Source organism: Phragmites australis, chromosome 1, assembly GCF_958298935.1.
Source record: "Phragmites australis chromosome 1, lpPhrAust1.1, whole genome shotgun sequence".
Classification (NCBI taxonomy): Eukaryota; Viridiplantae; Streptophyta; class Magnoliopsida; order Poales; family Poaceae; genus Phragmites; species Phragmites australis.
The window spans coordinates 40002490-40073945 of NC_084921.1; the positions used below are offsets into that span (position 1 = coordinate 40002490).

A 71456-nucleotide genomic window follows, 5' to 3' on the forward strand; every position below is an offset into this window, starting at 1 on the left:
AGCCCAGCGGTCGAGGCTGAAAACCCATGGACCAACCCAGTGGCCATGATCCGCAAAGCTAGCCGGCCTGACCTAGTGGACCGACCATTGTGTAACACAGTCCAGGCCCAAGCCTGAGCCCAAGTACAAGCCCAAATCTAGCCCATCAGGTACTGTTTAGTAGGCCCCACCCATGAACAGTACCATTTCATAATTTGTCGATTTAATTTTAGATTTAATATTTTGAGAGTCATAACTTCTATTTGATCCTGAAAACAACTAATTCATCTAAACTGACACTAATTAGGGCTCATTGCTCATTAATTGGCGTCATCTAGTCATGATCAACCATAATTAAACATAAATTTGTTTGATTAAGGGCTAGGTGGCTCTGATGCCAATTGTTAGATCTTAATTGTGCGCTAACCCACTAAGTCTAGTCCTAAGATCAAACACACATTAGTTGCAGAAGCATAAGACTAACATGAGCCCGAAGATGCCATTAGATCTTGATGGTGGCTCAGGGTAGATGGAGATGTGGTGCAATCACGCGACGTGATGCACTCGTAGGCGATGTAGTGGACGCCGGTGTGAGGTATAGATCGCCAGATTGGTGTTGCTTATCGCCGGCACATAGTTGTGTTGATGTGGCGGTGGCGGCAGTCTTCGCCTCGCTATTGTGCTCTGATGATCATATTAGAGTTTTGTGTGTACGGCATAGCTAAGCCTCACAAGAACCCTCTTTTTTATATTGCACATAGTGATATGGGCCCGCAACCAAAATATCCGTTCGCTTCTGATCAAAACACCAGGCAAGACTATCGTGCCTCCTTAGGACTCAGTAGATAATTAAGATTTTTAACATTAGACCGAGATCATTCCAACAACAAGCCCAACAACAAGCCCAACTTCTCTATTGCAAGATGCCAAGATCCAACAAAATCCCTCTTTCTTCATGCAATTGCAGTGCATGTCAACCTGTTTTTGGATGTCCATTTCCCTGGGCCTAGAGTATGTTCCCGTCCGCGAGAGAGTTGGATTTCGCTTTTGCCATTCTGTTTTGCTGCTCTGTTCTTTCCTCGCCTCCTCTATTTCCCTGCCTCGCTGAAAGGTCAACGTCGCTGGGATCATCTTGGGCCGGCATTTCAAGAGCAGGGGATTTGCAGCTGTGCCATTCCCTTTCAGGGCTTCCATGGTTGTACATCTGTACTGCTGACACTGCGCACCGAGTGGGAATGCCAATGGACAACTATGCAAAAGATTTCACGTGATTATCTATCTATAAATACATGAAAAATTCGATCAGGAAAAGCGGAAATATCGATTAATGCTAGCTTGCTAGTTCGCATCCACGTTTCCCGGATTGATGGCGCTTTTATGAGTAAACTTTTTTTAAAAAGAAAAACTTGTGTTTTTCCTTTCCATTGTCTGATTGCAACTTAACGTTTTCGGAGCAGGAACATTAGGTCTGAAGAATAGAGTTACTGAAGAAGTACGAAAGGTGAGAACAGGTGCACCAGTCGGACGAGTATCCTGTAAAATAGTGACTTTTTCATATCAAACATGCATCTGGTAGTGTGACGAAAGTATGTTGGCTTTAGAAATTATCTAGTGCTATGTTTGCTGCCGCTTCTTCATTGTTACGTGGTGCAACTGAACATAACAGTTCCTGACTTGCGAAACTAGGAGGAGCACCGATGCCACAGCCCTGAGGCACAATCTGTTTTGTGTCTTCGGTCTTCTACTCTTGAACTCTGAAGTCTGTCTTGTGTCTTGATCTTTTTAAATTAAATTATAAAAACAATTATTTTGACACACGTGATAGAAAACTACAACTTCTAGTATTTATTTCCAAAATATATAACTTTTAATACATATTATAAAAAGCTACAACTTTCTTACCACGGACTCACCTATCATTCTCTAATAAGAGGTGGGCTTAGAATTAATCCTCATATTACATGCCATAGAGGATGGTAGGTAGATGTACGGTAAGAAAATTATAATTTTTTTCAACATATGTTTAAATAATTATAATTTTTTAAAACAAACTTCAAAAGTTGTAGTTTTCTATAACCTATGTAAAATAGTTGTAACTTTTTAAAATTTACCTTTTTTTTTAAGACAACTGTCTTGTGTCTCTGTGACAGAGCGACTAAAGTCTGCGAAGTTGAACACACACGAAAAAGCAAAAATATCGTGGCTCTGCGTTGACTGGTTTTTTGGAATTCTTTATTTTATATTTCTAAAATAAAAATTACTAAAATAGACGTTTCGTTTTGAAAAAGACTAATGTTGTTACAACGAGCGATAGATTTAAAAAAATAAAAAAATACTATGTTTTATTATTCTCAAAATTCAAAACACTATCAAAAGTATCATGAAAATTTCTAAATTATTTTTACGATGTAGTACATACTATAATCTAGCTCTTCAAAAATTATCATGAAAAATTCTAAAATTATTTTTATGGTATATAGGATACTGTGTTCTAGCTCTGCAAAAATTTTAGACAAAAATATATTTTGTACAATGAGAAAATAAAGACGTAATGAAGTTTGTCTTTTTTTTATTTCTCATTATGTAAGTATTTATTTGAGTTAAATTTTTTTAGAGCTAGGTTATAGCATGCTCTACACCGTACATTTATCTGGAAAAAAAAAAGTCATGATTATTTCGATAGTATTTTGAATTTTGAGAGCATTGAAATGCTGTGTTTTTATTTTAAATTGTTGTCCGTTAGAAGGATGATATGATTTATTTTAAACTTCCCCCCTACGTGCTATTTTTCAAAACGGATGTCTCTTTTTACAAATTTTCGATTTAAAAAATATAAAAATAAAAAAATCACTTTTCGTGGATGACAGGACCTCGTGGGCGCAACGCCGAAAATTGGTTGGGCCTAATGTTGTGCCGGCTATTCGGGCCTACAGAGCTCAACTCACTAAAAAATCGGGCCTACGAAAGCACCGAAATTGGCGAGACTTGCATGGACTGGACCATTCGACCACCGGCACTTTGTTTTCTTGGTGGGTCGGGTGGGCTATGACCCAGTACAGATGTTACCAAACATGTAGTGATGTAGTAGGCCTTTGCCTAGGCGTTAAGACTGGCAGATCAACTTCTGACGAGGACTTTGTTCACGTCCAAAACGTTAATTATGTGATTAAGTATTTATAAATATTATGATATTATGTTTATATATATTTGTTTGATAATTTTAAGTTTAAATATGTTTTTAAAGTACGTGTAGGTAATTTAAAATCTTTTAGAAAAACCTTAAATGTCTTGTAAATGAAGAAGAATAGAAAAAGGAGAATAGAATCAAATTTTTAGCATAAGATCGCTCTTGCGGTCTAATCGGGATTCTCCGTGATTTGACCGTCAGGGTAGCCAAGTAGGCTGGCCACGTGGGCTTCCCACGATCCGATCAACCCATCACGCGGTCTGACTGCCACAGCGTAGAGGTTCCACTTTAAAAAATTAGCCAACTCTCACTCACTCACTCTCTCTCACACTCTTACTCTCACTCACTCCTTCACCCACACTAAGAGATAGAAAGACCAGCTCGATGTCCACGACGACTGGAGATCGACGGAGGGGACTTCCTCGAGCTCCCCGTGTCGTCGATAAAGTTTCCACGCGAGTTCATACACATCAGGCCTTAAACCACCTCGAAGTCTGATCTTGAAATTGGAGCTTCCCCAGAGTGATCCTCTATAATAGAAGGCTTTCCTACGCTAAGATGAGACGTCACATACCATTTTTCCATGTGTTCTCGAGCTCTAATCAATCCTCATTCTATTTAGATCTAAGTTTAACCCTAGCTTAAGGCTTATCCATCATAGCTCGGTGAATATCATCCAAATCACTTTACAAGCACTTCACTTGTTCCATAGAGCATTTTGGTACCCGTCGTGATCAAATATTTCGCCGGCAGCCTCAAAAAGTGGCGCCAATAGGGTCTCACGATCAGACTGCCACTATGGTCGATCTGACAGCTAGACAACGGTCTGACCATCGACATACCATTAGTGTGACCATCAAGCGCCAAAACCTTCTGCAGACCGACAGTCAGACTGCCACCTCCACATCGGTCTAACCGCTAGCCTTTCAAGGCTATATGTACTTAGGTTATATTGTCCGTAGTTTCAAACTTTAGAACTCTAATCATTTGGTGATCTTTTACAAATATTTTCGAAACAGGACGCTCTATTAATTTTCAAGTATGCATCATATGCACACTTTTCCATCATTTGATTATTTTTTAATGCATTCTTGATTTGTTTAGAAAACGTTACATCGACGGTCCAAGCGAGCAAAGGTGCCACCGAGCTACCTGAGTTTTGTGACTGTTGTGCGGACAGTATCAGGCAACCGCTAGAGCAGAAATATAAGCATCTAAACATACTCAATCTACTATTTTGGATCTCGTATTGTATAACTTAATATATTACGTTTTTATGTATGTTTGCATGAGTAGTAGGTTTATTGTAGGTTTTTATGGGTAGAACCTATGTTGATAAATTGTATTACCTCTATCTTAAGTTGTTGATTATCCATATTTTTGTAGCCTTAATAGCATTGTTGATGTCTAACTTAAGAGTATTTGAAATGCTTAGCAATGCATAGGTCCCCGACAAAAATCGAGCGATGGTGCAACCATTGTTCGCGAGCTTAGAGCTTACTTATTGTTTATAAATACAATGATAATGATGTGGGTTGTATGAGATATGAGAATGAGGTGAGATATGGACGGTGTTAGGGGTATCTTCTGCACCGAAGGAGTTTCTCAGTGTAGTTCAAGAGAGGAACCCGGATGCCATAGACTGCTTGTATCGTTTAAGCATCGTTCATTATTACAGTTGGCTCTAGTACTTTCCGTACTAACCACATGTTAATCTAATGGTAAGATAGGCTGAATACCTCTGTAGCTGTGATCATTTGAGTGTGCACATCAACGATGTGAGCGGACGGTCTTGTAGAGATACTTGTATTTGCTCTAGGAGTTAATCTAAGTTGGCTCCGCACCGAGCGATGTCTGATTCAAATGGTTGGAACTAATTGGGAAAGGTTGACACGAGTACCCCCTTAGGTAGGTCTGTGTGGTCACTCAAGCTATATGGTCCTTGAGTCGTGTGGATAAAGTTGTACCCCCCTGTAGGATATAAGAATAATTTAAATTGACGCTCTCTCTGTCATAAGCATACTTCTGTCCATTTGCAACAGTCGTAGAGTTACGAATGTGGGATGTGTGGTATGGTTGGAAGAGATGGGTTTGAGATGGTTCGTTTTACAGTTATGTTCATGAGATGTTTCCAGTTACGTTTATATGCAAGTCAATGGTTATAGAATAAAAATGTATGTGGTTAAGTTTAGACACTCACATATATGTGTTAGAGTTGCTTTTGCATGTGAATTTACTTAACATTGTGGTCTACTCCTTACTAATGGCCCAATGCATTATCTTTGTAGTCCGGCTATAATATGTATCAAATATGGATTAAATCTTATGAGTACCTTCGTACTCACGCTGTTTTTTTAAGTTCTACTGGTGAGAAGGAGTTTGTGTTTGGCTATTTCACACGTGTCGATGTAGGTAGTAGGAATGAGTAGTGCAAACTACTTATGGGGTGGGGCTTTTGGATAGAGTTTAAGGGCATATGATTTTATCTAGCTTTTATTAGTTCGTAGATGTTAATCTTCCGCTGTGTAGTATCTAGTTGTGGTTAGAAGGTGATCTATTCTTTATATTATTAGCTTCCTTTTGATATAAAATGTTGTAAATGATTGAATGTTTAAGAACTTGTAATATAATTTAATTACTCGTTCTTTTTTTAAGATTTGTTATGACACTGTATGTTGGAAAGTTATGTGTTTTGATTTTAGCATAAAATACGTGCCAGAACTACCAAGATAATATTCTATTTAATCATCGTAGTCGTAATTAAATAAATAATTATTATAATAATTAATTAGAATCTTATTTCCTAACAGACTTCTACGCTTAGATTGCCCACGACGAAAAGAGAGTACCAAACAGCACGAGTCGACGACTCGACCATCGAAATTATCGTCCACATACGCTCGTGCCAACTCTACCTGTCGTCAGTGACAGTATCCATGGATCTTCGTAGCAGAAAGTTCCAAACATCAAGGCTAGAATCGACTGGAGTCGTGCCGGAGGCAGAATTTCTCAACTAAAAAAGGAGAAAAAAATGAGCTCGTGGTAGTTGCGTTTGCTTACCACATCTACAGAGACGTGCAACCTATACACAAGAGCTCTGCTTCCTCGTTGTCAGCCTCATGGATCGATTCTCGGGAGCGGGCTCCGTTACTTCCATTGGACACATCGGATGGGACTTTAACATCTGATTATCCCTGCCATCTTGCTTGAATTACACTAGTTGTGTGGCAGAAGATAACTAGAAAAAAATCATATATCTTCTCAAACACCAATGTGATAATGGTGTTCTGATCAAATGCTGGAAAATTCTCAAACATCAATATGATAATGCTTTCCTCAAATGCTTGAATAATTATCTAGTAACCTACAGTCTGATGTGATAACAAAGCATGTGCATAGTAAAAAGACGTAATCTGAATTCTTTGATTGGAAAAAACAAAATACTATGCTGCTAAAAGTCTATGAGAGTTGGCTAATCTGGGTTCAGTTAGGACATATGCGTGTCATGACCCGGCAAGATGGAAAATAATTCTATAGGACATGATCTTATATATTTGAATCTAAACTGAATTCATAGTGTGATATGTGATAATTTATTTCTATCTTGTTTTATTAGAAATGATTTTCTTTATTTTTATCATAAGTTTTATGATAATTTTTACTACATGTCATGTCATAAATTAAATTTAAAGCCAAATACATGTGACCAGGTCTGGTAGGATTATTTTCCTAGCAAATAATCATATGAGATATTGTCTCATGTATTTGGTGTCTCAACCGAATTCATAGCGTGACACGTAGCAATTTATTTCATTTCTTATTTTATCTTATATAATTTTCTTTGCTTTTTATCATAAATTTTATAATAATTTTTAGTATATATCATGCTATAAATTGAATTTAGCTCTCAAATACATGATACCCGTCTTGGCTTTTTACTTCCCACCTAAACAAAACCAAACACAAGCCAGAGAGCGAGCGCAAGAGCCAGAAGGAAAGAAGCATGGCGGGGAGGAGACGGTTAGGCCAACCGTTTTTTTCCTCCACCTCCTCCACTCTTGGCGCCAAAGCAAAGCCGTTAGATTATTGGTCACCATCTCCAACCCAACTCGGCTCCTCTCTCCCACCATTTATCCTTCCCAGAGAAAATAAACGCGCCATGCCAACGCCCCTTCTGCCTGCCTCCTCCGCCCCACCACAATGCGGCCGCCTTCTTCGTCGACGTCGGCGACGCCGGGGAGCAGCGGCGGCCGGGTGTCGGCGTTCACGATGCGCGCGGTGGCGCGCATGTCGAGGGCGCGCTGGTTCATCTTCCTGCGCCGGGTGTACCAGTACCAGAACGGCCCGAGGTCCGACCTGGGCTCCAACCCTTTCAACTCGCCCGGCTGGCTCGCTCTCGAGCTCGCCGTCATCGTCGCGCAGATGGTCCTGACCACCACCGTCGTCGCCACCTCCCCCAAGGAGCGCCCCGCATGGCCGCTCCGCCTCTGGGTCGCCGCCTACAACGTCGGCAACGTGCTCAGCCTCCCCGTCCTCTATTGGCGCCACCGGCATTCCTCCGCCGCCGCCGGCCGCGCTGGTGCGATCTCGGGCGACCCCGAGATGCACGGCGCCAACGACGCTCTAAGGTAGTACAAACTTAGCATCTTAATTCGTTTCATTGTTTGCGCCAGCGTAAAATTTTACGCTGAAATGATAAATTACGATTTGTTGATGGAAATGATCTTGCGCGAATGCAGAAGCAGCTCGTATCTGATGAACAAGGCGAGGGCGTTCCTGGAGCTGTTCTTCGCGATGTGGTTCGTGATGGGCAACGTGTGGGTGTTCGACGCGCGGCTCAGGTCGTTGCACCGTGCGCCAAGGCTGTACGCGCTCTGCATCGGCCTGCTCGCCTGGAACGCCGTCGTCTACTCGCTCCCGTTCCTCCTCTTCCTCCTGCTGTGCTGCTTCGTCCCCATGGTCGGCTACGCGCTCGGCTACAACATGAACTCGGCCTCCGTCGGCCGAGGCGCCTCCGATGAGCAGCTCGCCGCGCTGCCGCGGTGGCGGTTCAAGGAGCCCGACGTGCCGAGAGACCGTGAGCACGACGATCAAGTGAGCTACTCAATTCATGTTTCGCGCGCGCTGTTGTGCAGTTGCAGTCACATTTCACAAACGATCTTGCTAGTAACAATATTGCAACATCTCTACGTGTTGAGGTAGGAAAATGGAGTAGAAACAGATGCACCTAGAATAATTTCGTCAAACTAATGATTGGTAAACTAACTATAGGCTTGAATAGGATATCGCAAAAGTGATAAACGTGCGTACAAAACTAGAACATACTCCCTTTTTGGATGATACTAAAGATAACAAGTACCAACTTTACTTTTCTGGATGGTGCCCAATAATAAGCACCTGCCCTCCTGCCATTAGTATAATGGGCATTCTATTGTTATATTCAACTGTGGCGGCATAGATATTACATACAGCATGACGAAGAACTCCCTGCATCGACTCGCAGACTCACAGCACCTTTCCTCTAGTCTGAACTTTTCTGAATTGCGACTGCAGGAGTGCTGCATCTGCCTGGCGCAGTACAGGGAGAAGGAGGAGGTGCGGCAGCTGCCGTGCACACACATGTTCCACCTGAAGTGCGTGGACAGGTGGCTGAGGATCATCTCCTCTTGCCCTCTCTGCAAGCAAGAGCTCAACTGATGTGTACTTGGCTCCTTATATATACTGACTACGCTGGGTGATCAGTGGAGCTTGCACTCTAAGCCCCGGATAGGCCGGATGCGCTACCTACATATTCTGCGACCGCCGGCCGTCGCCCGATGCATGCGTCGCACCTCTCGCCGAAACTTCGACAGCACATTTTTTTCGACTAACTTCGACAGAACTGTACTAACCTAGATGCTGGCAAGTGATGGGTACACTTGCAGTAGGTTACAAATAAAAGAATGTGTAAGGAGAAAAGGTTTTTTTTTTTGTGTATTGTGCTGTGCGTGCCCTTGCTTTACATGAAACTGAGATGCAGATATAGTTTTTACGCAGAGATCACATGAGTATTAGCAGGACACAAAGTTTCTTGGTAACTTCGTTTTTTCTTTTTGGGAGTGTCTACCTAATATTCGACTAATTTATTTTGGGACTGCAGATGACTTTTGGGACCAATAGGAGAAAGCCACATAATCCTATACATTTTTTGGCACCCTACAGAATCAACTGAAATCTTCTTCCATTTCAATCAATTTTTTACCCAGACAGGAATTACAAAAATCGATTGTTTCTTTTTTTATGTTTCAGTCGATTCTTTCTGTTTCAATCAATAGGCAACTAAGTTGACAGTTTCATCATCCGTAGGTTGCAGAAACGAAAGAGTATATGCCTCACTAGTCATCTCATTCTCCTGTATTTCAGTGGATCCGAATCCTCAGACTTCACCGGGGTGAAGTCACGGAAAACAGTGATATGTGAGACCATGAACATTGATTTACAGTTGAATGTTGTAGCAAATTAACTGTAGCACATATTGTAGCATTACTGTAGTATCAAGTCTCACCTATCCGTTCGTGATCTGACGGTTCATGTCCACCGTGAAGTCAGGAGATCCCAACCTATTTTAATAGTCTCATTGTGAACAAAGATAAACAATGTGAGCCATGAAAGAAATATTATGAGTTTTATGAGAATAACCAGATCCCATCACAATAACTGAATACAAATGGTACAAATGAACTTCACGGTAGCATGTTGATCCACCACGCGTGACTTCATTGTACCATTATTTTAGTGTCGAAGTCTAAGCTGACCTACCTTGCCTTACCAGACCATTAAATTGGACCATGAGGAGTGAGGATGCGCGGGCGACTCAGTGGACGGGAGGCTTGCCGCCGGCTCACCATGGTTCCTTGAAGAGGGTCATTGGGAGACCCTTGGTGAAGATGTTAACGTACTGGGAACTCATTAGCATGTGAAAAATGTGGACTTCACTGAGTGCAACACGTTCCCGAACGAAGTGAAGATCGACCTTGACATGTTTCGTCCACTGATGTTGGACTGGGTTTGTTGAGAGATAAACAATACTTATGTTGTTGTAGAAGACAACGGTGGCATGTTCAAGAGGGCAGCAAAGTTCCGCCAGGAGTTGAAGGAGCCATCAAGACTCAGCAATGGCATTGGCAATAGCACAGTACTCCGCCTCAGCACTAGAGCAAGAGACCATCTGCTAACGCTTGGAGCACCATGAGATGAGGTTGTCGCCAAGAAAAACTCCATAGCCCATGGTGGACTTTCGAGTGTCGGGATAACCGGCCCAATCAGAGTCAGTGTAAACCGTAAGTGAGGTCGGTGAAGTTTGATGCAACTGTAGACCGTGGTCAGTGGTGCCCTTGAGGTAGTGAAGAACACGCTTTAGAAAATTAGTGTGCACCTCTCGTGGGTTGTGCATAAGAAGACAAGCTTATTGCACGGCGTAGGCGATGTCCGGACATGTGAATGTCAGGTACTAAAGAGCACCGATGAAGCTTCTGTAGTCAGTGGATTAGCAATAGGGTCACCAGCGGAGGGGAGCTTGGCATTGGTGTCGATGGGCATGCTGCATGGCTTGCAATGAGTCATGCTAACACACACAATAACATCCTCAGTGTACTGGTGCCGGCTGAGGAAGAAGCCAGAGGCAGTGCGCCAGACAAAAACACCAAGGAAGAAGTGCAGGTCACTGAGATCCTTCAACGAGAACTCACGGTGAAGGGAGTTGATGGACACACTGCTACAGTGTCAACGAGGAGGTGGTGAGGATGATGTCATCAACGTACAAGAAGAGGTAGATAATGTCGTGGCCACGGTGGTAGACAAATAAATAAGGGTTTGCCTTGGATGCTGAGAAGCCTAGGGAGGCAAGGTACGTCGTGAAGTGACTGAACCAAGCTCGGGGAGCCTACTTGAGGCCGTAGAGTGAACGGTTGTGGCGGCACACATTGAAAGTGCCTAGAGGGGGGGGGGGGTGAATAGACTTTTCTGAAAATTAAAACTAAACAGCAGATTAAAAACTGCCGGATACTCCGGTGAAGGTTAGATACTCCAGTCAGTCCGGAGTATCCGGTCTAGTCCGGAGTCTCCGGTCTATACAGGAAATTAAGAATAACTAAGAATTAAAGCGAGTAGCTAGAATCTAAAGGTGATACTAAGTCTACTAGATATCACAAAGCTTAAACAACAATAAATACTAGCAAGATGATCACTAAGACAATTTATATATAAATTCTCAAATCCACACGATTAAGTAAATTGCACAAATGAGAACACAAGGAATTATCCCGGAGTTCGGCCACCTCACAAGGAAGTGCCTACGTCTCCGTTGAGGAGCTCACAAAGAGCCGGGTCTTTTCTAATCCTAACCTCTTCTAGCGACCACAAAGATCAAGCTAGAATTTTCTTACTCAATTTGAAGTCGATTACAAACTTCCCGTAGCACTCCACAAAGGTTGGGTGCTCTACGGGCGACGCCTTGCCGTCTAGAAGCACAAAGCTTCAAGAGAAAAAGATCACAGCGAATGCTCGATGAAGAACTCAATGCTCAAGTGCCTTAATCTCACTCCAAACCCAAACTCACTAAATTTTTGCAAAACTTAGCACTAGAGGTGGTTGAAGGGATTTTGAATGCTCTTGGAATACTCAAGGAGTCTAGAGTTCAGCAGCAACAGCAAGCATTTAATACCATATGGTGTGGAAGTATATATAGCCCTCTCTAAAAAACTAGCCGTTACTGTTTTGTCAGACCTAACCCAGAGTATCCGGTGAACACCGGAGTATCCAGTCTCAATTCCAAAAACGGCGTCAGAACGGTCACAGAACGTGTCAAAACCAGTCGTTACAATTTTGTTAAGTTACCGGAGTCTCCGGTCCTGATAGGGCTATCACTCAGACTAAGTCCGTAGACTTGCCGGACCCTCCAGCTTCTCCAGGTACCGGAGTATCCGGTGAACACCGGAGACTCTGGTCTTTTTATCAAAAGAATAAATATTAACCGAGCCACCCTTGCCGGAGTCTCCCTCGGAGACTTCAGTAAAAACATTTTTGCCTACCGGAGTATCCGGTGAACACCGGAGACTCCGATCTTTTTAAACAAAAATAAATGCCTAACCGATCGACCTCTGGCGGAGTCTCCCTCGGAGACTCCGGCCTTAAAACTCACCAACTACAGGAGTATCCGGTAAACACCGGAGACTCCGGATAATTAAAAATAAAACGGAACCGAGCACCCTCTGCCGGAGTCTGACTCGGAGACTCCGGACTAAATACTGGGTACCGGAGTATCCGGTGAACACCGGAGACTCCAGACTCAGTAAACTTCTGTCTAACTCTAACATCCCGGTGTCCATGGGTGAGTGTGTCTCTCAACTTATTGGTTCTAAAGGATATCTTGAGCATTGAGACACTAAACAAGCAATCAAATGCAACCCTCTTAATAGAGCGGCTATCCTAGACTCAATTTCAAAAATAGAGAAATTTAAATCCTATTGAGTACTCCTCGTTGCTTCTCCTTTCTTTTCGAAGGGCGTCAAACGTCATATGTCTTCTCAATTTAGACTTAGACCTATTCATGACTTTAGATAAATATATTAGATCCTTAATCGTTTTGTTATCAATAAGCTAAAACCCACTTAGGGGGTCTAGATGCACTTTCACACATGTGTGCTTCGCTTTGGGTCAATGAAGCCAGAGGGCTGTTGATAGTAGACCGTCCCAGCAAGCGTGCCATTGAGGAATGTGTTGTTGATGTTGAGCTGATGCACCGGCCAGTCGTTGGCGAGCGCAATGGTGAGGATGGTGCGCACAGTGACCATCTTGAAGATGGGGCTGAACATCTCCACAAAGTCGATGCCAGGACAATGTGAAAAACCATAGAGGACCCAGCGCGCCTTGTATCAATCCAAGGAGCCATCAGGCTTCAACTTGTGTCGAAAAATCTATTTACCTAAAACAATGTTAGCACCATGAGGACGAGGAACAAGGTTCCATGTGTTATTGGAATGCAAAGTAGCAAACTCATGTTCCATAGGATGGTGCCAGTTATCATTGCTAAGAGCTGCACAATACGTGCACAGAATCGGGGATGGAACAACCACATGTAAGTTTAGTCGATCCACAGGTTGCCAAAACCCGCGTTTCCCACGCATCGTCATCCCATGTTCATTGAGAACAGGAGGGATGAGCACTGTTGTGGCAGGTAGTGATGGCAATGGTGTGGCGTTATGGTGTGCGGGAGCATGTAGTTGGAGTTGTGGTATTGGCGGCTGCACAATGGGTGGCGTAGGTGGGAGCGGCTATGGTGGTAGCAAGCTGGGCATATGTGCACTGGGTGACAAGGGCAAAAGCGGCTATGCTGTTGATTGGGGAGCTCGACCAATAGGAGTTAGAGCTGGAGCAGACACATGATCAGCCACAGTAAGAAAATCGAAGTCAAATGGCGCTGGTTGGTTGAGCTGATCGGAGGAAGGAAACAAACTCTCATCAAAGATGATATGCCGACTAATGATGATGTGGTTCGTTGTGAGATCCAAACAGCGGTACCCTTTTTGATGAGTGGGATAGCCGAAAAAGACACAAGACTTGGAACACGACGCAAGTTTGTGCGGAGCAGTAGAGGAGAGGTTGGGATAGCATCTACAACTAAAAACACGAAGGTGGGAGTAATCGGGAGATGATCCAAAGAGAGCTTGGTGGGGAATGCCGAAGTTTAGGGATGTTGTGGGATGAAGATTTAGGAGATATGTGGCGGTATGAAGGGCCTCAACTCAATAGGATGGCGGCATGCTAGATTGAAATGACAGCGAGTGAAGAATGTCATTGGTCGATCGAATAATACGTTCGGCTTTACCAAGTATGTGGACATGACATGCGGAGTGCGATGCCATGGGAGAAAAGGTGGAGACGCATGACATGATTGTCAAACTCACGGCCATTGTCACATTGTATCTCGCAGATATTAGAAGAAAACTGAGTGCCGACATAAGAAAAGAAGTTACGGAGAGTGTCAAAAACATCAAATTTTAGGCGAAGCAGGAACATCCACAAATATTGAGTAAAATCATCAAGGACAATGAGATAATATTTGTAACCATAAATTCTAGGGAGAGACGAGGTCCATAGATTACAATGTATTAACTCAAAAGCTTGACAAGTGCAAGTATTAGAAGGATAAAAGGGTAGACAGACATGCTTACCCACCTGACATGCATGGCACAAGGGGTCTACAACAAGTTTATTACATGAAATATAGGAAGCAGTAGCAAGATGTGACAAAGCTTGGTTGCCAAGATGTCTAAGATGACGATGCCATAGTGTGGATGATGGAGTGGTGGCAGATAGGGCATGAGGAGCTGGTGGTGGCCAGCGGAGAGAGTAGACATAGCCACGGCTATTGCACTTGATGATCACGTTTTTGGTGTGAAGATCCTTCACAGAAAGATCAAAAGGGTCAAATTCAACAGAATAGTGATTACAAATGGTGAAACGACGAACTTAAATAAGGTTCTTGATTAACGACGGTGTGACAAGAATGTTGTTCAGTTGAAAAGAATGGTTGGGAAAACTAACAGAAGTGGAACTAGTGTGTGTAATAGGAATATGTGAACTGTTCCCAACAATGGCCTATGGAGATGCAGCGGAAGAGACTGGAGAGGAGTATACCACTGTCTGAGGTCATGTGCACGGATGCCCCGGAGTCCATGAACCAGTCTGAGGGTGGAGGCGTCAAGGACATGGTATTAAAGGCATGCATGAACTGCTGCTGATCCCAGGAGGCAGCTAAAGGTGCAGGTGGCCAAGTTGAACCCTACATGTACGTAGGGGTATACTATGTCGCAGGGGAGTGAGACCACGTCATGCCTTCACCAGGAGCAGGCGACGGAAGCTGATCGATGAAGGCCCCTGGTGGATGCGATCCAAGCAGTCCCTGTGCTGTCCGTGGGTGCTGACCAGGCCACATGTGGATGGCGCCAGCCCACAGCTGCTGGAAGGAAGGCCAGGGACTTGAGCCGATGCTACCACTAGGGCCTTGAGTGCCAGACGAGGAGGACTGGTGAGTGCCGCCATGGCCAACATGGCCACCACCGTTACCGCTGTTGCCGCATTATTCGAGTTAAGGCGACGAGTGGAGTTGCTGCCGCCATTGTTGCCCTTGGTGGTAGAAGAACTAGAGCATTGTTGTTCGCTGCTAGTGCCCTAGGAGGACGAGTCACCGGTAGACAACTTGGAGATTCCGGAGTTGGCAAAAAAGGCGGTCGACGATGAGGACTCGGAGCCCAATGTTAGCTCTTTAAGGAGGAGAGCAAAACATGCTCAAGGAAGGTCAGAGTGGGGCGTTGCTTGGACAACACCGTGCGCATGTGGGAGAAGCGTGAGTTGAGGCCATGCAACATGTTGAGGATGAGGCTCCAGTTGGCAACAGGGGCTCCGATGGTCGTATGCTCATCGGCAAGGGTATTATGTTTGCGACAATAGTCGGCCATAGACATGGATCCTTGCATGAGGCCGTGGAATTCATGCTCGAGGTAGATCGAATGAGTGTCGCCATTGTCATGGTAGAGGCTAGTGATCTACGACCACATGTCATGGGTGGTGGCGATGGAGTCCATCACCATGGCGAGAAGGTCGGAGGAGATGGCCATGTAGAGCCACGAGTAGACAAGGGCGTTGAGGTGTAGCCATTGGGCATCGGGGTTGGAGGGAGATGCCTCACGAATATGGTCATCGAGGGCATACTTCTCTAGGGCCACCTCGAATAGGCCACGCCACTAGCATAGTTACCAGCTTGAAGGTCGAGGGTGATAGGGACGATGAGCTTGACGCTGGAGATAGCCACAGCTTGCGCCTAGAGTGTGGACTTGGCTGCAAGCTCCTCCTTGGTTGCAGCGAGTCGGGCGGCGACGGCCAATGTGGCCGCAACGAGTCGGGCGGCAGCGGCCGATGTGGCCGCAACATCAGCATCAGGAAGAGACATCAAAAGAGCAAGAGAGGTGGAGATCAGGATCGGTGTTAGCCTCGTGATACCATGAAGGCAATTAGGAAAAATGACCTTGGCGACTATATTAGGTCGATTGGCATATAAACACGTACAACAGGGTTCGGATGGAAACCGAATAAATACATACCAAAACAAGCAGCCTAACAATCCGCAAGATATCCCTAACAAGGGAAACTAATCCTGTGACTTATGGAGACACTGGATATGTAGGATATGCCATCATGGTGTGCATGATTATGGTCTTGTTCTATTCCACTAACAGCTCCTCTGCCATCCGCGTTGCCGATTGGAGGCTCGCTGGTAGGGGGTCAAGCCTATCGTGCCAGTCGGGGCATGGAGGCGAGGCCATCCTCGCATCCATTGTGCCCACTAAGAAAGGCTTTGGATCCACCCACTTTCTCGAGGTGACGCCTAAAGTTTTTCAGCATCCGGTGCCGGCCGCACGTAGGTGCCTAACAAATCAAGAGCTCATCGACTCCTTTTGGGCGGCTTTAGGCTTCCCGAACAACAAACCCCGTTGGTGGGAGCAATCAGGCGAATAAGTAATTGACAACGACCCTGACCACTGGAGTGACAAGGTTGTGATGAACCCAAAGGAGATATCGGAAGGCTGGCCAAACCTAGGAGTAGCCACGTTCGGGGTCTTGGGATCCTGGCCATTACCGCCTTCAGCGACACAATGACAACGGCACGAGAGGTGTCATGGATGGTTCATACGGCCGTGGCACAACCCAATTCCAAAACCACGTTCTCCTATGGTGCTGGCCCTGGCTCCTGAGTGACTTCATCCTTGCCGCTACATCGGCCTCCTCGGCGATGAATAAAGCGGTGTTGGACCAAAGCTCCATTCAATCACGGTCGTAAGCACGGGCGGACCCTATATGACATCCTTGGGCGCATCTGGGCCGACATCATCCTCGGTAAAATCTGCAACACGCTTGATTGTTCCAACCCACCAAAACCCAATTATAGACGACAACAGGACACCACGACTTCACCTAGCGTTGCCTCCCTCCATTGCAGCCAGTCGGCACACAACTCCCTCCTTCCAAGGCGGTGGGCTGAACGTTGGTTGTACGTCCTCCTTTGCCACCGTGGTCATGACCGGCTGGGGCTCAGGTAGCGCTTCGACCAATGGAGCGTGACCCTCTAGCAATGAGATATTTGGTGTCCCAACCAATGGTGCGCCATGGCCGGCAGCGCCTTTGACGCAGGAAGCACTCCAATAATTGACTCTATAGCAGGGTTCACAAAATCATTGACAACTGCTCAGTTATCGTGGTTACCGGCCAATTTGGTCCCACCGCATTCATAAATCGACCGTTTTCGGTTAAGTTCAAATTAAAAAATTAAAAAATTAAAAAATTGACGAAATTCGACTGATTTCTATGAATTCCACCGAATTATTGTGCGATTACCGTGATTTTCATTGTAATCGCTGGGGGCCGATTTTCAAAAGTCAAACGCATTTGTAAATCTGCTCTGCAGATCAAATGGGATACAGCCGGTGTCGGAGGGTGAACTCCTCAAGCGGGGATCCGGAGGGACCCTCTTTGAGATTCGGCCGAGGGGATGATTCTGAATGCGCTTTGCAGGTGAAATAAATGGGAGTAATGAGATGTAGGTGGAGGTGGAGTGATCGGATGCAGGAAGTAGTAAATGCTCAGAGGATTTTTAGACAAGTTCGGGCCGCACTGAGCGTAACACCCTACTCCTGTGTGTATGCTATAAATGCTCTGAGAATGTCTCTCTGAGTATCTGCTGAGTTACAAGAAAGTTTGTCTAGTCTAGAGCTTCGTTCTCCTTGTTCTTCGGCTGATCTATGCTTCTGTCTTGTGTTCTTCGAGACTTATCCTCAGCTCAACCTCTCTTATCTTTCTCCGGGGAGCCCGCCCAGCTTAAATACCAGTCGGGGCGATAGCGTGCCCAGAAAGGATGGCGCGAGTTCCAAGGCGCCATAAATGGAAAGCAACCATCATGGGCTGCTGCGCGAGGTGACGGTGAAGGTTGAAAACGCGCCCCCGTCCGGTCTTGTTCGTCATCATACCATTTTTCAACGGGCGCCGTGGGGAGGGCTCACCGGGCAGCCACCGTGCAGCCCGGCGTGCCCGCCCGGTCAGAGCAAGTCTGACACAGTAGGGCGGCAGGCGGGGTGCCTCGAGCTCTGCGACGCTATCCCGAGGCGCGCCGGATGATGCGTGATGGGACCCGTGCATTAAATGTCCCCACGCCTCCCTGTCAGGCCGTGGCAGGGACTAACAGCAAGCGTGGAGGGAGCAGTTGGAAGTGACAGGCCACGAGCCCTCTTAAATGCAGCATCGGGCCTCTCACCAGCTGACACCTCACCGCTGGGCCTCTATGGGGGCCACCGGCGAAGGACTTCTCAGGCCCTCGGGGAACCGAGTGCTTGGGGGCCTCTGTTCGCCGCCTCGAGCACTCTCTCCCGGGTATGCCCTTTCTTGGTCCTCGGGGAACCGAGTGCTCGGGGACCACTGTTCACGGCCCCGAGCACTCTCTCCCGGAACTGACTGTTCGGGTCCTCGGGGAACCGAGTGCTCGGGGACTACTGTTCATGGCCCCGAGCACTCTCTCCCAGAACTGACTTCCCTTGGGTCCTCGGGGGACTCGGGTGCTCGGGGGCCACTATTCGCAGCCCCGAGCACCCTCTTCCCGGTACTTGGCTTTTCTTGTCGTTGGGGGACTTGAGTGCTCGGGGGGCCACTGTTTGTGGCCCCGAGCACCCTCTTCCCGGTACTTGATCTTCTCGGGTCATCGGGGAACTCGAGGATCACTGTTCATGGCCCCGAGCACCCTCTCTCGGGACTTGGTCTTCTCATACTTCGGGGAGATAACCCCCGCGGGAGGGCACCACGTGGCACTCTGCTGTTCTGGCCTCGGGACTCGGGGACCCCTGGTTCCTGTGTCACCGACAGCCGGCTTCTCTCGGCCTCGCGTGTTACACACGGCAACACCTCACAGGCACCAGTTTTTCAATCGCTATCATCTATGCGAGCCGCAGGCATGCTGGGGTGTTTTGGTGGCCTCATAGTAACGGGATCATTTAACAACAGAACTTACGGCTTTGGAGCGGCTACCAATTCTAGGTCTTGCTGAGCTGCGGTGGCCTGCTTTCAAACAGACCAAGCAGCTTCCGTTGTGGCCGCGTCCAGCGCGTAGAGGTGGTTGTCCCAAGGCCTGAGATGCACTCAATATCGGTGCCTGCAGCAGCAGCGTTCCCTCCACCCTAGCTGGCTGCAGGTGACGTTAAAGGAGGACAAGACGAATGTCAGGAAAGCTCAAACACCGTACTATTTTCAGTGCAAGTCCAAAGGACACTTTTCGAAGGAATGTACGGTGGAGCTATACTACATGATTTGCAACAAAAGAGATGATCATCTGACTGCTAAGTGTCCTATGCTTATGCTTCTCAAACTAAATGCAATGCTTCTCAGCTTTAGTATTGGGCAATTGGGTTTCTTTCGAACCCCTACTTCAAACTTCAGGGACATTAAGGAATAGGAAACTCCAACGTCTCTTGTCTCCATCACAGGTGATACCTGTCAGCGGACATTGTACAATCAGAATTAAAAAGGCTCATACGCTCAGACTGAAACTGGGAAGCGATTCTGTATGAGGATGATGCCCATCTTGTGGCTTTTTCATCATTGGAAGAGCTTCACAAGATAGATGGTGTTGAATTCAGGCTCAATGCCCATGGGTAAATCACTTAATTGGTGAATGGAAATATGTGGATGTGCCTATACCCGCTTACCAGCTTGACAAGGTGTGGGTGCATGTCATTATCTCCAACTAATCCAACCTTTTTCTATCTTTTCCATCCCCTATCGTTGTGGGCCACAAGGCGTGACTCTTTCACTTTGATGTTACACTACGAAGTACTTCCTCGCTCTCTGGCCCTCTCTTTCCTATCTTGCACCCCCTACGCGCGCACCTCTCCATTTTTAATCCCACCTCCCAACCGTTGTAGAGCGCGCTCTCTCTCTCAATCGGCCTCTCTATCAGCTCACTCAGCCCAGTCCACCAGAGTCATCCCCGCCAGCTCAGCATGTCATGCTCGCCGAGCCACCTACTCCGCTCTAGCCCACCCAATCCAATCTGCTCACGTACCCGCACCGATGTGAAGGTGGCCCAAAACCCCTCTATTTTAGCTTTCTTCCCTCACCGACATGTGGGACCCACTGACCCAGCCTCGTCTTCCACCTCATGACCACCCCAAAATAGCTGCAATGGCTTGCATGGCATGCTCCAACCGCAACCGTTCACCCCTTGCAGGAGGGCTCCTACCTATGACTGCATCGGGTTTTTCCTCCACTTTAAATGCCATGCCTCGACTACTGCTCCACTACTACCTTGTGGCGATGTGAGTTGAATCACGCCCGCCCGCGACCAGCTGCCGTGAACGAGCTTAAGCTTGCCCAAACTCTAGACGCCCTCCTCCTATATAAAATGGAGCGCCTGCTCTTTCCCCTATTCTTCCCCTCTCCTCCTCACCTCAGCTGCCCTAAATCCACACAGCGGAACCCTCTCATTCTTCTTCCTCGCCTTGGTGAGCGCCGCGGCCGCGGTCCTCGCCAAGGGTAGTGGAGGGAGGGAGAGAAAGACACCAGGATAGGGGGATCACTAGTCCAACTTTTGCTCGCCTGCCTCCATCTCTCTGCTCAAGGACGACCTTGGAGCCTTAGAGCTGAAGCTTGAGAAGAAGCCGCCGCTCATCTTTTTCATTGCCGGCTGCCCTCCTTTCCCTTTCGGACCTTAGTAAAGCTTCCCTTGTGCGCTAGCTAGCTCCCTTTTCATCTAAATTGCACCGAGCACGCATGTTGCTTGTTTTATGTCACCGCTGTCGAAGATCTCATCGCCAGCCGTACTCATCGGCTCTATGCGGTCATAGAAAGCATCATGGAATGCCCAATATTGCGTAGGAACCACATAGGCATGGCACGATCAGCAGGTTAGTCATGGGCTCGACCCACAAAGACTTTTTTAGCACAGGCCTTATGTCACGTTTCAAAATATTAATAATGTGATTAAACATTCATAATTATTATGGTAATATGTTTATGCGTATTCGTTTGATAACTCAAGTTTAAACATGTTTCAAAAGTACTTAGAGGTAGTTTAGAGTCCTTTAGAAAAACCATAAATACCTTGGAGATGAAGAAGAATATGAAAAGGGAATAAAATCAAGTTTTTAGCACAAGACAACTCTTGTGGTCTGATCAGGATTCCCCACAATCTGACCGCCAGGGGACAACCACAAAGGCTTGCCACGTGAGCTTCCCGCGGTCTGACTGTCACAGCGTAGAGGCTCCACTTAAGGAAATCGATCAATTCTCTCACACTCACTCTCTCTCACAGCATGACATCAGAGCTTGGTTTAATGAAGTAGCCTAAAAATTCTTAAGATGTGGTTTAGTAAGGTGTTAAATACACTAAAGCAACCCACTAAAGTTTCTTTCGTACCTCATCTTGCTAATATGCCTAAATTTGCTATATTATGCCCCTTAATATATAGTATTCGGAGACATATCGAAGTGAATGTCGTGGTTAATGAATCAAATAAGTTTTATAGTTGAAAGGGTTCGTCGTGGGTGAAAAGTGGTGGCGCAGACTGCTGCTAGCGCCAGACTTCTAGCAGTCTGACCGCTAGGTAGGCAGTGGTCTGACCGCCACATTGCCTGCGGTCTAATTGCCAGGTGGCGGTCTGGCTGCTGGTATTGCGCAGAAAACGTTGCGAGGGTGAGCTAGGCTACGTTCTCGTATATGTTGCAGTACACTTTTGATCATACATTCTCCTTATATTATGATGCTCTAGTGTGCATCATTTGCCTTGTTTCGATCAGTGTCATTTCCATCAAGTCGGAGTTTAACCTTTCGCAATATGATTGTTAGTCCATAGGCATTGTCATCACTTACCCGAGCATCACCTAGAGCTCATTCATCTTGATGCATTTTTAATCTCCCTATTTACCTAGAGCTCATGCATATCTCTCATCCATGCATCACCTATGGAACAACCTACTAACAAACTCCACACCATTGTTCGTCCATAGGTATTGTCATTAATTACCAAAACCACACATAGGAGCTAGATGCACTTTCAACATGTCGGCTTCAACTACTGTACGGCCAATGAGGATAGTGAGACGTCCATCTTTCTCCGCTCCGCAAGGGTAGCTTCCAAGACCCACCAGTTCCCAGGGGAGTGTGACAGCTAGCCCCGATGGCACGTGTTACAATTGTGGCCATGTCGGTCACTATGCGTTGGATTGCCATTTCCCGAAGCTGTGAGCTATGCTGGCTGCTCCCAGGCTATCACTGTCAGCTCAACCCATTCCCCAAGCTTCCAAGATGGTGCACGTTCCCAAGCATGGTCGAGTGAACCATATCATTGCAGACGAAGCTCGGGAGGATGGCAGCGTGCTAGTCGGTACGCTATTTGTGAATTCTCACCCCGCAATTGTTCTTTTTGATTCGGGTGCATCCCATTCTCTCATCTAGGAGGGTTTATGTTTTGAGTAACAGTATAGTCACCAAGACCCTACCTACTACCTTTTGCATTGAAGCGTCTGGTGCTAAGTTACAAACTAACCAGGTTGTTCCTAAGGCCAAGGTACTCATTGAGGGAGTTCTGTTCTTGACAAATTTGATCCTCCTGGATACTAGAGGAGTGGATATCATATTATGAATGAATTGGTTAACCCAATATGGTGCTCGTATTGATTGCGCCAAGAGGGTGGTTTCTCTCAAGAATTCAAGTGGTGTGCAGATTTCTCTTCACCTTGGAGATGGTAGTCTCCACTCGTATGCCCTGAAGGTTGCCACGGCCATGAATCTCCTAAATATTCATGTGGTCTATGAGTTTATTAATGTCTTCCCAGAAGAACTATCGGGAATATCATCTGACCAAGCAGTGGAATTCTCTACTGAGCTTATACCTAGTACGACCCCAATTTCAAACAGGTCTTATAAGATGCCTCCAAATGAATTGGCAGAGTTGAAGAAGCAGCTTCAGGAAAAGCCACACGGTTAAGTTAAACATAAGTGGTAAGCAACCTGGACACATATGTGTGAGCAACTAACTTAACCAACAACAACATAACTCTACCCTGCCATAACCAACTGAATATAAATAACTGGAACCATTATGAACATACAAGTAACAAAGACCAACTCAACCATCTCCCATATATCCAACCATCAACCACAAGCGAAAACTCTACGACCGATGCAGATGGATAGAAGCATGCTCATGACCGAGAGCGTGGCATTTTGAAATATTTTTACACCCTGCAGGAATACTCCTGGACCCACATGACACGAGGACCATACGGCTTGTGCCACTCGCTAAAGTGCACAAAAGAGGGTACTCGTGTCAACCTTTCCCAATAAGCCTCAATCATTTGAAACATGCATCGCTCGACGTGGCGGTACTAGAACTACTCCCGGAGCAAACTAGTACCACTACAAGCCCGCTCGCTCATATCATCGTTGTTCAGGCCCCAAATGACCACAGCTATAAAGGTATTTAGCTCTCCTTACCATTAGATCGGTATGTTGTGAGTACGGTAAGTGCTAAAACCGACTACACCGATAATTGGTGCTTAAACGATGCAAGCGGTTTACGGTGTCCGATTTTCTCTTCCGACCTACCCAGGGGAACTCCACATCCGGACTGTATAAACACCTCCTAGCACCGTTCACGTCTCGTCTCATACTCACCACTCATACAACCATCATCAACTCATATCCAATATTGTGATCATTACGAAAGTAAATAACACCTATGCTCGCGAATGATGAAACAATTCACCGCTCGACTTCTACTGAATGACTTATGCATTGCTAAGCATTTCGATTTAATTTGTAATTTAGACACCAACAATATACTCAAGGCGACAAGGAAAGGAGGAACAATAATTCAAGGTAAAAGTAATGCATTCAACATAGGATCTACCCACTTGTACCCGATCTCGACTCGACACATGCAAACATACATAAGCATAGTTTATCAAATTTAGACTTCATTCAATTGAACAAAGGTGTAATATGCTTAGTTGCTTGCCTTGCTGCTCTGGTGACTGCTTATAATTACCCAAACAACACTCGATGACACTATTAAATTCATGAAAGTTCAATAGAGCAACCAGAGCGAGGATGACAACTTGAGAGTGTGAGGATAAACTCCGCTCTGAATATCCCAAACTTTTTGAGAACCTGTAAATATCATTGTAATTTTGCATGTTGGAACATCTCACATATCTATAATCATCACCATGTTGAATGGAAAGTTGTTCCCAAAGGATTGCACTTAGAAACCTTTTGAACCGAAAGAACATACTCCTGGCAGTCTGATCGCTGTTGGTCTACCGGTCTGATCGTTAGAGGCATTTATGAGAGATCACCTTCCGATGGGTTGATCTTCAGTCTTTGCACTTGCATTCCTCTCTGTAAGAAATGCTCCGATGTTATCCGGTGCAGATCACCGGACTATCCGATAAGGACCTTAGCCTTCTCCCCTTTGTCAGAAATGCTCCGGTGAGTTCAATACACAGATCACCGGATTTTTCGATGAGGCTAACAGTCTCTGAACCTAAAGCTCCGGTGTGTGTAAACTTCTCTGCACCAGACTATCTGGTGAGATCAATTCTTCCGAGACTTCTATAATTCAATCAAACTTTGTCCCGGCTGTGATAACTTCTTGATGTATTACATCCATGTGACCTACTAACATATATTTTTAAAAAATATGTTAGCCCTAATGACTATATTTACATTAATCACCAGAATCACAATCATGACCTAATAGGACCATTTTCGTTACAATCTCCTTATTTTTGGTGATTGATGACAACACAGTCAAAGCATGTGGTAAATAATAAATAATACATATCCTAAAGAGCACAAAATCTTATCAAATTACTTGAATGTATGTTCTTACCATTTAATCCCTCTTTGTTGTAGCTCCCCCTTTCTCTATTGCCACTATCTCCTTGATCAACCCATACAAGAGCTTCTCCCCTTTTGTCAACCTAAGTGTCTCATGTTGCTTCTTTTGTCTTCTTCTTCTCCCTATTTGTTAATTTTGGCATTCCTAGATATTTTGCTTCTTATTTTGGTCATGAAACTCCCCCCCCCCCACTTTGTCAACAATCTCAAAAAAGACTACAAACATATATTGAACGTGAGGAAGAACGTTAGAGCACATAGGAGAGCTTCATAAATCATGATCTAATGAAATAATATCAATTGAAAAGATATACTAATTGTAAGAATATAATTCGTGATACCAATTGTGAGGATATATGGCATTGATATCAATTAAAAAGAATGAACAATGATCATAATTCATGAAACTCACATGATATAATCTAAACTCCTTCTTTATTCATGCATATATATAATGAGAATCACTTGTGAATATCACTTGTACGAATGTAGCAATATATGCACATCTAAACAATAACTAGAGGTAGAAAGTTTAAATCATATCATGTATGAATGTAGCTTAAATATAGAAATGAATTGACAATAATACCGATTGAAGCACTTCCAGTGGTTGATCTTCAGTCTTTGCACTTGCATTTCTCTCTATAAGAAATACTCTGGTGTTATCCAGTGTAGATCACCGTACTATCCGGTGAGGATCTCAACATTCTTCCCTTTGTCAGAAATACTCCGGTGAGTTCAACATATAGACACCAAACTTTCCGGTGAGACTAACAGTATCTAAACCTAAAGTTCCGGTAAGTGCAAACTTCTCTGCACCGGACTATCTGGTGAGACCAATTCTTCTGGGATTTCTTCAATTCAATTAAACTTTGTCCTGACTACCGTGACTTCTTAATATTTTGTATTCATGAGATTTACTAACATATATTTTTAACAAACATATTAATTTTAATGATTATATTATTATTAATCATTAAAATTATGATCATAACTTAATAATATCATTTTCGTTACAAGCCAGTGTCGTTGGGCCGATTTCAACAAATCAACTCATTCAAGATCTCAACCGAATATACTAGAATTTGTATCGATCGGTTCTATATGGGTTCGTTCAGTTTAAAAATCCAAACACGGAATGGGCTCATATTCGGAAAAGGATAGTATGGTACGGGTTCTTTCGACGATCCAAACACTACCTGCTAAGTGTGCAGTAGCCCTTGCGTCGGCCGATTTGCCGGTTGCAGAAGTGCAGAACAGCTGAGCGCAGCGGCCTGACTCACCCACCAGGCCACCAGCCAGTCCTCTGTGTACTCAGGGTGACGAAAGCATCAGTCATGTACTTAGTAATTCCGAGCTTGTACCATGAAATATTTAAAAGAAGATGCTTATTAAAAAAATTAGATTTTTTTCATTGCCCTGGTGCGGATGCTTAGACGAAGAGTAAGGTATTTACTTAAGTACTACTGTTTATATTAGTTTTAATAAGGTAGTTAAGTACTTGAAGTCTTTATTTACATTAAAAATTATAATTTTTATATAGATATTTGATACATTCTTTCCTTAAACATCTAGCATTGTTCATATCGTGACTGTGTTTTTGCAAGAGAAATCTGGTTCCATGTTTTTCGTTGTTGGCAAGCACTGTAGACATCATCGTCAATTTGTGAGTGGTGGCTGCAGACAAAACCGACGGTCGTGGCTCCGGCCGTCTGTCTCTTACTGCCTGCAGGATCCGTCCCCGCCGGCCACTGCTGCGGGGGCCGGGCAGACCGTCGCACGTACGACCGATCGACGAAGCCCGACATATCAGATTATCAGTCAGTGTGCCGCCCGCTACCACATGATCTTCCACGATGATGACAAAGAAGCGCAAGAGAACGAATTCAAAAGAAGGCCACCGGGAGAGGCCTGCTTCCTTCTGGCTTCGGCAGACCGATACAAGATCGAAATTCGAAAGCTAGTAGTCTGCAAGTCAAAGCACACATTGACACAAGGACTTCGGCGCGCGCGCGCTCTCTCTCTCTCGCTAGGAAAATTCGGTTTAACATCTAAATTCTCTGTCATGTGGTTTTACCAACAAAGACGTGCTCTGTCATGTGTTTTTACCACCCGAGACCAGTCCAGGTCAGCCACACGTGATTAGCAGAGTCAACCGCATGTTTCACGCCCGGGAACGCACGTAGCCGCTCTGGTCGCTGGTCGCGGCACGCACGGTGAAGTTGTGACGAAAAGGTTTTGGGTCATGGCTAACTGACGGTCGAGAGACCGGCAGCAGATGAAAAGCCTGATATGAGCGCGTGGAACTTGAAAAGTCCGGTGCGCTTGTCTGTGTCTGAGTCAGTCACGGATAGCAGCCGCCGCCGGTGAGGAAGGTTTGGGTTAGGGTTAAGGTTATGGTTAAATGTTTGAGGTTATGGTTCAAGGTCTTGGTGAGTCTAGAGAAAGGTCTGGGACAATGGTCGGTGAGACGAAAGAGGCGGGTTAGGGGTGGTTGAGGTCGGACGGTGGAGGACCGTCGATGGGCGGTGTCAGCGCTGAGGGCAGTAAAGCAACTGTCCGGTAACGTCGGGTTAGCACAACAACAGTTGGTAGTGGCGGATCCAGTAGCGGCCCGCGGGAAGTCACCGGAGACGATGGAGGAGGACGGGGTGAGGGTGACCATGCCGAAACATTCATCATTTTGAATTTGTTATTATTCAAATTGAATTAAAAAGAGAATATCATATGAAATGATAAAATGTATATAAATAGTGCATTACAAAGACTTAATACTTATCTTATAACCAATGTTTTGTACATATTTGAATTTTTTATTCAAATTGAATTAAAAAGAGAATCATATGAAATGATAAAAATATATATAAATGGAGCATTGCAAATGCTTAATATTTATCTAAGAACCAATGTTTTGTGCATATTTGAATTTTTTTATTTAAATTAAATTAAAAAGAGAATATCACATGAAATGATAAAAATGCATACAAATAGAGTGTTATAAATGAACTCACTTTTCACTAAATAATCTAGGGTTGAAAACAATTTTATAAATTAGTATATCATATGAGAAGAATATTGATGAATTTTCTAGATTTTTTGGAATTTATTTGAGTATTAAAAATTGCTAGAATTTATGAAAGTAGGCTTATTTGGAGAATTTTAATTAAATATTGGCTCAAGCTTTTTTATCAAACCAATTAAAAATAGGTTGCCAGTGAGCTATAATTTTCTCATAAAAACGTTTAGAATTTTTTGACTATTTTTATACTTTTAAATAAAATCAAGAGTTAAATAAAAAACTTAAACATGCGCTTACAACTGTTTGTTGGCTTCTTCAGGCATGCGAGCGTGGCACATGAACGAGCGGGCTGTATTCGATAACTGAGTGTCAGAATATGGCACCGTGTAACATATTCAACATCTTAGGTATCGAATACAGCTATTTTTTGGTATATAAGTTGATGAATACAATACATAGTATCGTATTTGACACTTAAATGTTGAAAACATATTTTAAAAAATAAGATGTTAAATACACATATTAAATTTATAAATACGATTAGCTATTTTTGAATTTTATCCCGTTACATCGGAACTAACAAGGACGCTGTACCGACCTGCGGTACCGTGTACATGCAGCCTACCCTGCCGACGTGTACATGAGCCTGTGCGGAAAATTCTTCTGCGCCTCAAATTGTTTGGCAGTGGATTCTCTTTCATCTTTCGGTGTCGTGAATGCTTGCTGTGGGGCTGTGGGCGTCGCGGAGAGAGAATAATTGAATTCGATCGGTTGTAGAGTAGCAACACGACAGTTCCATTGCAACCGGTAGTGTTCGGATTTGTACCGTAGTATTATTGTATCAGTTGATCCAATCCATCTATCTCCAAATCAATAATTATGGAGTGTTCCTAATACACTCATGTAACTCTATGCAGTTGCTAAGATCCCGATCGCGTGAATGCATGCTGTGGGGCTGTGGGGAGAGAGAGAATAATTGAATTTGATCGGTTGTGGAGTAGCAAGACGGTAGTTCCATTGCAGGGGTAGTTTAAGAACGCCATAAATCATGGATGATGGGCCGAGAGAAACTGTTATCACCACTGGTGAACACGCTGACTAAGTTGACTGGAAAGCGATTGCCATAATGTGGGGAAGTCCGGCCGGTCCCTACGTGTCGTACTCCATACGCCGATACATCGCCCACTTCCCCCGGAATTCGGGTCACCATCCGTTACTGTCATCCGTGGCTTCTCTCCCATACCCCATCCTTGTACTGTGCGCGCCATATGCAAACGCTGCAGCGGATGGAGACTTGAACTTGGCGGGGGTGTGCAATGGTCGAGCACCAGCTGATGGAAATTGTCGATGAAGGCTCGCTATTGAAACAACTTTTAGAGGATCCCAACCATAGGTTCTCTCAGCTGTCAAGTGACTAGGTAGGGAGATGTTCTGACGGGAAGAAATGTCTATCTATTTGTATTCCAATCCAGAATGGTATGATGGTCTTCAGTTTATCCCGCTGCGTTCTACTTTTCTAGAGAAAATGTTGCTACACTCATCAATACTAGACATGTATCTGCGTACCAAATGGACTGCGAACATAACTTGGCAAAAAGACCTCAATTTTGTGCGTAACAGTTGAACCATTCTTAGAGCATCTTTGGCAACCAAAAATAACAATAATATGAAATTTTAATAGGAATATAAGTGAGAACAGAGAATTCTAAAACACAGAAAATTATCACCGTGTCGTGTAGTGGGTCTTGGCGATGATGGTCACTTTTGGGCACCATGGCCTCTTTCTACATGGTTTCGAGTAGATTTCATGTATATTTAACAGAATTTAAGTTTTAAGACGGTTTCAACCAAGTTTCAAGTGAGTTTGGCAATGGTCTCACACACGTGCCAGAAGAAAGAAATCAAGATTCCCATGCAAGTCCTGTGCATGTTTCATAAGTTTCGCATGCTTCAAAACGGAAAGGATGCAAAGATCAGGTATGGATCATGAGGTTGATCTAGAGCATACAAATGGCGACCAAGATGACACAAATGATTTTTATCCTGTAATATCGGTGACACAAAAGCCACCTCTAGTCCACGTTAAGGCTTCACAAAGGATATGCTCTGGTCACCAAGACTCTTCCGATCACGGCTCTTAAGATACTAAATCACCAAGATAAGGCTTTAAGCACGATAAACCACAAAACCACCAGTCTCACAACTAACCTCTTTCTCGGTCACTTGTGTGACATATTCACTTCGGAGCTTTAGTCATAAAGACAAGAGCGTCCACGTCCTCGCATAATTTTTTTGCCGCCACTTCACACCAAGTCGGAGGGTCAACAGGTTACCGGTGAATCGCCAAGACTCCAAAGAATCGACGTACCTCTCGGTATATGGTTGAATCACTCCTTGATCCACTCTCTAGGTTGCAGCACCTAGCAACACTTCTCTCTAGGCCTATAAGCACTAATCACTCTCTAATGATGTGCTTAATCATATTGGATGAACACTTTTAGTACTTTGATGGTTTGAATATCTTCTCAAGTGTATATAGGCTTCTCTATACTCCAACAGCTTCAAATGACCGAGTGGATGGGCATATATAGCTTCAAACCCGCAAACTAACTGTTACTCCAACGATTCAACTTTACTATAAACACCGGATGATCTGGTGTGTACATCAGTGCATACTAGCTGATGGAACCCCACTCAAATACATTCTGAACACTGGACATTCCGGCGTAACTGCAATTCTATCACCGAACTATCCGGTGAGTAGACTTGAGCCTAATCGAGTAAATCTCTTCACCTCTGGAAAATACTCCGGTGTTGTCATTCCTTCATTGCTGGACCTTTCGGTGTGTACAACACCAGCTTCTAGGAATTCTCATATACTTTGTTAAATGCTCCGGTGTGCATATTTGTTTCATCATCGAACCATCCGATGCCTTAATCTTCTGTCTTTAACAATTACCTTCTCTGCAATAAATACTCTGGTGTATACAATCCTTAAACACCGAACCTTCCGGTGAGACTTTCATTTTCTTTTTCTGAGTAAAAACACTCTGGTGTGTATAGCCTTATGATCACGGTACCATCCGGTGAGTTCAACAGTCTCTGGACAAAATACTTTGGTGAGTGCAAACTCATCTGCACCGGATTATCTAGTGAGAACAATTTCTTTGGGACTTGTCCAATTCAGTCCAAACCTTATTCCGGTTTCGGTGACTTCTTCATGTATTGCATCCATGAGACATATTAACATATATTCTTAATAAACATGTTAGTCACAATTGATATATTGTCATTAATCGTTAAAATCATAATCATAATTTAATAGAATAATTTTCGCTATAATTACAAACGGCTATTATATGTAGATTGAATGGCCGTGAATCCCTATGGGTGGTTCATCAAACATAGAATTGCTACCCATCATAACACTCAGCTACAGAATCCCCATTTCATAGTATCCCATTTGTGAAAAATCCTAAAGTCTTCCACAATGTAGTTGATGTTTGAAAATTTATCTCTTTGCCACATCACCTCGAAGCAAAATTTGCGTTTTGGTTGCAGTATGCCGTATCGACGCCTATCACAATTACGATTATAAGGTGACGAGAAGTTACGTTTGACTTAATTGATCATGAAAGTTAAAAAATCTAATAATAAATTTGTCATTACTCGTATCACGAGATAATCTAATAATTATGTGGGCTAGCTTGCCAGTTTATTTGAATATGGAGACTCACTTTTGAAAAACACTTGATTTTCCAGCGTGCCACCAGCCCTCCAGGCCAGTTGTCGCCGTCACGGTCACCGTGTCACCTCCCGTCCATAAATAAACGTTCTGTTCGCCTGCAAAACCGCATCACAAATTCATAATCCCGTGCTGCAGCGGCCCAGCTGCGCCTCGCTTCTTCTTCTTCTCCTCCTCCTCCTCTTGGCCTCCTCTCCAATACTCTCCACAGAATTCCGCTCCCTCCACCTCGTCTCCTCCTGCGCCCGCGCGACGTGAGGTGAGGAAGAGCCCCGAGGGCGCAATGGCGACGGCGGAGGTGGTGGCCAACGGCTCGGGCGTCGACACCAAGGCCGCGTTCGCGGAGATATACAACAAGCTCAAGGAGGAGATGCTCGAGGACCCCGCCTTCGAGTTCACCGACGAGTCGCTCCAGTGGATCGACCGCGTAATGCTCTCTTCCCCTCTCGTTTCTTATTTTTACTGTGGATGTTGGTCTGATCTGGTTTAGACTCGGAGGAGGCCTATATGCTCGCTTCAGAGCTTTGGATTTTTGTCGGGTTATCTGGAATTCGGTTGTTTAGGAGGATCCGATGCCTGGTCAAATGGCCGGTGTATTCTCACGGTTCGTGCAATTCTGTGTTCCATGATGTTAGAATAGTATGGAGTGAGGATTGGGAGTAACAGAGTAAGTAAACATGAAGGATTGTTGCTTAGATTAATTTAGCGGGCTTAGAGTTGGATTGCTTGGGAAGTCTGAGAAACGCAGCGAGTAATCTCTTCTCTCTACCCATCTCTCCCACACACAAAAAAAAGGAGACTGAGTAAACATGAAAGAAGGGCTGTGTTTTCTACTTCGGGTTTATTGTAGGCTGTCTATGAATCGATCAGTTTGTTATGAAAGGCCTATCTGTTGTGAAATCTGCAGCTGCTAAAACGTAACTTCCCTTATAGTTGTTCACCTCAATTTCGTTAATCTCTATGATTCTTAGCATTTGAGTTTTTGTTCCTGATCCTTGACACGTTGCTAAGGCCCATAAGGGGCATCGAATAGGCTGCCCGTGGAGTATACCAACTAGGATTCACATATTTTATGGGCACACACATTCCATTAGCTATTGAAATAAAAAGTTATTCTTTTTATTTTAAATTTTGCACGTCTAGCTTTTGTTTGAGGAACGTAACTATAAAGAACTTGGTATTTGCCTTGAGGTGAAAATTTCTTAAAAGTATGTTACTGCCTGGACATGATTAAGAGAGCAGATCACCTTCTGTTGTTAAAATTGAGTTTGCATGACTAAATCCTGAACAAATGGAAAATAATAATTCCTAGCTATTGTCACAGATTCTTGTCAAACTTTTCATCTTATACCAAAGATATCCTTTGAAAATATTTAGATTTCTCACATGAAAACAATTTTTTTTCATTTGAGGAAATACTATCATCATGATAAACCTTTACTACTTAAAACATTTGTAATGATAAAAACTAACATTTAAAACACATCTCAGAGACTTAGATGTCAAAAGAACCAGAAATTTTGACTAAGATGTCAAAAGCGCAAGATATTCTGACTATTGTTTGTATTAAGGAAGTCAGTTTCCATTGGTTAAGCGGTAGAACAATTACAGTTGAAGGAAAATGTGGAGCATGACACATTTCTTAAGCATGTCATACCTTGCTACTACTTATTTAGGAGTATAGTTGATGGATTGCTTATGTTGTCTGTCCCTTTTTAAAGAACAAGTGTTTCTGTTGACTTTAGTCAATGGATACATATTGATGGAGTTCAGTGGACAGGTCTTATAATGGATTCTCCTCCTCGTTTTTGTTTGCCAATGTTTGTGGTCTGCAGAAAAAAAACAATCCATAGAAGCTGGAAATGCAGTTTGTCTGATGATGTCCTTTTTATTTTCTTCTGTTAAGATTTGAGAATAACGTATCACTAGCTTAGATAACTTTCTTGACGTTTATTTCGTCTGGAGCAGATGGTGGACTACAATGTGCTCGGAGGAAAGTGCAACCGCGGGCTCTCTGTCATCGATAGCTACAAAATATTGAAGGGTGTAGATGTTCTGAGCAAGGAGGATATATTTCTTGCCTGCACCCTTGGTTGGTGTATTGAATGGGTAATACTTTGCCCCGGTGTTGTTTTGAAGAATGTTTGTTAAGTGTTAAGAGCTTAAAATCTCTGCTAAGTTGGAACCTTTAATTATTATCTCATTTTGCAGCTTCAAGCTTATTTTCTTGTGCTTGATGATATTATGGACAACTCCCAGACACGACGTGGCCAGCCTTGCTGGTTTAGGGTGCCTCAGGTTAGATGAGTCAAATATCCTTTTTATGTACCAAATTATTTCTACAGATTATTGTTTTGATGTCTTTACCAAGGCTTTACTTGAAAAGGATTTAGTGTTAGGACCTGAATTATCGAAGAATCTGTTCATCTGTTAAACAACTGACTTTCATGTTCCACATTTCTATTTGATCTCTTATGCAAATTAGTTTCATGTTCTATGTTTCTGTTTGAGCTCCTCGTAGGGAACTAATTTATACTAGTGCATTGTAGAGTTTCTGCATATTATTTTAGGATTTTAGCTTGTAAACTATGAAAATAATTGCTCATCTTTTGTTTTGCAATAGGTTGGCCTCATTGCTGTAAACGATGGGATTATCCTTCGCAACCATATTTCACGGATCCTTCAACGCCACTTCAAAGGAAAACCATATTATGTTGATCTCATTGATTTGTTCAATGAGGTAATCATATCTTATGACATAAGTATATATTCATGCTAAATTTACTAAATGCTTCTTCCAAATAACTGATGCTCTTTTTTATGCTTTTAGGTTGAGTTCAAGACAGCTTCAGGGCAGTTGTTGGATCTTATCACTACTCATGAGGGTGAAAAGGATCTTAGTCGATACAACCTGACAATGTAAGTTCATTTAGCACAGTAGCAGTAACATAATTACACACTTTGTTTCCTTTCATGATTTATTGCATATACTTTGGTAACCAAGTGTTTTTTTAAAAAAGATAGGTCTTCTTTACCACCGCCTGTGTAGTTTCCAGACTGAGTTGTTATCATTATTTCTTTAGTACCTCAAATTTGGGATATCATCTTTATTTACTGCTAATGTCTTTCAATGATTCACATATTTGAACAGTCACCGCCGCATCGTTCAATACAAGACAGCCTACTACTCATTTTATCTTCCTGTAAGAGTTAGCATCCTATATGTTTCTTGATATTATCTGGCTGATGGTAATGCTAGCCTTTACTTAGATATCTGTAGTAACAATATTCTTCTTCATCCAGGTTGCATGTGCATTGCTGCTGTCTGGTGAGAACTTGGATAACTTTGGTGATGTAAAGAATATTCTTGTTGAAATGGGAACGTACTTTCAAGTCCAGGTAATTCTCTCTCTCTCTCTCTCTCTCTCTCTCTCTCTCTCTCTGTGTGTGTGTGTGTGTGTGTGTGTGTGTGTGTGTAGTTGTAGGTGAAATAATATGAATTGTCTATATTGGACTGCCTCTGATCAATGATTGTTTTCTACAGGATGATTATCTAGATTGTTTTGGTGATCCTGAATTCATTGGCAAGGTTAGTGTTTGTACCTTCTTTTGTTCACTAATTTGAGAGTGTAACCGTTGGGTCGATTGCAATCAAGGCCTTTATTTTCTTTAATTTACGATCTCATCAGTATGAACTCTCATCACAGATCGGAACTGACATTGAAGACTACAAGTGTTCCTGGTTAGTTGTGCAAGCTCTTGAACGTGCTGAGGAGAGCCAAAAGAGCATTCTATTTGTAAGTGCTATTAATTTGGTAATTTTTCATAACATAAAAGACAGTGTCTAAACCAAATCTGGGCGACAGGAAAATTATGGGAAATCCGATCCAGCGTCTGTTGCAAAGGTGAAGGACTTGTACAAAGAGCTTAATCTGGAGGTTTGCCTTGACCATTCCATGCTCTTTATCATTTATGGATCATTATCAGTTGAGTCGACCATGTACATGTCACGGATAGCAGGGCGTGAAATAGAAGAGACCATCACACACTGTCCCCGATGTTTTTTTAATGAACAACAATATGTTATCTATAAACAATAAAATCTAAGACACGATGGCACTAATTTTATTGAAGATGCTGAAGCAATATCCAAAATGCGGCTACATCCATTTACATGTGGCGTAACCTGACACTCTGTTTTCATATATGCTCTGTTTTGTTGACGTCCTTTCCTCATCCGTATAAATCCAGGCGGTGTTTCACGAATACGAGATGGAGAGTTACAACAAGCTGATCGCCGAGATCGAGGCGCAGCCGAACAAGGCGGTCCAGACTGTTTTGAAGTCCTTCCTGCACAAGATCTACAAGAGGGAGAAGTAGAGAGCTGGCTCGTGGAGAAGCTGCTCCATCGACGCTTGCATCAAAGCACTGGACTTGATGCGGACGAGTAACTTGTACTATGCTGTTCTGTTTTCAATTTTCATGTTCCTGTTGTACCGAACACCCGACCATAATAAAGCACGGTGCTATTTAGGGGATGCGTGAACCAGCTTGTGTCATGAGCATATCCCAGTCCCTGCTATCTCTTCCTGCCCTTTCTTCCCAGCAATTTTGAGGAGAACGACAGGCAAACAACACTGTCGGTGTATTGTGCTTGAACGTGACGGCCTTGATGTGCGAGATGAGGCATCCGGGTTCCAGGCTACCGTAGAAGATTCGCCTCTGCCGTTCGTGCATGCTGTGTTGAGGAAGAAGACAGATGGTACAGTTCAATTGAACGTGACGGCGCATGCTGATGTAGCCATCTTGAATCTTGGCTGCTTGTGCAAGACAAGATCCCCGCGGTGGTAACTACCAGTAGTAATCCAACTGATCCCAGCAGTTGCAATGCTCTTCCCAAATTGCAGACAGATTTTCAGTCAGTGAAGACAAAACATTCTGGAACAAATTGTAGTTAGACTTCCAGACAGTGCAGAGAAGACTTGTGGCTTACAACGAATGGCTGCAGCAGCACGACGAACTGACGATACAAAGTTACATGACACTCCCACCCGTGTTGCTTACAGAAGAGAACTCTGAGATGCGATCGGTAGCAGGAACGCCGTTGGAACTGTAAGCGTCATCAAGAAGAAGCACTGAAGCAGGTGGTTTGTGGCGGAATGTTGCATTCTACTTCTATCTCGATGCAATACTCAAAAAAGAGAGTTTTTTTATTTTTATATTTTTTAGTTTAAATTTAAATAAATAGATTCCCGACGAAAAAATTTGCAAAAGTAGGTGCCCACCGCCCTCTCAGAGAGCTGCAACCCTCTGAGAGGGCGGGTACGGGTGCTAACCGCCCCCTGAGAGGGCGGTAGGCCTTCCCGCCCGGGCCCCACAGCTTACCGTCCCCTCAGGGGCCGGGTAGAGGTCCTTACCGCCCTCTCAGGGGGCAGTAAGGGCTCCTCCCGCCCGCCGCCCCGCGCCGGCCCCCTGCGCCCTGGAGTCTATAAAAACCCCAAAAAATGGAGAAAAAACTATAAAATTCGGAAAAAAAGAAAAGTTGAGAAGAGAGAGGAGAAGAGAGGAGAGGAGAGGGGAGGAAGAGAGATCGGCGAAGCCCTGCTGCATTTGGGCTGCGGATTTGGAAAAAAATTTCAGGTAAATCTTTTTATCCTTTTTATTGTTGTTAATTAGTGCAGTAGTAGTATATGACATAGATTTTAGATATTTAGATCTTGGGTTTAGAAAATTGTAAAATTTAGTTAGAAAATTGCATGATAATAGTTGAATATAGAATATTATTTTTAGTATATTATTTTCAATTTGTTACCTGTAGTATATTATTTTTAGTATATTATTTTCAGTATGTTGTTTGTAGTATATATTTTATAGTATATTACTTGTACATGCGGACGTATGAGTCAACAGTAGATGATAATTTGCGAACCTAGGGTAGCATTTAAAAACTATTTTATCCGATAATCAAAAATATAGTTTGTTGTCTTAACATGTGTTATGTTTGCGGGTGTTTTCAGGAATGACAGATAAATTAATTTTTCAGATATATTATGGTGAGGGTGAAATTATGTACGGTCCCAACGGTGTAGATCTCTCTGGATTTCGCCATGTTATGAAGGGGCTTAGTAAGGCTAATGAGAGGATTATTGTGGGGGTGTGCAAATGGCTCATGCGATTTTTCTAACTGGATCCGCAGCAATATGAGCTGAAGTTGAAAGGTGTTCTGAGCCGTGCTAGTCATGGATACTTTGGTGAGCTTGTTCCCATCGAAGCCACATCAACTTGGAGGCAGTATGTAGATATATGTTGTGAACGTGGCATGCGGCTTGTTTTATTAGCTGCGGCGTACCTGAAAGATCAAAATGAGGTGAACTCTGCAGAAGCAGTAGCAGGACCAAGTGAGGCAGTGGAAGATGAGTCAGAGGCGGCTAATATAGGGTCCAGAGAGGAGGTTGGTGATGTTCCAGACCTGCAGCCGATGGATGTAGCTGATGAAGGGGAGCACATCCCTAGCATCATTGAAGATATGGATTTGGAGGATGAAGAGTTAGAGGAAGGCCTTGCCGATGGGGATTCTTCTGATGAGGAGGGTAATGCTGCAGTTCCTGCAGAGTGGCGGGATCAAGAATTTTCGAAGTTGGTGGTTAGCGAGGCTGACCAGACACCGTGGCTATACCATGAGAATGAGGTGTCACAGGGTGCTATATACCCTACAAAAGAGGCAGTTATTGATGCTGTGAAATTCTGGTCGTTGTCTCTTCGTAGGCAATTCAAGGTTGTTAAATCAAGTAAAAGAGAGTACGATGTGAAGTGCTTGGTTCCTCAGTGCCCTTGGCGGGTGCATGCATTTAGAGGGAAATGGGCAGACTACTGGCAATGCTCAATAGTTAAGGAACATAATTGTCATATTGAGGAAATAGAGTTCGCCCACCGGAACCTGTCTTCTACTTTCATTGCAAATGTTATGTACGGAGAGATTGTGGACAACCTAAGGTATGAGCCACGATCAATAATCCGTGCTATTGAGCAAAGGTTCCAGTACACAATAAATTATGCGAAGGCATGGAGGGCAAAACAAAAGGCTATTGAGATTAGGTTCGGTACATATGAAGATTCGTATCACAATCTACCTCGTCAATTAGCCACAATTTGTGCAAGAAATCCAGACAGCTACTATGATATCAAGCATTACCCCTCTACTGATGTGGAGTACAGCGGAAAAAGAGTGTTGCAGCGTGCTTTCTTTGCATTCGGTGCAACTATCAAAGCATTTAGATATTGCCGACCCATCATATGCCTAGATGGAACATTCCTAACTGGGAAGTACAAATGGCAGATATTGTCTGCAATAGGGGTCGACAGTAACAACCAAGTCCTGCCACTAGGGTTTGCGTTCGTGGAGAGTGAGAATGGGGACAGCTGGTATTGGTTCCTAGAGCGAGTGAAGCATGCAATTGTTCTTGACCGATCAGATATGTGTCTCATTCATGATAGACATGCAGGATTGTTGCAGGCTTTGCTGGATATGCAACACGGTAGCGTGCGACGGGGTGTACCAGTACAGTGGCTAGATCTCAAAAGCAGGTGGTGCATGTGCCATATGGGTGCGAACTTCTACAGACAGTTTAAAAACAAAGAGTTAATGAAGCTCTTCAAGAAGTTGTGCAGTCAGAACCAGCAACGTAAGTTCAATGCATTATGGGCAAGACTTAATGAACTGACTCTTAAACAAACTGTGGAGGCCGCACCTAACCGTGAGGAACCAATATCTCTCGGTCGGCTCCCAACCGATACTCCGCAGATTGTAAGGAGATCGGGCTCATCTATTAGGAGCTTTTCACAGTGGATACGCAATGAGCCGAATGAAAAATGGGCTCTGCTGTACGACAGTGGTGGTGCCAGGTATGGAGTAATGACTATAAACCTTGCAGAGGTTTATAACTGGGTCATGCGAGGAATGAGGTCCCTACCACTAGTTGGAATTGTAGAAGGTATTTTGCATGGCACCTGCAAGTACTTCATTGATCGGTTTGCAGCTGCTAAGGTTGTAATGGAGGACAATCGTATGCTTTATGGCCGGATGCTATGTGAGTACATGGAGAAGGCAAATAGGAAGGCCCACATGTATCGCGCAAATCAAGAGGGCACAGCAGAGCACAAGTTCAGTGTCCTGTGTCGGGATAAGGGTCGGAGGGGGGTAGACGTGAGCGGCATGTTCAAGAGTGTGTGCTAAGGAGTGGGACATGCATATGTAGTTGTCAGAAGCCACAATTACTCCACAAACCTTGTACACACGTCATAGCTGCGTGCGCGGAACACCATATGCTTCCAAGGCAATATGTGTCACAATATTTCATGAAAGATCAAGTACTGAACACCTGGAATCCGGAGCTGTATGGTTACGGCATTGTTGACACTTTTACAAGTAACCCAGGGCCTTCAAGAATATATGTGCCTGATTTGGGAAAGATGAAGAACGCACCGGGCCGAAGACAATCTCGGCGGATTCGTATGATATGGATGAATCCAAGGCTGGCCCTAGGATTAAGCGATGCAGTCAGTGCAATGAAGTAGGTCACACTTACAAATATTGTCCCAAAAGTGCAGGCGGTGATGCACCTGTTGTCTAGGTCAGCTAGTTTTGTACCATTTTAATATGTGTTAATTTCGCATATGGTTAATTTGCATTCGAAGTATGTTGTTCTTGTATTTATTTCTCAATGTATTAATGTACATGTCTTTCAAATGCAGAGATGGCTCAGCCTTCGACCCCGGAGCTTTTGGACCCTGCCGTGGACAAGAAGCATCACAGCTTCTTATCCGCCGAGCACCAGACGGAGCTAGGAGTGTTTCGCCCACGAGGCCCCGGAGAGCTGCTGACGGTAGACGAGCGCTGGACCCACAGGTACTTAGAAAAGCTGATGGTGTTACATATCATTTCGCTGCTGTTGTTACATATTATTGATGTACTGCAATACTTATAGGTTGGGAGCGGCCGGACTCCTACCGCTTTGTCGGTTGGTCAAGGCCCGATCGACGGAGAACCCCGAGGTTGCGGCCCGTCGTTTCTACTTTGATCGGTCGCTGAGCAGCACTGGTCGACCGTTGGAGGCCGGAGACACATACGTTCCACCTACCGTGCGAAGAGATGACCCCGACCCTACAGGACGTCTCCTACCTCTTAGGCCTTCCTTGCGCGGGAGCTGCGGTTGGGGTGATCGATATGCAGGCTGACTGGATGAACGACATGCATCAGCGATTTGGGCCGGTGGAGCGAAAGGCGGATGCACCCCCGTACGTGCCTGAGTTCTTAGCCGATGCACGAGGGCCAACGAAGAAGTGGATCCTACAGTTCCAGGTACGGTAACATGCAACCTATCGATTACTAACAAATTATGTCGTAATGATTCTTTCTGACACCAGTCATATATGCAGCCGGCATACATCCACCCACAAGCCAATGCATACGCGGTCTCGAGACATTTGGAGGCCTACCTCCTTTGGTTGTTTGGGTGGGTGATGTTCACTAGTGGCCAAGGCCACCTGGTTACGAGGACCATTGTGCCGTACGCCCGGTCGATAGCGGACGCGCATGCAGAGGACGTATCGCAGTTCAGCTGGGCATCAGCTGTTCTTGCTGCGACGTATCGGGCGCTCTGCGACGCATGCACGAAGAAGGAGGCGCTAGCCACTTTTGCCGGGTGTCCACTTCTTCTTCAGCTATGGTCGTATGAGCATTTCGCCATAGGTAGGCCGGTGGTGGATCGCTCCCCGTACCCAGAGGAGTGGTACGGCGAGATGGACGAGGACGCGCCGACAATGGCCTCGCTGTGGTGTCATCGACGGGTACGTAATTTACATTAACAGTTTTGTTCGTACTATGTTACTCTCTAAATATCTGTATTGATGTTTATCACTCAGCCACACTAGGCCCACGAGCAGCCTCGCAGCGCATATGAGCATTTTCGTACCCAGTTTGACAGGCTACGTCCTAACGATGTGGTATGGGAGCCATACAACGCTCGGTCCGTTCATACACGTGCAGGGTTGGGATTGTCACCCTTGTGCACCCGCGACGAGGAGTACTGGCTCACCAAGGCGCCCCTTGTCTTCGACATCTACGTCGAAGAGTACTCACCGCAGCGCGTCATATGGTAGTTTGGCCGTCACCAGGCATTCCCGCTCGTCCCCATCCGTACAGTCCCCTTGCATGTCCACAGGTACATTTGATAAATTTTAGTTTGAGCAACCTTCGTTTCAGTTTGACTTACATTTACCGTGGTTTCAATGCAGGTACACGCGGAAAGGCCAGCCAGCTGGCCACCTCTGGGAGGACCGCTTGGCCCCTTACGTGACAACATGGGCCCAAGCGCTACAGGACGTCGTTAATGAGGCGCGTCCCCACACCGAGGGAAACTTCAGGGAGTACCTACGGTGGTACGTACCTCGTACGCGGACTCGTGTCACCTACACCCCTGATGATGTCCGGGGCCACGTCGCATCGACAACGGAGACATACCCGGTGCATTGGGACGAGGACGCCGCTTTAGCAGTAAGTCATTTTTTGAAGTCCGTACTCCATATTGAATGAACATAACCGTATACTTTAATTGTTCACTATTATTCGTATCCGTAGACAGATATCATTTATGATGTAAATAGGGATGCAGCTGCTGTCATGGATCGCGTCCGGCAAGGGCATCACCTAAGTGCGTCGGATGTTGCGAGCTTCATTAGACGGGTTTTCGACAAGACGACGCGCGCCCTGAAGCTCACCTCCTGCCGATCTACCACAGATGTAGCAGGGCCGCCTCCCAGGACGAGTGGTGTACACGCCGAGTCGTCTCGGCCGTCAGACGTGCACCGACGTTCTTCAGTGTCGGCACCCACACGACCCCTTCTATCACGTCTTGGAGGGTCCGAGCAACATGGTACGAATTATACTTTTGAATAATATTGAGCAATATCCTTTACTTATTGTTATTAAACATTCATTACGTCCGTCTGCACAAGTCTCGACGCAGCCTCACAGATTGAGCCCTGTACGTCCACAGTCAGGTACTCCGGGAACCCTTCTTCCTAATTTCTAGTACTTTCAGCAAAATAAGTTACAACTGTGCTCAGGTTACTTCGGTGACGAGGCCGGTCCGTCTTCGGCGGCCCCACACCCTACCCCCCCCCCCCCCCGCAATGTACTACGGCACGTCAGCGTGGCCTTCTTCTGCTGCACCGTCGTACCACACAGGTACAATTATACATTTTTTACTACTACTTTCAATACCATATTGTTCGTATCTAACGTGATTATTTGTTCACAGGCCCCTCCAGCCAGTACACATGGACGCCTGCCGAGCCTTCACAGTCCTCCTACCCTAGTCAGGAGGATGAGGCTGGCCCCGACACCGCATACGACATCGTCCGTGACTTCTTCGGGGGCACACCTGACTACGACGTCCTTCAGCGGTCCCAGGTTTCCAGTGCACCGCTTCGGACCCAGCCCACGCACGACGAGCCCTCGACACCGGTGGTCCCTACTAGGCCTACCAGACACGTCGGCCCACCTGACCCCCTCACCTACTCCAGGGGTCACGTGAGGGTTAACCAGCGGCATCGGGACCACGATGGGGCGCACGGACGACGGCAACGAGGGAGGCATGAGTAGCATTTCTTTCTGTAAGAGCGAATCCAATGCTCCTGCCTCCCCCAACTATAAGTAGCCAAACCTCCTTATGGAGAAGCATAACTCATTTCTCATATCTCTCAAGTGCAATGTCTTCCTCAGCTCCATCGAGCCCACCAAAGAAACATTGGGGGACTACCGTACCTGAAGGTCTCGAACCACTAATGTGCTTCTGTAGTGACCTTTGTAAGCTCCGCGAGTCGCAGGACATCTCATACACCTATGGACTACGCTTCTTCATGTGTGCCAACTACGAGTATGACAAGCCTCGCAATGCAACAACTGGTTATCGACCGGTACGGTAACAGATGTCCGCCTCATCTCTTCCGATTACGCACCCTCTTTTACTAACCGCTCATCTTGTTCCATTTGTTCAGTCCCCTCCACCGCTCTGTGATTTTATTCAGTGGCTCGACAATGAGCAAAATGACTCATAGAAGCTGTGGGTCGACATGAACATGAGGTGGAGAAGGGAAGCGTACGTACGTCGGGAGTACGAGCAACAGCAAGAGAAACTTGTCTCAAGCGGGAGGAAGAAGAGCGCATGAGGAAGGCAGCGCACAACCGTACCGTAGCTCAGGCTCGAGAGGCTGAGAGGGAAAGGAAGCGGGAGAGAGCCCGCCGTGCAAAGGCGGCAGGTCCCGATGCCCTCCGAAAGGGAAAGTATCCTAGATGCACGCAGTAGAGAGTACCTAATTTAACCCGACATACTTTCCTTCCCTAAGGCATGTTATGATTAGGATCGGCACACTAATAAGGTCTTAGTGCGAACCGTACATGCCACCTTTGTTTTCTCATCGTGTCGTCGCGGTTACAGTGTATTGTAATATTTTCACCATGTGTTCAATACTATGTTTGTCCTCGTTTGCACCCCATACCCACGTAAAATGCTGCAACTACTAATTACTGATTTTTTCCTCCCATTATTACATACCCTACTCCAAATTTAATTTCTTAATTTCCTTACACCTCTTTTTTTTTCTTCAATTACAAAAATAATACATTTTTATAGGATAAAATGGAAAAAAATTAATTTTACATGAAAAAAGCCCCTAACCGCCCTCTTAGAGGGTGGCTAGGGGCTAACCACCCCCCAAGGGCCTAACCGCCCCCTGAAGACGGTTAGCCCCTCTTGCCGCCCTCTCAGGGGGCGGTTAGCACCCGTACCCGCCCTCCCAGAGGGCTGCAGCCCTCTGAGAGGGCGTTGGGCGCCTACTTTTACAAATCTTTTCGCCGGGAATCTATTTATTTAAATTTAAACTAAAAAAAATAAAAAAATAAAAAAACTCCAAAAAAGAGATAGAATGATGATAGAAAGGACTGAGATTCTGAGACGAAACAAGCAGCCCAACGCCCTAGGCCCACCTGGAGACTGGACCAACTTTGTGCCAACCTGAAGATGTCCGTAGAGATTAGGAGGTACAAACCTGTTTATTTGTCCCTACAAGCAGAGGACGTGGAGAGTAACCTGTTTTTTTAGTACACTAGTTTTCTGCCCGTGTGTTGCAACGGGCGTCAAAAATTTGTTGAACAAAAGTGAGACATCATGGCAAACATGACACGACCCTGGCAAAAGAATATTGAGGTATTGTCGGACTGAAAACAGGGTCAAGGTGCTAAAGAGTGTGAGCAGAAAACCCTTTTAAGGAATCGGGGTGATTTCAGGATAAAGTAAAGAGTGTGAGCAGAACTTTATGTTTGAGAAATGGAAGATTACTGAGATATCGGAAGTCCAGAGGATCAAGTGTGCATGAAGGAGTTGCATGATCAAAGTGGTGTTCATGTAGGACTCCTCGCTCAGGGTGTCCAGCTTCGAGATGGCTTCATCAAAAGCCTGCCAATTGCAAAGGAGGGACATCAGCAAGATGTCGTGTGACAACAGTCTCAATTAAGAAACAAACTCTAAATGATGAAAAAATTATTCTTTTGATCATAGACTACTCCAGAACCAGGCAGGATAATATCATTTAAGTGCATGGCTAAGCAATGATATTTGATATGATCAAGTGCATTGCAATTTAGTAACACTACTAATAAGCCTCGCACAGTTTACTGTCAGCAACAAATTTGACCAAGTATAGATTTTCACTGTTCTATCAGTCAATGACAGAATAGTATGAAACCTAAATGTTAGGTTTCCTGTCCATATCACAGAGAGTGCACAAACCTACCCTTGCATAAAACACACACATATTTTCTACTGCAGGCATGACAACTAAAAACAATTATCTATTAGTTCAGCTGTGAGTAATTCATCATATAATCACCACCTTGACATCATCAAAAACAGATAATACTTTAACAGAACAGGGTCAAGGTCCTAATTCAGTAGGTGCATCAAACATTGATAAGAAGCTGATTATAGTCCATCGACGAGTAATCAATAATAAAGGGGTTTGGTAGAAGAATTCAGAAGAGTCTATGCATTTGACATTCAAGTTATGCAATGCTATGCTAAGTAGCCACAGTTTGGGTGCAACTGAGCAAATGCTTTCATAAAATGCAAAGTAATCTTCGGTTTATCTACAATCTCCGGTTATATCCTTTTCGTTCCCAATTCTCAATCATTGTGAAATAAAAAACAGGGTTATAGAGAGCCAAGGATTAAAATTTTGCTTGCGTAAATTTTGCTTTGGTTAATTTCGGTCAATCCAAAAGCTATATCTATTATAGCGGGCACCATAGTTACCTCAAATGGCCAATAACACAACAAACAGATTTACCACATACCAGATTAAAATGTTTTGTATCTTTTTCACAGACTGAATACATGGCTACATGTTATAGAAATAGTACGATGTACAAATAATAAAATAGCTGAACCTACTTCAGAGTCCTAGTTCCAAATGATTTAGTTGAACATAGTCCCAAATTAGATTCAGAAGCAGAAGCTAGAATGACTGGACAAAACGGCAAAGATTGGGCCAAACCTCCTACTCAAGCTCGGCGACCTTGCCTTTCCCCTTTCCATGTGGTGCTGCCGTGGCCAGTGCTCCGTTGCTGCTCCACTGGTTCGCTGTAGCCGATGTCGACCACTCGGTTCACCCCTTTCCCACGCCTCCTTGCTCCCAATTCCTTCAAAGGTCATCCAAGAACCGAAGCACCTTGCCCTCCCTACAACTCCACAAGCCAAGAGAACACACATGTTATCAAACCAAGCTCCCTTCACCAGAATCATAGTACCAAGTCAAAAAACCCTGTTGCTGCTTTCAGAACCCAGTAAACTAAAACACAGAACATGCAAGTATAAGTTAATCACTGGACATGGAGACAATAATAAACCACCATTGTGACTTAACCATCGAAGGCTTGCCAGCTAACCACCATAGTCCCAAATCAGATTCAGAAGCTGCAACAACTGGACAAAACGGCAAAGATTGGGCCAAACCTCCTACTCAAGCTCGGCGACCTTGCCTTTCCCCTTTCCATGGGGTGCTGCCGCGGCCGGTGCTTTGTTGCTGCTCCGCTGGTTCGTCGTAACCGATGTCGACCACTCGGTTCACCCCTTTCCCACACCTCCCTGCTCCCAATTCCTTCGAAGGTCATCCAATAACCAAAGCACCTCGCCCTCCCTGCAACTCCACAAGCCAAGAGAACACACATGTTATTAAAACCAAGCTCTCTTCACCAGAATCATAGTTACCAAGTCAAAAAAACCCTATTGCTGCTTTCAGAACCCAGTAAACTAAAACACAGAACATACAAGTATAAGTTAATCACTGGACGTGGAGACAATAATAAGCAATCATGGAAAGTGTTAATGGTAGGCACCGTATAAGCAGAGGAAAGTGCTTAAAATACAAAGCAAATCTCTCCTATGTAAAATGAAAAGTATATTCAAGTCATCAATAACAGTTAATGTGGTTAAGTCACAATATGGAAATATGAATCTTCGGGAGGAATAGAAACAATTAATTTGTGGAGTAGACAAAAAGATGCAGAAAATCGTACCATATAAAGTATCTTCATGTTAATGGCCATTTGAGACATTTCACCAATCATGTCAAAGGCAATATAAACACTACATATTCAACGCATCAAGCTTGCATTGTTAGGTGCTAAAATAAATCTCTAGACCAGAGTACAGTACTTTCATTCATGAACTGAAATAAAATATAAAGAGTGATACACTTTCAGAAACTAAAGTGATAATCTTGTGGAAAAACTAATCAGCATGGCTTGCACTGGTAATCCACCCTTTACTAAATTGATGTCCAGAAACTGAATTTATATGTCCAGGATTCAACATTCAAATTTACGTGTATGATATACACATGGTGGTTAACTCATATGCAAGAAATCAAATAATGTTATTGGAAAGCCAACACAACACAATATTGAATCTGGTACACAGTGAACAAAACGAAGAAAAAATGATTCTTCCTTTCAAAAAAGAAAAGAGGATTCGATTAGGTCACCTCGTAAGGAGTACTATGCGGGGATTGTAAGATTGATTCAATGATATTTTGGAGCAATGTAGGAGTACTCTGCGGGGATTAATCTGCAATGGGATTGACACAGGGCAAATATATAAATTAGAAAACACAGTAAATATATAAATCGATTGAGACGTCGGGAAGAGAGAGTCTACCTTGGAACTATTGTAGCCATAAGTTGCGGGAGAACAAACACAGTAGACGCCATCGAGGTGGTTTGGGTGGTGTAGGAGTGGAATCGAATGGGAGGAGAAGAGTAGATTGCCGGGGAGCGATTGCGTCACAACGGAAGATGGGGAGATCGACGAAGTCCCACCAACTATCAAAGCGGATCCAATAGGATCAACATCAAAGCAATCAAATATCTTCCAGGATTGAGAGGATTTGAGCAGCAGCCGGCGGCCGTCGACGATGGCGGCCACGCCTTGCATACGCACCGTGATGTGACGAGGCTGCGCGGCAGGAGGTGGTGGAGGATAAGTCCTCGGTCAATTCTGAGAAACAAATTGGCAACAGCGCAATGGAGGGCGGGCAAGATTTTCGCGCAGCGGCAGGAGGGCAGGCTGGAGGCGACGGAGGAGAGCCGCTCCTCGGAGGGGAACCTGGCGTCTCGGAGCAGGAAGATGACGTCGTGGAGCTGGCCGTGGACGTCCCCGATGACGATGAAGGCCTGGTCAGGTCCGCTACCAGGGAGCAGAGCGACGCGGGAGGAGGAGAAGGCAAGCCCGTGCGGCGGTCGCCTGATCCGGCGCGGCGGTGGCCGAGAAGGCTGTGCTGGCCCCGCTTCCACGCCCATCGGCCACCATCGAAGGCTTGCTAGCTCACCACCATGGAATGTGTTCGTGGTCAGCTCGGGTTGGATTGGAGAGGGATCCGAAGGGGGAGAAGGAGCGCGATTAGCAGATCCAGGCGAGGATTCTGGACGATTTGTGCCACGGTGGGAGGAGAATCCGTGATTTGCGTAGATCTAGGCCGCTACCGCCCAGATCCATCTTCCCCACGTGGATCCCTGGTGGTGGCCGGGGCCGACGGTTGCTCCCGGTCCGCCGCGGCGGAGGAGGCTGCACGTGGAGGGGATCCGGCGGACTGGTGTTGTTCATGCACACGATGAGGATGGGGCGGGCGGTAATTTCGGGAGCGGGGATGGAGGATGGGGCGCAGGCGGATGGAGCGCGGGCGGTCGTGCGAGCGCGGACGAAGGGCACAACGTCCGATCGGGCGAGCGGGCGATCGTGCGGCGAACGGGCATGCGAACAAGCAGAGGAATCGGCAGACGGATATTCTGGTGAACGGATCACGTCTTACTGCTTTTTTAAGTAGGAGAGAAAGAGGACGCACACTTTACATATTTCACACTCATATTATATGCACACACCTTACGCATCTATACACATACTAAGAAGAGATTTGAAGGCTTGAAACCTTCAGTACGTGTGTACTCTACTGAAAAATAAATCTAGTGAAACACCTAGATCGTCAGGAACATGCGTGTGATTCTATGGGTTGGCGAGACCCAACAACCCATACTCACGCAGGAAACGTGCAGTACCATTAAACGTGAAACACCCAGATCACCAGGACAGATAAGGTGAGCAACATTGCACCCAACCACCGAGCTAAGCACTCGTTCTAGAGTGATCTGTTTCTTTGATCAGGAGTTAGAGATGGTAGTTCATTTTGTAGAAAAAAAAACCCTGAATGTTTATAGTTGTAGATTCTGTGTGAGGTGTGGTCGCGTCTCGTACATATTTTGATTTCAGTCTGCACTAATGGGCGGAGCCAGGGGTATTTTAGGTGTCATAGGCTCATCCAAAAGACTCCGATGCAGTACAGATTAATTTTTTACTAAGTAAAAATTCACAGATGTTAGTATAGATTAGTGTCACAGACACACCCAAAATTCTCATACAGAGGGTGTTCTAGCTTCGCCACCATCTGCACTTGCACTACAACATGGTATCCCCGATTCTTCCATCTGGAATCTGAACATTTTGATCTCCATAATAAGGAAGATGCTATACGCCATATTCTGTTTACACTATCGATTGAACCGATTCCAAAATTTTAATCGCTGAAGAATAGGAATAAACATGCATAAGCTCCTATAGCCTTTTAAAGAAAACTTATAGATCAGTGTAACTAGCAAGATGACTCATACTATTCTAACCTCTTGTAATATTTTATTATGATAACTTTTGATTAATTGTATTTTATATAAACTTTTTATTTAGGTATTTGATTTTATAAGAATTGGATTTTTCTAAGACTATCTTTAATAGGGATCTTTTTTTTCTATTCTAACTCTGGTTTCAATTATTATTATTTTATTTTATTTGAAATTTTTATTTATATATTTTGTTTCTTATGAAAATTGAATGGCTAATTTTTTATTTCAAATTTAGCTATTTATTAATCTCATTTTGTATAGATTTTTTTTAATCTAAACCGTTAGATGCTCGTAACAATGAGTGTTCTAGATCTTTTTTTTTTTCAATTAACTTGATGATTCCTAGACCTTAAAAGCGAACAGGAGGCTTTTTTTAACACTAAAAAATGTTAAGATAATAGATCTCATTGGAAAAAGGATTTGAGTTCCTCTGCTACAGTGAAAAAGAGGAACTAGAAGCAATCAAATGTTTTCATCTGCGGACCAGATCTACCTGACATGCTTAGCTACACGATCAAGATTAGCCACGGCTTATAACCAGTGGAAAGAGCAAGCTCCACATCGGACAGCATCCTGGTCCCACCTCTCAGTGGGACGGAGGAAAACCACCGGGATCCTCCCCCCTCCTCACCCCCTCCACTTCCGGTTTCCCGATCCCTGCGTGACTGGCTGACTGCGTCCCTGCTCCGATCCACCCCATCACCGCACCGCCGCGAGCACGGCGGGCGCTGGTGCGGCAGGCGAGATCCGAGAGCACCCCACCCCGGGCTCCCGCATGGCCGCCGCCGGCCGCAGGTAGAGGCGCAGGCGGGCGGGCAGATCCAGATCCGGCAGGTGAGGACGAGATCGCCCCCACCCCCATGGCGGGCGCGGTGTCGGCGCTGTTCCTGCTGGACATCAAGGGCCGCGTTCTCGTCTGGCGCGATTACCGCGGCGACGTCTCCGCACTCCAGGCCGAGCGCTTCTTCACCAAGCTCCTCGACAAGGAGGTAAGTGACCGATCAGCCCTCGCGCCTCGCCTGCTGTCTGCTCCTGAGATCTGTGTGGCCCTGGCTCTGAGTTGCTGTGGAATGGGCAGGGCGACGCGGAGGCGCACTCGCCGGTGGTCCACGACGATGCTGGCGTCACCTACATGTTCATCCAGCACAACAACGTCTTCGTTCTCACCGCCTCCCGCCAGAATTGCAATGCGGCCAGCATACTCCTCTTCCTCCACCGCATTGTCGATGTACGTTCCCACGCCTAACTGTTTCCCGAGAGATGGAAGTGTTATTTTAGCTCCTGTTTTGTTCATACGTTTTGTGCGTGAGTGCAGGTGTTCAAGCACTACTTCGAGGAGTTGGAGGAGGAGTCGCTCAGGGATAACTTTGTCGTCGTGGTATGCAGATGCTCGAGCACTGTTTCTGTTTGATGTGCAATTGATGTGATCTGACACGATGATGTGTCCATGTTGTCCGTGTAGTATGAGTTGCTCGATGAGATGATGGATTTTGGGTACCCGCAATACACGGAGGCGAAGATCTTGAGCGAGTTCATCAAGACAGATGCATACAGGATGGAGGTCTCACAGAGGCCACCAATGGCTGTTACAAACGCTGTGTCATGGAGGAGTGAGGGGATTCGGTACAAGAAGAATGAGGTAAGTTCATTTACTATTTGCCCCCTCTTTTAATGCAGATACTTTTGTGATGGTTATTGACAAACCACCAAATCTATGTTTTCGAAGGTCTTCTTGGATGTAGTGGAGAGTGTTAACATTCTAGTTAACAGCAATGGGCAGATTGTGAGATCAGATGTCGTTGGAGCACTTAAGATGCGAACATATTTGAGGTAAGTTTGCATTGTCATTTGTGGAATTAGCTTTATGATATTAAGAAGCGCTTCTGTTGAGGAATTCAATATATATCATTTTTCTAAAGATTAAATACTAAAGATGACTTATCATGGGATCTCACAAATAAATGAAGTGCCCAACACATAATTTAAGCCCTTTTGGAAGACTGTTCATCAGGCAATGGGACAAGTAATCAATATATTGATGACCTTGAAGTGTTTATTAGTTTGCAAAGTAGAAATTTTGTTGCTTATCTTTGGGGTGTTATGGGCAAATATGGCCCAGAGACTGACAGACTTTTTACTGGATAACATCTTGGATAACATCCCTATGCTGTTATTGCCGTAGATAGGTTCCCTCTTGTTTATGCAGTAGAGATAGTGAATGAAATATATCGAAAATATATAGTTGAAGTTATAGGATGTTACATTTCCTTTGTTGCTAGATTTGATTCCAGTTAATTTTTCTTGCCAGGTAATATGCTCAATCTTTTTCATGGTATTTATTATGTTATTCTATAACACTTCTGCCATGGGTTCTTGTGTTTTCATTTATAATGGAACCTGTCATAATTTCTATGTTGTAACTTTTATCATACACAAAACATAGTGCTTCATTTTTTTGTTACTTTGCCTTTGGAAGCTTGCATAAATTCCTAGATGACTCTTCATCTTTATTTTGTTTACAACCTATAAATGATTTTGTTCTACTCAATCAATTTGATGTGACATAAGTCTTGCAATAAGTCATAAAAAGCATGATGGACATCTTGGGCTACACCAATTATCCAACTCTAGCTCAGAGATGGAATTTTATTATATTTTTAACTATTTCTATATGATGTTCCATTGCAATGGCTATCATTGAGCAATGGCTTTATTTAACATGTGGTATTGGCTTTGTTAACTCCCAAGTTTACTTAAGCCGCAAATGTCTCCTTTCACTGTTATTTTGGAGATATACATTGATCTAAGTAGGAGCTATAATTAATAATTTCGTCCCTCCTGGCTCGTGTTGGTTAATACTTTCATTGAGAACTGGAAGTTCTATATATCATAAAGCTAGAAAAATTCAGTCAGTAACCACTATCAAACAGTAAAGTTTCAAGAGTGGTTAAATGTTACCTAGATATGAGTATACTACACTGGTAGTTGTAAGGTCAATACCTTCTTTATGTTCTTAACATTGGTACTGCACCAGATCTGTATCCATACTGCCAACTTCAGTTCGCAGATGTTGGTTGTGTTTTCTGTTTTAAAATGTTGAGCATAGCTGGAAATTCATGGTCTACTTTAAAATTAAGATGTAAGAAGTGAGAGTGGTTTGCTGATTACCAGAACTTTGTGTATTCTTCTTCCTAGTATTAAAGACTACCTTTTAACTAGTGCTTCGAACTAATCATTTCATGGTGTCCCATTTACCATCTAAATATGTTTGCCATCTATGTTTTCCTTGCACTCAGATATACATCTGTATCCCTAATAGCGAGATATATTTTGAAACAGTGGAATGCCTGAGTGCAAACTCGGGTTGAATGATAGGGTTCTTTTGGAGGCTCAAGGCCGAGCAACTAAAGGAAAAGCAATAGATCTTGATGATATCAAATTTCATCAGTAAGCAAAGAGTATTGCTCTTTTCTTTACCAAATCAGTTGCATCACGACTTGGACATGATTATTCTCTTTTTTTCTTGATAGGTGTGTACGTTTGGCTAGATTTGAGAATGATAGGACTATATCCTTCGTACCTCCTGATGGATCATTTGATCTAATGACATACAGGCTTAGCACTCAGGTTGTCTTTCTATCGCTGATTATTACAACTATGGGATGCTTTAGATATCTGAAATGCCTTCTTTTGGCCCTCCTCTGCACATGCCTGTCTTCATTTGATGTCCTTCAGGTGAAACCTCTTATCTGGGTGGAAGCACAAATTGAGAAACATTCTAGAAGCCGTATAGAACTCATGGTGAAGGCAAGGAGTCAGTTCAAGGAAAGGAGGTGAGTTCCTTTTACAATAAGCAAGATTTGCTGTGTTAAAGGAACGAGCTTTTTGAAATAATAGGTTTCTTCTCTCATTTGCAGCACAGCAACAAATGTTGAAATTGAAGTGCCTGTTCCTTTAGATGCCACAAACCCAAATATAAGAACTTCAATGGGTTCTGCTGCATATGCACCTGAGAGAGATGCGATGGTCTGGAAAGTAAAATCATTTCCTGGTGGCAAAGTAACTACTTAACTGTTTCTAAATTATCCTTTGACTTCTGTTCGCTTCTACTTGGAGGTTTTAATGTACTGGAGCTGTTCTTCTAGGAATACATGTGCAGAGCAGAATTTAGTCTTCCTAGTATAACAGCGGAAGAAGCGGTCCCTGAAAAGAAGGCGCCAATACGAGTGAAATTTGAGATACCATATTTCACTGTATCGGGCATTCAGGTAATGTGGTTGCAAATATGTTGTAAATGGTATTTTATCTGGCACCCTCAGTTAAAAGTATGCCATTTTGTATTTTTCTTTTTTGCAGGTTCGGTATCTGAAGATAATTGAAAAGAGTGGTTACCAGGCACTTCCCTGGGTTAGATACATCACAATGGCTGGCGAATATGAGCTGAGACTTATATGAGTTATCTCTTTTCTGGCTGCTGGAAGGCATTGATGACGCTATAAAACTCTGAAGATGCATATTTGTGTGATACGCAGCAAACAGTTGGCATTGGGATGGTAGCATGGAAGTCTTCTCCCGAAAAGCTCTACCATGCAAGGTTTCTTACCTTACCATGTTTACTGTAAGTTACCCATAAAGTACAGTTTTTGAAAAAGAGAGAAAACTTCCACTTTTCAGTTCACTTGTATCATTATTGATTTATTTATGTAGTCACCAAACTTGGTTTTGTTTCTTTTTTTGTACCACAAAAAAAACCTTAAGCTGATTTGAGATCAACGGAACACATGTCTTGTGGGTGGTGTTTTGAAGTTAAGGTCAGACTTTTGTTTGGTGGGCCATGTAGCCAGGGAAAAGAAGAAAAAAGTCTACCAGAAGTTTTTAAGATTTAGTTAATTTAAATAGTCATGCCGTGGGCTTTTGTTTTCATTTGAGACGGTCATGACGTTGGCTTGTGCTTAGAAGGGTCAATATGTCATGAGATCAGAGTTAAACTTTCTTTTAGGAACCTGCTTGTAATGAACATGCACGCTTGTTTTGTAATCCCATCGTATAGATGTCTTCTTGTTACCATCTCCTCCGAGTTTCAAAGAAATTTCCGTGTCAAGCATATCCTTGGTTCGGTATTTTAAACTAATTTTGGGTATAAAAGTACTATCACTCTCTGTTTTCAGTTAAATACTGCGTAGGTCTATGAGCGTTTTCAAAGTCTACTGGAAGACTGCAATGTCTTTGGAATGATTCTGGGGACAACGGGGCAAGTTTCCTGTAGGAAGGCTGGGAGAAGCTGCAAAAGCATTCCCTTGCATCTTTTCTCCGCATCTTGCAATAGGAACGGAACGCTGCGAAAACATTCCCTTCGTCTTCCCTTGTGAATTTGTCCCTCTCCCTTACCTTGGCATGGATTTCGTACGATCCTTGTTCGACCTCGTCTTCGGTCCTTTCACAGAGTTGTTCTCCAGGACCTTCCAGTGCGTCCTGTCCTGCGACACCTTCATCGGCGCTCTGTCAACGCTGCAGTGGAGCAGGATATGAAGCCGACGAGCCAGCTGCAGTGGTGAATGGAGTCCGTAGCGGCGTTGGAGCGAGACGCTGTGAGGATACAGGACGAATTCCATGGCCAGCACCTGATCAGCAAGAGGGCCGATGAGATGCGGTTGCAGGCGCGCAGCCTCCAGAGCAAAGGTGACTTCGAGACCGTGATCAGTCAGGTATGCTCCAAATTGTTCATGGGGATGCCGAGCAACGAGTGCATTGGAAGGGAGACCATGTTGGACGATCTGTATGCTCTGATGCAAGATGGTAGTGTCAGCACGATGGGCATCCATGGCATGGTCGGAGTGGGGGAGACAACGCTGCCGCGCGCCTTCCACAATGGCGAGGTGACTTGTCGTTCCTGCCGTTGCGCCGCCAGTATGTGTGGTCCTGCGCCGGCATCGAGGTGCTGGTCGTTCGTGATGGCCCGCCACTGTGTGTGCCGCGTTCCCGAATGTCATGCACGTGCAGCACGTGCACCATTAGCACCGACACTTTCTAAACCCGAGAAAAAAAATTATACACTAAACTTATTTGAGAAAATTCATATAACTATATATTAGGTGTCCGAACTACACTCTATATCTGAATCCCAAAATTCCCGATTTTTCTGGGAATTGGACCAATGTCTGAATTGCTCTTAATCACATGGTCGAATTTGACCTCAACTAACCCCATATTCTAGATCTAACTATTACACATGAACCAGTTCAAAAATGTCTAATTTTGACGATAAGTCCAATCATCAAAAATCCACTTACAAACAACTAGCGATTATGAATATATTATCTTAATTGAGAGGATCACGAATTGACAAAAAACTGATGGAATTCTTGAAAAATCCCTTCTTCACCTTTTCTCTCTTTTCTTTTATTTCTTTTCTCTCTTTTCCTTTTTCTTTCTTTTCCTTTTCTTTTTTCCTTTATCCCCTTACTTTTCCTTTCCTTTTCTTTCCTCTCCCTTCCTCTTTTCTTTTTCCTCCCCCTTTCTTTCTCTCTCGTTCTTTTCTTCCTGGCCCTAGGTTTGGGCGTTTGGCGCTGTAGTCGCAGCTGTGGTGGCCCGGTGGCTCCGATGGCCGACAGCGATGAGCGCCTTCGGCGGCTGGCAGATGGCACAAGGGTGTGAAGGGGAAAAAGAAAAGGAAGGGGATAAATAAAAGAAAGAAAGATAAAAGAAATAAAAATGAAAAGGAAAAGAGGGAAAAGAAATAAAGGAAAAGAGAGAAAAAGAGAAGAAGGGATTTTCGAGAATTTCGTCAATTTTGATGTCAATCCTTGATCCTCTTGCTTAAGGTAACATCTTCGTAATCCCTAGTTGTTTGTAAGTTGATTTTCAATCACTGGACTCATCGTCAAAATTAGAGATTTTTGAATCGGTTCATGTGTAATAGTTAGATCTGAAATCTGGGGTTAGTTGAGGTCAAATTCGGCCATATGATTAAGAGCAACTCAGACCATTGGTCCAATTCCCTGAAAAACGATAAAATCAAGTATTTTGGGATTCAGATATAGAACATAGTTCAGACACCAATATATAGCATGTGGACTTTCTCAAATAAATTCTGAGTATAATTTGTTCCTCAGGTTTAGGAAGTGTCGGTGCTAACGGTTCGAAACCGGATCTTCGCCACGGTTAAGGTAAGCATATGATGAACCCGTGTTATGGCATGATTCATTCATTGAATGTTTATTGATCCCTTTTGATTGTGGTTGTTCAATATTCACATTTCCTTTCTTATTTCTTATGTTCACGTGTTTCAAGTTTATGATTGTGTTCATTTTAAATTATCAAGTTTCAAATTATTCCTTTACATTTCATTCAAGTGCCGGTGATACCAGAGGTGCAATTTAGTTCTTATGTTCAGATCATGTGAGTGAGTGCTAGCCCTACTCACTCGACTTTACCAGTAAATGCAAGGATATATTCATGTCTGTCCGTTTCAAACGGAAACTATTGTTTCATTGCTGTTTTCAAGAAAAAAAGAAAAACTTTGTAATTTCTCGTTCTTCATTGACTTTGGTGATATGTTGTTCTTCTAGTTCTAAATTGTACTGAGTATTTTTACTCACTCTTATGTTTATTTGGTTTTTAGAACCCAGTGATCACAGCATGTATGAAATGCAAGTAGCATTACGTTTTAGCACATTGCATTGACAGTTAGCGCATCGGTAATTCTTTAGACTTGTAGTTGCTAGTTTGGTCAATTTAACCAATTGAGTTTGAATTGGTTGATGCATCGGGTCCCAGCTTTGGATGTGATGCTTACCTTCTACTTATAAATATTGCCTATGGAAACTGTACGATTTTGGTTTCTTAAGGAAGAGGGCATATACAAGGGAAACTCCGCCAATATTTTATCAAGGAGTTTCAAATTTGGTAGAATTTAGGTATTAGACAGTAACCTCTGGGTATATAGATACATGGGGCGTTACAGCTGCTGCCAGCGCCGGAGGTTTTGGAGGTGAGGAGATGCCCGAAGCTGAGATGCCTTGCTCTGGCCGCGCCGACGGCAGCTACGGTAGTAGTGAGATGCGCGGCTGGACTGGTCGGATGCTGCTGCCAAATAAACTTCAAGCGCGTGTTTATCTAGGAAATTTTGGGGTTGGATTCAGTGTAGCGTGCGTGGCCCGATGTGTAACACTCGACGATGCCTCTGGCGTCTCATAATAATTTTGGCACTCGCTTCTAGGAGCAGAACCTGTGTGCTTCGGGAGAGAGGGAAATAGCGCATCGCTGTGGCTTGACCAATTAGTTTCATTCGTTGCTTGCTCATGTCTTTAATTAGAACTTGTGTGCTTCCTCGAATGCATGCCAAGCTTGAGTATTGGATCTCTCAAAAACATGGTGATCCTGCGGCTGCCAGGGGCATGCCGTGGCGACGTCTCGCACACCAACCTCGTCGCGCTGCCGCAAGCGGCTGGGACGCTCGGGCAGCTAAAGGTTCTTGGCTTCTTGCAGCTGTCGCGGAAGCCGTCCCTCGGTGCTGTTTCCAGCGGAGTAGTCTCCGACCCACCAATAATGAAATGCTATGCCCCAAGCGACCAAGCGTTCAAAGGAGGCTAGAGCCTAGACGAACAATGGGGCTGAGTGTGTGCGTGTCGACCCCCTTCCGCCTAGCTACGAGCCGCGATTCTTGTACGGCTGTTCCAGAAAGTCTCGTTGGCGCGTCTGCCATTCCTTGCCCTTCCTTGGCGCTGTGTCACAACTCAAGGGCTCTTTCCCTAGTGGTGAATCCGGGACAGTCAACTCCACGTGGGGTGTGAACACGTGTTATCGTGTTATCTTAGTCGTTAATCTTTCCAATCTAATATTCATGCATCCGATAATTCTCTCACCTATCATTATTTAGTACAAATCTTAACACAATCTTAATAGCCAATACGTCTACAATGGATAGTGAAATTTTCCCTTCCAATTGTAAATCCGATCGGCAGTCGTCTAGTGCCAAGTGAGTGTTCGCGCACTAATGATGGGATGGCACGGGGGAGGGGCAGTGCCACGGTGGGAGGTGTAGTGACTGATCAATGGCTAAAGATTTATCTGATCTTGATTCTTCAGCATTACTGGCATAGGGATGCATAATTACCTGAGTACCTACCGTTCACAAGTTTGACTTATACGCATTAATTGTTCATAGGTGCTTACACATTTCTGTCCTATTACCGGAATAAACTGAAGACATATTGTGATTGCCAATACATGGGTTGAATAGAGAAATTAATATGCATTCGAACAAATGTAACCTGCTTTTGATTTGGAGTACATAAACCTTTCCGGCTGGTTACTCTCATTGCTTAGAAGATAACCCAATCTCAACTAAAAGGGTTTTCTCTACTCCCAAATTAAGACACCTAGATATGCGCTGCCAAGAATTAGTAAAACATTAACGCACTGCCCCTCCCATGACAAATGTACACTAGCAGAGCATACATGTATACATACGTACATTCGCAGCATGTTTGCATGCATATTTGCAGTGCAAGCATGCTCGCGTGCTTGCCACAGTGTCCACGTCCGTCTAGGGCTGCTGCTTGATGGTGGCTGCCAGGTCGAGGCAGTTGCTGACGAGGCGGCTGATGTGGCGCTGCGCCCCGGGTATGGGCGACTGGAGCTCCGGCCGCTCGTCGAAGATGTCCTCGCAGTCGGTGGAGTAGGTGCCGGCCGCCGACAGCTCCGACATGAGGTCCGCGCTGCTGCCACCGCTCTTGAGCGTGTTCCGCGTGCTCTGCAGCGAGTCCACCAGCGACGCGTAGCTCTCCCTGCACGACTCCAGCGACGACAACATCGCGTTGCCCTTGCCGCTTGCCGACTTGATCGCCTGGTCGAGCTTCATCTCCGCAATCGCTGCCTTTGTCGCCGTGATGCGCAGGGCCGTGTCCAGCAGCTGCAGCGGCGTCGTCACCCCAGGCAGCGTCGTCATCGTCGTGCACAGCGTTTTGTAGTGCATCTGCACGCATGCCATGCATGCGGTTCAATTGCATGTGTAAGGCAGTAAGGCGGTGCATGAAGAGAGCCTCTACAGGCTGTGCACTGCCTAGCTACGCTACAGGGTTCCATGCTGCATGCACATGTGCTAGTGCTACCTGTTGACAGATGGCTGCGCATTCATTGCAGCCGATGGAGCCGAACAGGCGACGGCCGTCGCCGCCGGCGCTTGAGTTGAGGACGGAGTGGACCACGCGGGCATCACAGAAGCTCGAAGACGCCGCCAAGGCGGCGACGAGGATCAGAGCGGCGAGGTATCGAGACATCAGTTGGCCGTGTGGAATGAGCTAAAGAAGAGAGAAAAGGGCGTGAGAGGCTATAAGCGAAAGTTGTTTGCGTCCGAGAAGAATCCGGTCAAATGGTGGTGGTAAAGAGGACGGGACTTGACTCAAAGCGAAAACTGGCCGTAAATTCTTTTGCTGCTGCTGGTTGGTTAGGCTTAATCGTAGGCCCTTCCACTCTGGGAATTGGTTTTGCATGAAGGAAGAAATCAAGTTGAAAAATATTTTAATTTATTTATGATGAGTGATTAATATTAATATTTATTTGGTTTGATGATCTTCAATTTTGTATGAGTTTTGATGTGATTTGAATAATGGGATTTTATTTGAGCATATTGATTATGTATTAACTGGAATTGGAGTTCAAGATATGTGTTTGTTTGTCTTATGGTGTGCAAATAATGGCTGCAATTTAATGGTCGGCGATGAGATGAGCAGGGACAAGTAGAGTGCTTGGTGTCAGACGATCAAGGAGGCTAAACGGAGTCAAGAGTGATCCTAGCTGAATATATGGAGGTCAAGTAAAGCATAAAAGACGGATGAAGACGGCGTGTTGATAAAGTGAAGCGAAGGGAATACCGGTATAAGTGAACAAGGCAGTTCGAAGGATTAGAGATGGAAGAGACTTGTACCATTGCAAGACTCAGTACACGCGTCGATATTGGAGCACTTGCTAAAGATGTAAGCAAGTAGGGAGTTATGCTTTGAGAAGCGTGCTAGAATTTTGTGGTTCAGTCTTAAAACCGTGAGAGGACTAGAGGAGTAAGTAGCACCATCGCGAAGCTTACATCGAGGTGAAGCTAAGTCGTGAAAGCACCACAGTCTTCCTATAAATCGAGAAAAAAATAGAACAAAATACCCTCGATGGTAGGTAGGAGTGTACTACAAGAGAGATATTTTAGAAAAAAGCTAGAAAATTTAGGGGTTAAATTTTCTAGGCTTATAAATAGTGGGATAGGACTATGAGAGGAGATGAGCCATTTTGATCTCCTTATGGCAACCATATGAGAGCTTTGTGCTAGAATTTTAGAGGAGAGGAAGAGAAGTGCTTAGCCTATATATTAGGTGAGTGTTTTGTGAGAAAAAATCTTTATAATCTGTCTAAAATAGAGCTGATCTCTGCTATAATGAAGTTTATTTTTTTTTTCATGTTATTGTGCTCATCTCCTTCTAGTTTCTCTCTATTGGTTCACTTGCATGTTTGCAATTTTTTTGTTTTCCAGATTTGATTTTCTTTTTGATTTTTGGACTGAAATTTCTGCTCCTCGTGAGGTCATTCTTCTGGTTGTTAGAGGCATACAATTCGTATACACACGCTTATGTGACTAAGTCTTAAATTTTCTTGTCTCTAGATAATCAACTTAGAGAGTTCGTTGCTTGGTGGTCATCTTTTCTTTATTCTTTGTAAGTTATAATCTTTCGAGTGCTAAGAATTAATCTTAAATGAACATATGATTCATATACTATCTGTGGAGTCGTGTTGTCTCGATTTTTTCTTGTTAAAACTTCTCTCTATTTTTGCTCTCACTTGAGTTTTGATATGGGTTGGGTGATCAAATAGAAAAATATCATTGATTTCGTAAAAAAATTATTAAGACGCTTATTTACATCTCTAGTCGTCAGTCTTATTTGTGCACACAAAGATAAAAACTATTTGCAAACACAGAGCACCGCGCGCATATGCATGCGTGCAAACGCAAAACCTTCTCTATATGTTTTGGCAATGTTCTAACCAGTAGCCAAGATGTCTGAACAATTATACGGTTTGCCCATAAACGGGGGTGGCCAGAGTGATGTCTCGACTCCAGTCCGTGTTTTGCTAGAGTTTTTATTCTTGATATATCTCCTTCCTGTTTCTAGTTTGTCTTGAACTGTCTTTTATCCTACTCTAGGTCTGTTACTCGTATTACGAGTGGTTCTTGCTTTGCTGCTTTTATCGGACTGTAAACAGTATCTGGCTGCTGCTGAACCTCTGTTTTCTCTGCTATCATCCTACTCTCCGCAACTTTGGTTTCTGTTTGAAACAAATGGAAACGAGAGTACCCCGGTTCAACAGAAAAATAAGAAAGTCTGGTTGAGAGAGTAACTTACTGCAGACGGTTCCAAACGAAAACCGTCTAATATATATTTCAGACGGCTTCTACTTGGAACCATCTAGCAGGGCCGGAACCAGGCATAGGCCAAGTCTCGGGTTGGCCCATTCAAGTTTGGACTATTTCTAAAAAATCTATTATTTATATAGTAAAATCCAATGGAAATTTGGATGCAAGCCCCAGGCTAAAGCCCAGACTGTCACGAGGCTAGTTCCACTCCTGTCGTCTGGGATACTTAATATACTAGAGTCTGAGATAATATTTTCACAATTAATTGTTTCATGAAAAAATAAAATTAATAATTTCATAAAAAATATTTTCACAACTAAAAACATGTACGATTATGGATTAAAAATAAAGATATTATCTAACATTGATTGTAATGGACTATGTAATATAGTGAAATGATGATGTATGAAGTGGTCAAGTAGGATCAACTCTAGTTTTAGTAAGAACATAATTGAATGATGATATATGAAATGGTTAAGCAGTGTCACTAACAGTAGTAATAACATATTGACATGATGATATATGAAGTGGTTAAGTAGACTCAACTCTAACGGGTAGTAATAAAATAATGATTAAGTGGTCAAGTTTGTATTGAGATAATTAAGAATTCATATGAAATTGGATGAAGAAAATATTTATAAGAAAATTATAACTCTCGAAGAGATCTACAACTTTGCAGTGGATAACTTTTTATTTGAAGTCATCTAGATGTCCCAATCTGGTTCACAACCAATTTGGCATAAATAACTTATTGGGCTCGACTCCTTTCATTGTTAAACTCATGGATGTTAACGCATATCAGGAGGGTGATCCGGTTGTAGAACAGCAAGGACCACAACATTCTAGGCACGAACGGCGATCGAACAAACGCGTCACAGGTGACAACTAGCTGAGCGTGTGAGCTGGACTCAACGTTGTGTCACATGTGTGTGCTGGGCCATAGGCCGTGTAAGCGTGAGGCGAGGTGAACGCTATAAAAGGCGAGTGTGTCATGAGAGAGGGGTAAGAAAGATGGCAAACTCAAACTTGGTTGCCTTCTAGAATAGCTATCCTCTTCTCTCTAATCCAATCTATCTTTCTGCCCCAGATTCCTATGTTCCAATTTTGATTCCTCCTTCTACCGACCGCTAACAACCTGGTATCAGAGACTCTTAACGATCCAACTTGGAGCAGCATCATCATTTCACCTGGTTCTAGAAGCATCACGACGCCATGGATGCCTAGACCCATTTCATCGTTGACGAGCTCAAGAGTCTCAACGAGCATTTTGATGTCAAGAAGCATCTCGATGGGATGGAAGGAACCATCGACGACAAATTCAAGCAAGTGGATGAGATCGCATTTGCAATTGAATCTTGGAGGCTGCAACTTGAAGCAACACTGGAGAACCAACACCTCAACGTCTGTGTTCTTTGTAAGCAAGTCGATCGCATCATCCTCAATCCCACTTTGGCCTTGACTAGACTGCTTCTCCAAGTTGGGATGGTTGCCGCGTGCCCACCTGCCGGAGATCCGACCATCGACCCTTATGAGCACCGCAGTAACATCGACCACCAGGAGCACGTGTCTGGGTTGGTGATCACCTTTTCATAGCTCCCGATCACAGGTACCCACTGCAATCATTATCCAGTATTTCCTCATGATGTGACTTTAATTAAGTCCCCGCATCAATCTAGCACCATTATTTCATTCCGTAGTGCCAAACTTCCCAAAATGCATTTCCCTGATTTCAACGGAGACAATCCTAAGCTATGGCAAAGCCGCTGTGAAAACTTCTTCGATATGTTCACTGTTAATCCTTCCCTTTGAATTCGAGTAGCTTTTATGCATTTGACGGGGGTGGCAGCACGTTGGTTGCAGTCTATCGACCATCGTGTTCATAATATTACTTTGAGGGAGTTTTGTGAGATGATCCATCAGTGTTTTAGCCGTGATCAACATGAACAACTGATATGGCAAATGTTCAATATACGTCAAACAAGTTCAGTCGAAGAATATAGTGATAAATTTGTCGAACTCATTGATCATCTGTTTGCATATGAACTGAAACCGGATCCACTCTATTATACAACTAGGTTCATTGATGGTTTGCACGAAGATATTAAAGCTATTGTTATGATTTAGCGACCCATCGACTTGGATACTACTTGTGTTTTGGCATCTTTGTAGGAGGAAGTTGTGGAACCATTGCGACAGCACGATTTCCATCAACAAGAGTGGAATGTACCTGAATGCTCAATAACAAGAGAAGCACTTCCACTACCTTACCTCCTCAAGTGAAGCAAATAGTACCAACAGCTGCAGAAGACAAACGTGGATGCGACAACGCCAGTCACCAGTCGTTGGAAGAAAAAATGGTGGCATTACGAGCATATCGCTGGGCCTGAGGATTGTGTTACCATTGTGCCAAGAAGTGGAGCCGAGATCATTGATGCAACTCAACAATTCAACTCAATGCAGTCCAGGATTTATGGGATCTCTTCTCTTGTGAGGAATTCTCAGAGGATCATGCTGAATTGCCACACACCACTCTACTGACACTATCTTGCGAAGCTCTGTCAGGAGTCACCGAAGACAATGAAATTCTCAGGAATCATTCAAGGCATTGAAGTTTTGATGTTGCTGGATTCTGGTAGTTCACACACCTTTCTCAGTGCCAATGTTGCCAAGCAAATAGCTGGAGTATCACTTCTACCATATCCTCTTCGAGTACAAGTAGCTAATGGCAATGTCCTCACTTGCACTGGAGAAAATCAAACACCAACTTGGGTCATTCAGGGTTATGCCTTTCACACTCCTTTTAAGATTCTTCCTTTGCAATCTTATGGAGCTATAATTGGTATGGATTGCCTTGAACACTTCAGCACCATGAAGATTCACTGGAACTATAAGACATTATCGATTCCATGTGAGGGCAGTTGGATTACATTACATGGTCTGATATCATGGCTTGCTTGCTCTCCAGTCTATCTTCTCAACATTTATGATGAAGACATTTAGAGTGCAAAGACCAATACATATCTAGTTCTTGTTCAAGCATTACAGACCAAGTATCGAGATATATTTGAGGAACCACAAGGATTACCACCTCCTCGGCCTTGTGATCATAGGATCCCACTGATATTGGGTGTCAGACCAGTAACAATGTGTCCATACCATTATCCACTTGTGAGGAATGGTGACGTTCTATAAGAGGGGGTGTGAATTTGGACACTTAGAAACTAATAGCTCTAAAAACTTCATAAGATAAACCTATCTCAATTTCTATCTAAATATGCTCTAGGTTTATCTAGTATATCTACTCTACCGCTCAAGAGGATTGCAACCTACTCTAGCAAGGTAAATTACAAGACACCTTAGCCCATGTTGGAGCTCCACAAAGGATATGCTCTTGGTCGTTCAATCTCTTCTGGTCACGGCTCTTGAGATTCCAAGTCACCAAGACAAGGTCTCAAGCACGATGAGCCACCAAGCCACCAAGGCAAGGTCTCACCACTAACATCTCTTCTGATAACTTGTGCTATGTATTCGCTTAGGAGATTTAGTCATAAAGACAAGGATCTCCACGTCCTCGTATAATCTTCTTGCTGCTGCTCCACACCAAGTCGAAGGGTCAACAAGTTACTGGCAAGTCACCAAGACTTTAAGGTGCCAGCGTACCTCTCGATACAGGTTGGATCACTCCTTGATCCACTCTTTAGGTTGCAACACCTAGCAACACTTCTCTCAAAGCCTATAAGCAATAATTACTCTCTAATCTTGTGCTTAATCGTCTTAGATGAACACTTTAAGCACTTTGATGGTTTGGATGTCTTCTCAGGTGTGTATGAGGTTATCTAGACTCTAGCATCTTCAAATAACCGAGTGGGTATGAATCTATAGCTTCAAACCCACAAACTAGTTGTTGCACCAATGGCTCAACTTTACTGTGAACACTGGATGGTCCAGTGACAACAGTAGTACAATCATTGGACCATCCGGTGTATACATCAGTGGATATTATCCATTGAAACTCCACTCAAACTTCTTCTTAACACCAAATATTCTAGTGTTGCCTTCAATTCCATCATTGGTCTTTTTGATGTGCAGACTTGAGCCTGATCGAGCCATCTTCTACACTGTTCAACTGCCCAGTGTGTAGATCTTCTTATCACCAGATCTTCCGGTGTGTTGATTTCCAACTCCCTTGAAAAAAATCTAATGTTTTGTTAAATGCTCCGGTGTTCTTACTCTTCTAACAACGGACCATCTGCTGAGGTGATCCTCACCTTCCGTCAGACTTACTCTGGTGTGTTCACCGGGGCATCACCGGACCTTCCGGTGAGTGCAACGTTAGTGAACTCCACTGGCAGAATACTTTGACGTTGCCAAAGCTTTTATCACCAGACCATCCAATGAGTTCAACAACCTCTGAACAAAATACTCCGGTGGATGCAAACTCCTCTACATCAGACTATCTGGTGAGAACAATTTCTTTGGGACTTCTCCAATTCAATCAAATTTTATCCCTGCTTTGGTGGCTTCTTCATTTATTGCATCCATGAGACCTTCTAACATATATTCTTGACAAACGTGTTAGTCCCAATGACTATATTATCATTAATCACCAAAATTACAATCATGGCCTAATAAGGCCATTTTTTCTACAATCTCACCCTTTTTATGATTGATGGCAACACAACCAAAGCAAAAAACAAATGATACCAATTAAAAAAAATACATGATTTCAAAACTTCACAAGGTCATACCTCTTTGTTTGGATGCATGGTAAGAACAAATTAAGATACTGATTGTATAGACAACCATGTTCTTATGAACATTATATCTCCCTTTTTGCTACAATTTCCATCAATATTATGTCCTTTTTTTGTTGTGGCTGCTATATAGATAGTTCTTCCTTTTTCTCTATTGCTTCTATCTCCCTTGATTGACCCATGCAAGAGTTTCTTCACCTTTGTCGGCCCGAGATGCACCCTCCTTTGTCAATAATCTACCCGAGATAGTTCTTGCATCTCGCTTGCTTCTCTTGCATCTTGCTTTGATTTCAAAATTCCCTCCTTTTGCAAAAAGGCTACAAGCACATGTTGAACTCAAGGGAAAATATTAGAATATTTGGGGACAGAGCTTCATAAAACATGATCCATATGAATGATACCACTTATGAAGAATTATAAAGAATTGATACCAATTAAAAAGATATACCAATTGTAAGGATAAGATGTATTGATATTAATTGAAAAAGACAAACAATGATCATAGTTCATGAAACTCATATGATATAATCTAAACTCCCATATATGTGTGCATACATATAATAAGACTCACTTGCGAATACCACTTATATGAACGTAGCAATATATGCGTAACTAGACAATAAATAGAGGTAGGAAGTTTAAACCATATCATGTATAGATGTAGCTTAAATGTAGAAATGAATTGACAATGGTTTCAAATGAAGGCTTTACACATTGCATACCTCCGAAGACTTTTTGATCACTCCATGAGACTACAAAAGATATTACTTGAAACACATGTTAGTTTCAAAATCACAACCTATAGGATATGCTTCCCCTAAATATGTGCATACAAGTGTTGAATACTTGTGAGAGATATGCACATATTATTGATAAAAATGAGGAGGATATCCTATAGATTGGTTCATGACACATAAAGAATACGAATTGTAAAACTAGTGCCATGTAAGGAACCTACAACTAATAAATCATGTAGGTTGCTCATAAGAAAAAGAGAAATACAAGCAACCTACCATATGAAAAACCTACACTAGGCATTGTTCTAAATTGAATTGAGAGTTTGCAATCCTAGACAAGTCAAAGGTACAAATTGAAAGGGATTTGCATTTAGTACCTTTCACCTTTGGATGGAGATTTAGGTATATGATGATTATGATCTTCATCAATACGTCCAATCTTGTATACTTGGCTTCTTTGCTTGATCCTTCATATCATCTTGTGAGCCAAGTCTTGAAATCCCCGAGCTATGTGAACTGCAAGTCTTCTTTGGAACCTAAACCGATTGGGCCCCTTCATATTCGTGATGACTTCCTTGGGTACCCAAATAGGTTGGTTCCACCCCCTCTCCTTTCTCCCAACTATGTGTGCAACCACTTTGCCATTGTTTTTCTTCTTGAGCTTGTAGTGGTTGCTCTTGGTCTTTTTATTATAGTTGAGCTTGGTGTAGATGTTGGAGGTCTTGTGGATAGGTTATTCATCATCTTCTTCTCCTTGGTCTCGTTCTTGACTTGCTTGTATTGGAAGGACTTATGACCTTCTTGATGGCACTTGAAGCATGTCACGGTGAACCTATCCGTAAGCTTGTTCACCATGCTATCACAGTTATCTTGAGGAGGTTAGACATGTCCTTTGCCATTTAATCTTGTCAAGTCTTCCTTGAGCTTCTTCACTTCTTGCTTGAGCTTATCATTCTCTTATGCAACGGGTTAATTAGATATTTCTACAACAATATTCTCAATACATGTCTTATTGTAAAGGGGTGAGCTAGATAAATCAATCAAATCATCATAAGAAATGGAAGCATCTACTTTAGAATTAAAATTAAAGAGAGAGATACTATTTTAAAGGGACCTTAGATTGATATTCAATGCACTTAAATTTTTTCTTAAGCTCTTTATGCTCCTTGTTTAGCAAATTGAATTTGCTTAATAATTATTAATAATTAGAAACAAAGGTAACATGAATGCCATTAAGTGCATTGAATTTCTTAAGCTCTTTCGATTGTTTCTTTAAGGCCCTTTGTTGCTCATTGATCAAGTTAAGAAGTTCTTCATAGAAGGAAGAATCCTCATCAGAAGGTCACCATCATCACTTAAATTGCTTTCTATACCTTTGTCCATAAGGCACTTGTGAGATGGCTTGCGTGACGACTTGTGTGATGGTGACCTTGAGGAGGAGCTTTTCTTAGAGGAGTGGATGGTGGGACTTTCATCACTTGAGCTTGACTCTTCATCTTCATTCACCCATCTTCCTATGCTTGTGAATACTTTGGCTATTTCCCTTGTCTCCCTCTTGTTCTTGGTCTTCTTTTCCTTCTTGATATGATCAATTGTGTTGACCAGGTCTTCAATGGAGATTGGATGATCAATTTTGGCATTGATCCTCTTCATATTCTTCTCTAATTTTTAGAAGAGCTTAGAGATCTTGAGATCAATTTCTTTATCACTTGATATGCTTTGATCATCCTCTTCATTGTTCTCTTCATTTTGATCACCATCATCTTCACTTGAACTTGACTCTTGCTCTTTTCTCCTCATCCATGCCTTCATGTGTGAGCATAGTGCTTGCTTTCTTGTGAGGGCGAGGTTCTTGGCGTTGGATGAGATAGAAGCTTTAACCCTATGTTCATGGTTATCTCATGTGCAGTGATCTTACCGAGAACTTAGCTTGGTGTCATCTTACTCATGTCGTGGTTGTCGTAGATGATGGAGACAATTAGCTTATACTTTGAAAGAAGAGCTTGAAGTATTCTTCTCACCACTTGAGTGTCTTCAATTTGCGTCCATTGATCTCATTGACAAGAATATTCAAACGTGAGTACATATCATTAGCATTTTTATGGGGAAGTTGTTTGATGCCATTGAGCTTAGTGACTAGTACATAATATTTCTCATTGCACACATCCTTTGTGCATTCTTGTATTTCAATGAGACTAGTCCAAATATTATGTGCACTGGTGAGAGAATAAACACGATGAAATGCATCGATGCATAAAGATGATAAAATGATACTCTTTGTCAATGCATTTAATTGTTTTTGTTTGTTTGTGAGGCATTGCTTCATCCCTTCCTTGGTGACTCTCCAAATATCTAAACCTTTAGCTTGCAAATAACAAGTCATTAGAATTTTTCATCGGCAAAATTAGTGTCGTTGAAATATAGAGTGCTATGGGTATTCATCATAACCCTGGATGTCAAAATTCTAAGATGTTAAGCCTATCAAGAGCACGAGACTCTGATACAGATTGTAAGGAACGATGACATCCTAAGAGGCGGGGGGGGGGGGGGGTGTGAATTTGGACACTTAGAAACTAATGGCTCTAAAACTTCACAAGATAAACCTATTTCAATTTCTATTTAAATGCGCTCTAGGTTTATCTAGTGTGTCTACTGTACTGCTCAAGAGGATTGCAACCTACTCTAATAAGGTAAATTGCAAGTATGTAAAAGTGGACATGTAAATAAGGTAGAGAGACAAACTCGGCATAAGGGATTTTTATCCCATGGTATCAGTAGCACATAAGCCACCCCTAGTACATGTTGGTGCTCCACAAAGGATACCTCCAGGTCACCAAGTCTCTTCCGATCACGGCTCTTAAGATCCCAAGTCATCATGACAAAACCTCCAGCACGATGAGCCACCAAGCCACCAAGACGAGGTCCCACCACTAACCTCTCTTATGGTCACTTGTGAGCCGTCTTCATTTCGGAGCTTTAGTCACAAAGACAAGGGTCTTCGCGTCCCTGCACATTCTTCTTGCCGTCACTTTACACCAAGTCGAAGGGTCAACAAGTTTTCGGCAAGTGACCAAGACTCCAAGGTGTCGGCGTACCTCTCGGTACATAGTTGGATCACACCTTGATCCATTCTCTAGGTTGCAACACCTAGCAACACATCTCTCTAGGTATATAGGCACCAATCCCTCTCTAATCTTGTGCTTAATCACCTTGGATGAACACTTTAAGCACTTTGATGGCTTGGATGTCTTCTCAAGTGTGTATGAGGTTCTCTGGACTCCAGCACCTTCAATTGATCGAGTGGGTGGGTATTTATAGCCTCAAACCCGCCAACTAGCTTTTGCTCGAACGACTCAACTTTATTGTGAACGCCGGA

The 71456-nt window shown here is 43.8% G+C and overlaps 4 protein-coding genes and 1 long non-coding RNA gene across 5 annotated transcripts; 3 read left to right on the forward strand and 2 right to left on the reverse strand.

Moving 5' to 3' along the window:
- The first annotated feature begins 7103 nt into the window (after positions 1 to 7103).
- LOC133889343 (E3 ubiquitin-protein ligase At4g11680-like) lies at positions 7104 to 9326 on the forward strand. Its single transcript, XM_062329868.1, has 3 exons — positions 7104 to 7794; positions 7906 to 8260; positions 8720 to 9326. Exons 1-3 carry the CDS (start codon positions 7367 to 7369, stop codon positions 8861 to 8863), a joined length of 927 nt encoding a protein of 308 aa, XP_062185852.1. The 5' UTR covers positions 7104 to 7366; the 3' UTR covers positions 8864 to 9326.
- Positions 9327 to 32012: 22686 nt separating this feature from the next.
- On the forward strand, positions 32013 to 36455 carry LOC133918776 (farnesyl pyrophosphate synthase-like). Its single transcript, XM_062362836.1, has 11 exons — positions 32013 to 32336; positions 33878 to 34018; positions 34121 to 34207; positions 34533 to 34649; positions 34740 to 34828; positions 35061 to 35112; positions 35213 to 35308; positions 35454 to 35498; positions 35617 to 35706; positions 35776 to 35847; positions 36161 to 36455. Exons 1-11 carry the CDS (start codon positions 32193 to 32195, stop codon positions 36287 to 36289), a joined length of 1062 nt encoding a protein of 353 aa, XP_062218820.1. The 5' UTR covers positions 32013 to 32192; the 3' UTR covers positions 36290 to 36455.
- An 8773-nt stretch (positions 36456 to 45228) lies between these two features.
- LOC133889352 (uncharacterized) lies at positions 45229 to 48499 on the reverse strand. Its single transcript, XR_009903907.1, has 4 exons — positions 48181 to 48499; positions 48008 to 48090; positions 46520 to 46703; positions 45229 to 45423 (listed from the first exon to the last, which is right to left on the reverse strand). It is a non-coding gene; the product is annotated as an uncharacterized LOC133889352 (long non-coding RNA).
- Positions 48500 to 50764: 2265 nt separating this feature from the next.
- On the forward strand, positions 50765 to 54965 carry LOC133918780 (AP-1 complex subunit mu-2). The gene is made up of 11 exons (XM_062362849.1): positions 50765 to 51181; positions 51271 to 51420; positions 51508 to 51570; positions 51655 to 51831; positions 51919 to 52022; positions 53532 to 53639; positions 53723 to 53819; positions 53928 to 54025; positions 54110 to 54251; positions 54338 to 54460; positions 54549 to 54965. The coding sequence occupies exons 1-11, from the start codon at positions 51053 to 51055 to the stop codon at positions 54645 to 54647; spliced, it is 1290 nt and encodes a 429-aa protein (XP_062218833.1). The 5' UTR covers positions 50765 to 51052; the 3' UTR covers positions 54648 to 54965.
- A 4774-nt stretch (positions 54966 to 59739) lies between these two features.
- LOC133889357 (uncharacterized) lies at positions 59740 to 60517 on the reverse strand. The gene is made up of 2 exons (XM_062329888.1): positions 60305 to 60517; positions 59740 to 60168 (listed from the first exon to the last, which is right to left on the reverse strand). Exons 1-2 carry the CDS (start codon positions 60470 to 60472, stop codon positions 59740 to 59742), a joined length of 597 nt encoding a protein of 198 aa, XP_062185872.1. The 5' UTR covers positions 60473 to 60517.
- Positions 60518 to 71456: the final 10939 nt, after the last annotated feature.

Bases quoted from the DNA above. Each gene is read 5' to 3' on its own strand.
- LOC133918776 (XM_062362836.1), top strand. From the start codon at position 32,193: ATGGCGACGGCGGAGGTGGTGGCCAACGGCTCGGGCGTCGACACCAAG. The intron at 34,829-35,060 runs GTAAGTTCATTT...ATATTTGAACAG, and splicing joins AGTCGATACAACCTGACAAT to TCACCGCCGCATCGTTCAAT. The intron at 35,113-35,212 runs GTAAGAGTTAGC...TTCTTCATCCAG, and splicing joins ACTACTCATTTTATCTTCCT to GTTGCATGTGCATTGCTGCT.
- LOC133889357 (XM_062329888.1), bottom strand. From the start codon at position 60,472: ATGTCTCGATACCTCGCCGCTCTGATCCTCGTCGCCGCCTTGGCGGCG. The intron at 60,169-60,304 runs GTAGCACTAGCA...GCATGCGTGCAG, and splicing joins GCGCAGCCATCTGTCAACAG to ATGCACTACAAAACGCTGTG.
- LOC133889343 (XM_062329868.1), top strand. From the start codon at position 7,367: ATGCGGCCGCCTTCTTCGTCGACGTCGGCGACGCCGGGGAGCAGCGGC. The intron at 7,795-7,905 runs GTAGTACAAACT...GCGCGAATGCAG, and splicing joins GGCGCCAACGACGCTCTAAG to AAGCAGCTCGTATCTGATGA. The intron at 8,261-8,719 runs GTGAGCTACTCA...TTGCGACTGCAG, and splicing joins ACCGTGAGCACGACGATCAA to GAGTGCTGCATCTGCCTGGC.
- LOC133918780 (XM_062362849.1), top strand. From the start codon at position 51,053: ATGGCGGGCGCGGTGTCGGCGCTGTTCCTGCTGGACATCAAGGGCCGC. The intron at 52,023-53,531 runs GTAAGTTTGCAT...ATTTTGAAACAG, and splicing joins AAGATGCGAACATATTTGAG to TGGAATGCCTGAGTGCAAAC. The intron at 53,820-53,927 runs GTTGTCTTTCTA...GATGTCCTTCAG, and splicing joins CATACAGGCTTAGCACTCAG to GTGAAACCTCTTATCTGGGT.